Source organism: Oncorhynchus mykiss, chromosome 21 (genome assembly GCF_013265735.2).
Source record: "Oncorhynchus mykiss isolate Arlee chromosome 21, USDA_OmykA_1.1, whole genome shotgun sequence".
Classification (NCBI taxonomy): Eukaryota; Metazoa; Chordata; class Actinopteri; order Salmoniformes; family Salmonidae; genus Oncorhynchus; species Oncorhynchus mykiss.
In genome coordinates, this window is record NC_048585.1 from 21,917,826 (window position 1) to 21,969,928 (window position 52,103).

Consider the following 52,103-nt stretch of genomic DNA (forward strand, 5'->3'; position numbering starts at 1 on the left):
TGTAGCGAATAAGAGTTCAAAGTTCATACCATTCACAACCAAAGCTCACACTGAGGTTGGCTTCGTTCTGTAGTTATTATCTGAATCCTTCTGACATCGGACAGTCGTCCTAATTTACCCGGAACAGATAGTTACATTTTCGTCAAGGGCTTATATAGTGAAGGGAGAGAAGGGTGTGTTTCATAGTTTATAACCCATGTCTCTTCACAGGGGCGGGCCACTGATTGAGCAGAGCTCTAATCTTATGAAAACCCAATTCTCTCATTTGGAAGCTAAAATTACATTTAATCTTTTCACAAATAGTTCAATTTAAATTGCATTTAAATTGCACAACAATTCCATGTGAATCTGATAACTATAATGTGTAGACTTTTCCAGATACAGTTTATGTCGTTCTGTCATCACTCATAATGTCTCAGATGACAACCGAACTGACATCATATTCATTAAGTACCAACGCATATTTTCAACTGGTTCTATTACCAAAATATGGTTCCTGTCCCTCCACTTGTTTGATGTTCCCAGACTCTCTATGTTTAACAAAAGCTATTCAAGAGTCCCTCAGTAGAGTCAGAGAGAGAGAGGGAAGGGAGAAAGGTATTTATGGGGTTGGTCATAAACCTTACCCACAGGCCAACGTCATGACACTACCATGTCATCAAAAGGGAGATTGTATGTACAGGACAGGAGTCGTTGACTACATTCAAAATCTTGGATCGTCAAATAAAACCAGTAGCCTGTAGACTACAGTAGCTTTTTTTGTGTGAACTAGCCTACATTGTTTTTGGTCGGCTCTGGCTACGTTTGTGACAGCAAGCGGTACTGGAGCGTCAAGTCTAGGTCCAGAAGGCTCCTTAACAGCTTCTACCCCAAGTCATAAGATTGCTGAACAATTAATCAAATGGCTACCTGGACTATTTGCATTGACCCCCCCCTTTTTTTAATGCTAATGCTACTCACTGTTTATTATCTAAAAATAGTCACTTTACCCCTATGTACATATTACCTCAACTAACCTGTATCCCCGCACATTGACTCGGTACCTGTACTTGTACTCGTACTCAGCAACCAGCTTCAGTGTATTGTGTTGTCACTGATGTTGTTACCTGTTGATTTCAACCTCAACAGCCCCAATAGCAATTTATCATTCCTTGAAAATGGGGCTTGATCAGATCATCTCTGCAACCCTGAGCCTTTTACCTCTTGGATGGTGCAGTCTGCACACAAGCAATGGCATTTGTTTGTTCCTGACGTCCTTAAGTGCTCTCTTTATTTCTCTCTCCCTCTATCTCTCTCTCCCTCTTTCACCTTCTCCCCTCTCTCTCTCTCTCTCTCTCCCACCCCCCCCTCCCCTCTCTCTCTCTCAAACACAAACTCTATCTCCTGAAGTAGAAAGTATCATCAATTTAGTAACCAATTCACTCTCAGTTCCAGGGCCTTAAGAGCACTGCAGTCTAATCCCGTCCTCTTTTTAAAAACAGAAAGGTTTTCCAAACACTAGCGCAGCAGCCCGTATGGATGTGAGTGCATAATCTTCCTGTGTCCTCCTTCTCACTGGCCTTAAGCCCTCCCTCCATCCCACCACTTACCACCCGTATACAACTTGCATCTGCATGCAGCTGGGTGGAGCTGCTGTGCGGCTGTGATTCGCCAGCACATGTGGTCTGTGTGGAGTTGATTACAAGTGCAAGTCGAAAAGCACTTTAAGATGAAGGATACAGTATGGAGTGGGTTGCAGAAATGCAATCTTGACAAATGGCACAGCGGTACACAGTAGGCTGCAGAGTCATATTTTCTTCCATTGTTACACTTTCCCACATTAGAATGGAAATCTACCTGAAAGTGAGGTCATTGATTTTCTAAGGTATAAGTAGACTTCGCTGAGAGGAGCCTAGACATAATTAAAAAAGAAATGGAATCATTTGAAACTTAAACACGGTTGTCTAGTTTATAACTAATTGTGCACCGAAAAGTCAGCCAGCTAAATACATCTTGAAAAATGTCCCTCATTTGCTTTAAATCTATAATAGCATTTACAAATGAAAATGTTCAGGCCTACGAAATGTAGCCTACAGTGTGATCTGTCATCTTGTTTAAATCCTGCTTCCTCCATTCTAAAGGATGTACGCACGGCCATGGGATTGAGCACAACCTCTATGGAGAGGGCGGTATTACATTTTCCTTGGTTTTTGGCCACACTGCTACAGGCCATGCAGTAGATTTGCCACAGCTTTAAGCTGTAGTTGCAACAGGCATTAGTAAAGGCAACAGCGATACAGAGAGAGCCCAGCTCAGAGCCAGTTCTTGTCTATGCATGGGTCTCCTTTCTACAGTACTATAAACATGGGGATTAATCTATAAACCCTTCATCAGCTGCGGTTCCATGCCATCATTGAAATCTGTTTATCACTTTGTGGTTACTGTAGACTACTATGTCAGCCTTAGGCTGCAGGACAACAAGAATCCCCTGTCATAAGCACACAGGTTGCCAATGAAATTGTCAGTGAAGAATTGAATATCAAAATGTTCATATCAGCTAGTCAATTTGGCTATAGGTCAATCCAGTCCCATCCACTCTCAATTATTTGCATAAAGATATTAATCCCGCGGTTGTTCGGTTTGACAGGACCATTGGGTTAGTCCGATGGAGCAGCGGCGCGGGAGGTAATCCCCTCTCCCTTCCAGCCACTCCCACCGACGGGCTCTGTGCTCTCACTCGCCCGTTTAGCTTGAGTTGCTTCTGATGCTGCAGCTACCGTAGTCGCTATATCTCCCCATAACAGCAGTCATGGCGACAGAGGTCCAACCGCTCACTCTGGATCGAGGTAAGACGCACAATCGTCGGATTCGCTTTCTTGTTGAATTATTTCTGGATCCCGAAACTTGAGCGAACCACATTTAAGTTGAAACTACTATAGGCTATTATTTCATTTTTAAATTCGTCAGCTTATATTTCTCTCTCGCTGGACACCGTTATTTGCTGGGAATAAAATGTATGGACCGTTTGGTGCGCACTCTGCAAAATTGGATAAAACGGCTTAATTAAATAATGCTGTTCAGCAATATTACAACGAATGTGTTATTAACCCACAGTATTACATCCCACTGCATATGAATAGAGCGCATTTATCTCTGTTATGTAACATCCAATAGAATATTATCTCGCTATATTCTTCACTTCGTGATTGGGAGAAATAATTTATTGCGCGCAGGAATCCAATCACGCTTAAATCCTTACTTCTCTACACATCAGACAACTTTTGGATGGTTAGGCTTAAGAATATAAAACAAACAGCTTTTTGAATTGGTTTATATTTTTCTTGAATCTAATGGTAATTTGGACAGTGAACAAGAAAGGGGTACAGGTCTTCACCCCATAGCATACCTGTTGTCGACAGTGAAAAATGAATTCACCTGCGGCATTATTTTAAAAGGAAGGTTGAGTCCACAATGTAGTCTACCTATAGCCTACTTCATATTTCGGAGTAGTAATAGGTCGACTTGCACGCGGACTTCAGGTGATATTGCTTTCCTACAGTAGCCTGCCTGTCCAATGATAACAGATGGATAGCTTCTGATAGCTTCTCCTGACTATTCTTTCATTTTGATATTCGAAACGGGGACTATGGGGAAATCAGATTAAATGTGTAGCCTATAGAGTGCTTAAAACGAATCCGGTAGTGAAATGCATTAGTGTGGCTGCATGGCACAAACGAAAGGGGTGGTGTTAAAAATAGAGAAAGATGATACATCTGGGAAAAGTAATGGGCATGGGCCCACTTTGAATGATTGCCACAACAGTTAGTGACCGTAGGAAAAACTGTAAACGCCGTGGAATAAACAACTCGCGGGGATGTAGAAGGCAAGAGTATATAAACATCTGTCTAAATTGGAAAATGACAAATGGTGACCTCTCTACGTTGTGTTGAACACAGCATTGCGCATGAGTAATCGAGCCTGGTTGTTATCATGAAGGATGGAATGGATGTAAACCGAACGAGGATCATCAGCGAGTGACCTGTCTTTATACCCAAGGAATAACGGATAATATAACGGTTTTATTCCCATTTTTTAAACATTGGCTCATTTTAATGATTTACAGTCAATTCAATGCTCAGTGGCAATTGGATTCATTATTGCGTGACTGCAGCAACTGTATACGAGCTTGTATACGAGCTTGAATGGGGAGTGGGTGGCTGTATACGAGCTTGTAGTGGCTGTATACGAGCTTGTAGTGGCTGTATACGAGCTTGAATGGGGAGTGGGTGGCTGTATACGAGCTTTAAGTGGCTGTATACGAGCTTGAATGGGGAGTGGGTGGCTGTATACGAGCTTGAAGTGGCTGTATACGAGCTTGAATGGGGAGTGGGTGGCTGTATACGAGCTTGAATGGGGAGTGGGTGGCTGTATACGAGCTTGAATGGGGAGTGGGTGGGTGTATACGAGCTTGAAGTGGCTGTATACGAGCTTGAAGTGGCTGTATACGAGCTTGAATGGGGAGTGGGTGGCTGTATACGAGCTTGAAGTGGCTGTATACGAGCTTGAATGGGGAGTGGGTGCAAGGGCAAAAACATGATACAGGGCAAAATGATAAACAAGAAGCTGCGCTCTGTTCCATGAGGGGAAGGAACATTTCTGGCATTGAGATTCTATTGATAAACAAGTCATTAATTATATGACACATTGGGGAAGAGTTTTGTTCTCCCCAGTTAAACTGAAATATATGTGCCAGTATAGGCTACTCAACCCTTTCAATTGGGTTTACATAGGTAGACTAGTGAGTCAGAGCCCCTATAATTTCAGAGAGAACATTCAGGTGGCTGCTGTATCCACATGCTCATTAAGTGGTCACTGCCCCGCAGCAGTGATCATCTAGGGGATCATAATGATAGCTTTACAAGAGCTGTCATTGTCTTTGCACAGAGTCCTTTGTCGCTACTGCCACTAGCGAAGAAACACTGTAATTGATATTGAAAAGAAGCCTGTTTCTTTGTTAAAAGCAGGATGTGTTAGGGATTTGTCACACACACGAAGAGGCGGGAAACTCACATTGTGCTTTGAGGTCATGACTGCACTTCCTGCTATTGTCTCAGGAAATGACTCAAACGCCACTGTCCTGTGGAGAAACAGCCTGTGTTGGAACCTCCCTGCCCATGGCACCAAAGTTCTCCTTCAACGATTGACTCTCATTCAAACACTAACCGGCACCAGGCATGCCAAGACTATTGAAATTGATAGAGATACTGAGAGAGTTCTCATCAACTGTATGCCATGAAGTCCTAATGATATCAGTCTGGCTGAGGCTGTACAGTAATCACAGTGAAATGCGTTAGTGCTCTTTCTGCCAGATATTTGCTGATGGAGAGGAATTTGAGGCCTTTGTGAGCAGAATTCCTATATATTTGCTGATTGAGCGGTGAAGTAAGACACAGATGCTCAAACAGGTTTCTGTGCCGTCTGAAATTACAGTGGAATTACTAAGATTCCAAACATCGAGGGAGAGCCGAAGCTTGAAATATGGAAGTCAATACTTTTTTGATGCTCTCCGTGCATGGTTTATTGCCGTAATAAATATAGAACAACCGCACATTTCCTTGCAAGTTATCGCTGATCCTTTGTTTGAGTCTATTCACAGGGGAGAAAGGGCAACACACTGTAGCCTACTCAGGGCCCTAAGCATGTTGTCTCACCATACTGCAGACAGGCTTTGCTTTACTTGCAGAGGTCACTGGATTTGTTCGTTGTTGCGCAGCAACCTTCCTCTTATACCTTGCTTTGGGTGATAACAGAGAGGAGGGATTACAGGTGAGGTGAACAGCCAGCTCAGCAATTTCATCAACGGAGAGCTGTTTAGAATGGCACAGCTCTGGGTAAGCTCTCATTAGAACCACAGTGAAAAGAAATGTCATTTGTTTGGGATGGACATCTGCCAGGTAATCAGTCAGAGGAAGGGAGACAAAAACAAAGTTCAGAGTGTTATCCGCTTCTGCCTTAGGCTAATGAGCCCTGATGGGGACAGTCTAAGGAGTGATTCATTTTCCCAGGAATGTCACAGCAGGGCCATTTAGTGTTAATTCACTCGGTTTATGGGGGGATTGATAAAGTGAGGTGCGTCCATTTAAAAAGCTCTCCTGTTGAGGAGCTGGCCTTGTGTCTGGCAAGCCCCTGCTGGCCTGTTCCTCTACTCATCCAGAGAATGAGCACAGTAGAGGTTTTTTGTGTGGTAATTTCAGCGTGGTTGCCAACGGCAGAAAGGACACGCGGGTCAAAGTGGGAAGTGGCAGATGGCTTGGCCTCTCCGGGGCAATTTATTCTGGCATGTGTAAGTCAGCCATTCTGGTAGTGACAGTGTTAGGGCACTGCTCTGGGAAACATTACATGTGGGAGTGAGGAATAGCTCAGACTAGTCTTGAATCAATCAGCTATGAAACGATTCTCTATTAGGACCTTAGACGTCCCAGTAGAGATGGAGAAGATGCACCTGCGTTGCAGTCTCTGTTTTCATCAGCACCACGTCTTAATGAGCCAGCTGAGTTAATTGGACATGCTTATTTACACCCCACAGCATTTGTATTGAAACAACGTGCAGATATTGGAAAATATATTCTATTCAGCTATGCTCTTTATTATCAACAGGGCAATCATGTGATGATATTGGAGCACTGCCCAGTTTTTCAAACAGCTCAAAATCATGTTTAGACTTTTACTCAAGTGTAGAAAGCAGTGAAGCACTCACTGTTTAATACTGCGGCGTCGAAAGGCTTGGACCCCCAGGAAGAGTGAAATAAGCCGTGCCTAAGGCAGGACAGCACAGACCTGGTGTGTTTCAGCACAGCAGCATTGCTAGCTGCTTGTTGTGGTCTTCACATTTATTTATGACACATCCAGAGTGATGGCTGCATTAGTAGATCCAGTCATCAAAGCAGAGCAGAAAGGGAACTCTGTGTACTTGAAAGGCTGACTCATTCTGGAACTGGTGATTGTTTTAGACACCATGCTGTTCATAGTTTGAACGTTGTGTTTCATCAACATAATACCATCATTTCTGTGGTCACCCGTCACTGATTACATTTTAGGAAATCTCAAGGTAACACACAGGACAGTACTGTATATTATAGATTTATCACTAAACGTCTTTACATTGTCAGTTACAGAAACAGATTTATCACTAAACGTATTTACATTGTCAGTCACAGAAACAGATTTACCACTAAACGTCTTTACATTGTCAGTCACAGAAACAGATTTACCACTAAACGTCTTTACATTGTCAGTCACAGAAACAGATTTACCACAAAACGTCTTTACATTGTCAGTCACAGAAACAGATTTACCACTAAACGTCTTTACATTGTCAGTCACAGAAACAGATTTACCACTAAACGTCTTTACATTGTCAGTCACAGAAACAGATTTACCACAAAACGTCTTTACATTGTCAGTCACAGAAACAGATTTACCACTAAACGTCTTTACATTGTCAGTCACAGAAACAGATTTATCACTGAACAGATTTACCACAAAATGTCTTGACATTGTCAGTCACAGAAACAGACTGTAGTGGACTAATAGCTTCTTAGATACGCACTATTAATTAATTGATTCCTCTTGGAAATGGCTCTTTAGAGGACACTGCTTTCAGTAACACTTCAACAGCACTTTCAGAATATTTCTCTCCCAAAGTTGGGCACCCTCTAAAACACCTTCATCGTTGCCTTAGAACATGAATTAGAATGAGCATAAATATTTTATTTGTTGGCTGCCTCAAGAATTCTTTCCCACAAAGAATTCAGATATAATTTTTATTGGCCTTTGTTCTATTGCTTTTACTTCTGTCTTTATTGCTGTTAGGGACACATACATCGGCCCATTAGGAATGTATTATACGTACACTGAAGGACGCACAGTATAATTTTGGTTCAAGTTGGCCACAGGGATTTCAGTAAACAGTCAGTTTGCTTCACTCTCTGTTGTAATTGGAGACGGATGATAAACCTTTCAAATAGAGAAATGTGTCATTAACCAGTCAGGGGTGATTGTTGAAATAGAAAATGGTAGATGAGAGCCCTATGTGACCGCCCCAAAGAACACGTCTCGTTACTTTCAGCTCATCCAATCAGGCAATGGTAATGTGTTCTCACCGCTGTGTGGCAAAGAGAAGTTAAACTAGGTCAGATGTTTGGCTAGTAGCATCAACGTTCCTGACTACTCAATGCATAGCAATGCACTGGTGTTTCATACTTTATTTAGTTATAGAATACCGAGGCAAGAAACATGCCTCTCCAACTTCACAGATTGAATAAATGTGAATTAGGAGTTGTATGTTTCATTTTTAACAACCATTGTTTTGTATCCCATCTCTAGCTCCCATCCTTAATTACACCTCCAATAAGAGCAACAGTATCACCTTGACACCTTTGTCTTCCCTTGAAAATATGTGTCAAATGAAACAGAATATTTATTTGATTTTATGGCAAACAGTGCTCACGCCTTGCAGAGGTTCTAAACATACAGTAACTGCTCTTTAAATATGTTCATTTTGAGGCGGAGGGAGGAAGGGTGAGTCCCACAGATGTTGCAGACATCTGGACCCCCTGAGTCCATCTCTAGAGTTGGTGAAGCGCCAAGGGGGCTGAAGTCTCATTGGACTGTGGAGAAGAGGAATGACAAGCAGAATGCTAATGGTTTAGTGGTTGAGTGAATCCATCTCAGTGGAGTGAGGACAGTGGATTGAGGACAGTGGAGTGAGGACAGTGGAGTGAGGACAGTGGAGTGAGGACAGTGGGGTGAGGACAGTGGAGTGAGGACAGTGGATTGAGGACAGTGGATTGAGGACAGTGGGGTGAGGACAGTGGAGTGAGGACAGTGGGGTGAGGACAGTGGAGTGAGGACAGTGGGGTGAGGACAGAGGAGTGAGGACAGTGGGGTGAGGACAGTGGAGTGAGGACAGTGGAGTGAGGACAGTGGGGTGAGGACAGTGGGGTGAGGACAGTGGAGTGAGGACAGTGGGGTGAGGACAGTGGGGTGAGGACAGTGGAGTGAGGACAGTGGAGTGAGGACAGTGGGGTGAGGACAGTGGAGTGAGGAAATCCAAAGAGAGGTTTTCTAATGAAGTGGAATAGAGAGAGAGGGCCAGATCCATGCATACTCTCAAGCTCCTCTCTCAGATGGGTTGGAGTGTTAGTTAGTAAGGCAGGCCAGAATCGTGTTGGCTGACTGTGTGTTACCCTCCAGATGTACTGTAGTTATTCATGGAGTGGCTCCGGCTTGGTAACGGGCCACGCCATGTGGGCGGTGAGGGTATTCTTAGTGGTGTGTAGAGCTACTCTTTCAAAGCGGTTTGCCTTTGTATTAGTATTGTAGGCTGAGGGATTTGCTGTTGGTGGTGTAGCTCAATATTACCATGGTTTTACTGGTCTGTGTGTGTCTACATAGCCAACTATAATAAGGACTTAAGTTCTCAGCAGTCTCCTAGGTGATGTGGCTGAATGCACCACGCAGGGATTTGATGTGACGCGTGTCGTTGTAACGTGTCTTATTTGGGAGTCGTTGCAGACTAAGCTATTTGGATGTGACGTAACTCTGTGCCTGGATTCCCATAGTCATTGAAACTGCAAATCACCCAGGGCCGCCAAGTCAATCTTATACCCTGGGGGGTTTATACCCCTTAGATCACACACAGAGGAAACCATTTGATGTCTCACTCCTCCCACCATAGACAAATTACAGTATTCCAGCAGAAATGCCTGACGTAGGCAGCTCCTCACAGGACTGGATGGTGTTCTATTACTGCTGCATGTTCTACACCAATTATCACACGACACTATCCACGGTCTGTCCAAGACATTCTGTCCACAAATAGCCATCTACTTATTGAAACAAATCGACGCGGCAGTGCTTGCAGAGGGGATGAGCTAGCAGACCAAGGGAAGCAGGGTGGATGATGGGCATGATATGTGTCGCGATGCAGCAAATGAAATGCAACTGCTGGAGAGGGGAGGCTTTTATGACCGATTGATTACCTGTAATAACTCTAGGAGCAGGAGAGGCTCTGCTGTAGTCTAGCCCTCATCACTGGTCTAGGGGGATAACAACTGTCACATCTTGTAGCAACAATCCCTGTTCACTGCTGGGGTGTTGGCTGACTGGGCTTAGACACTGGACAGTCTGAAGGGGGGAGATGGGGCATGACAGTTTTTTTTATTATTCAAATATGGGTCTAAAAAACTGCCTTTGACGGCTTGTAGCCTAAGACTTTTCAAGACTGCTTTCTCCCTTTCCAACAACTTGATACCTGAAATCCTTCCCTTTCGCAATCAAACACGGTTAGCTTTACTTTTACAAAATAGCTTCTTAGCCTATAACCCAGTTTATTTCAAAGAATGCATTTATTTAATTCCCCAGACCGAAGTTGAAAGCCAAACTACTTGAAAGTGGTGCTGAACAGGTGGAGAATACCAACTATTGCTTTTGATCAGTGTAGGGTCAAAGTACAAAAACTGACCTCCCGAGAAATCCCATCTATCAACAAAAATGTTTTCGAAATCTTAAATCTTTGATGTGTTGCTCGATGTCGGAGGCCTCGTCAGAGACCTTGACGTGGATGAAGAAATTGGCGCTAATGAGAAAATGAGAGCAGGCAAAAGCTCTCCTGATCTGGCTCTGACCTCGCTATAATGAGAAATAAACGCTCATAAAACTACCCAGGCTGCTTGGAATAATACCAGCAGATTACTAGCCACTCATTAGTGCAAAGCTAACTGTTTTTTACAGGTATGGTACAGAATATTGTACAACCTCCTTCACCTTAGGGACTCATTGGATGCTTATTAAAGCTGATGGAAATCCTGTACATTAGCTACATTACCATTGTAGGGGTAATGTAAAGTAGTAATGAATACTGTTAGATCCCTCCATTCACACTCACAGGTTCAGAGAAAAGTGTCCTCTTTCCTGTGTCCGACTCTCTATGGACCAGCTTTAATTCCGCTCTCGTCTCCCCGTAGCTTAGGGTTCTTACCAGAACAGGCTGCCTCTAGGGTAGACTACACCACCCACGCCTAGACTTAGATCGTTGGGCCAGTAACTGAAAGGTCGCCGGTTCAAATACCCGAGTCGACAAGCTGGGGAAAAAATCAGCCGATGTGCCCTTGAGCAAGGCACTTTAACCCTAACTTGCTCCGGGGGCGCCGTACTACTATGGCTGACCCTGTAAATAAAAATACACTTCACTGCACCTATCCGGTGTATGTGACAATAAAACATGTTCTTTTTGTACATCCTTTAGAACATTCTATGTGATATTATCTGTGCCATACAACACCATCATTACAGAAGATGCTGAGTGGAGTCGTGGAGTTTGATGAATGCCCTGTAAAGATCTCCCTGACAACACTTTGTGGCTTGCAGTAACCAATCCTGATGGAACTCGACCCCACCATTTCTTCTGCTTTAATGTAATCCACGCTGGTTCTCTGGGTGTCATGTTCTTTGTCCATGTATACTTGTGTACTAACAGTAAATGTTGTGCCCTTGTATGTCTGTTTGACTGCCTAATACAGGCACAAAACAAACCTGCCCAAACAACCCCCGGTTCTATGTATGCAGTTCCCCCTCCTCTTACCTAGTTCGCCCTAGGTCTGTAAAAGGTAATAGCTTTTCTGTCTCCTCTCTGCCTCACCGGGTTACACTAGATTGTCTTCCGTCTCAGTCCAGCCTCCCTGGGTTCGGCGTGATGTTTATAAACACGGTCGGTTGTTTACCTCTCTCTGTTGGTGTGGTGCAGAATGTGGTGCTAGTTCAACACCAGGGTAAAGGTGTTTAAGATGATTGTTTAGAATCCTTGCACCTAGCCTCAGTATACACTTGCTGTTCCGATGTAGTTGGACATTTCTTGCATTAATAAAGTAGACTCACTTAACAACGTTTCATTTTTCACACCTAAGCTATATTATCAACTCCAATACAACATCTTGCAATTTCCCTCCTGGGTGGCACTGTGTCACTGTGTCACTGTGTTCGACATCAAGCTCGGTAGGAAAAATATCAAATCTGTAGCTGATTACAAGTGGTTTGATTATTTTCGAGCGACTCGCTGATCTTTGCACATGCTCAAGGGATAAAGGGTTGACAGATGCACATTATCCCACCAACTGCTTTTTATTTAGTTTCTTCTAGAACAACTGACCCAACGATTAGGCTGAGCACCAAATCCCTCCTCTCCCCTTCCAGCATGTACTCTCATTTCTTTCATTTTCCCTATTTGTCTCTAAAAGTGTGAAAATAATCTGCTTTACTCTGGATTTCTTCACCGGATGATAATTAGTAGTGGAGAGTTTACTAGACACAGGAGTCAAAGTCTTTAACTCAGAGGCATCATGGGTTTGTTTTCAAGGATCTAATGCTCGTGGTGCCTGCTCCTGCCAGGAATCGTTCGCTTTGAACGGAACAATTCCCTTCCCCGAAGTCCGCCCCCCATTTTCTCATGCATGGAGCAGGCCTAATGCAAACTACGCTGGGATTGCTCTCTCTCTCTCTCTCTCTCTCGTTCCCCTAGGCCTTGACTCAGTTTTTTTCCATTATCCTCTCTATCGATTCACTCCGGACTTATTTTTCAAGGCTGAGGTTAATGTAATTCAATGGGGCATTTTTCCCTTCTTGTCATTTCACTCTCTCTCTCTCTCTCTCTCTCTCTCTCTCTCTCTCTCTCTCTCTCTGACTTTCTCCACCTATCTCTACCTCCCTCTCTCTCCTTCTCTTTGCCTCTCCCCCTCTCTCCTCCCTCTCTCTGCCTCTCCCTCTCTCTCTCCTCTCTGTCTTTCTTTCTCTCTCTCTGTCAGATGTGGCCAGAGCGATTGAGCTGCTGGAGAAGCTACAGGAGTCCGGGGACGTCCCGGGTCACAAGCTGCAGTCCCTGAAGTTGGTGTTGCAGAGTGAGTTCTGCACAGCCATTAGAGAGGTGAGTCGATTCCCCTGCACCACGGCCCCAGGGTCCTTTTGATCCTGCCAACACAGGGAAATTGACCACAGGTGACTGATGGTTATTTGAATGAATAAATGTGGCTACACAACAATGCAGACTTTTAGGGGTGTTTTCCCAGACGTGGTCAGCTCAGACACACAGACTGAAGGGTAAGAGGGCCATCAATACAGACTGAGGTCATCTAGTAGGAAATGTAATCTACCAGAGGAAATGTCAGAGAGGGCTGGCCCTTTCATTGGACAGCAGGATGAGAGAAGCCTGGCCTGGGAGTCAGGCAGAGACACTGGAGCCTGGTGCTGCCTGGTGGTGGGGGAGGCGTCATGTATCTGCAAGGAGTAGCAGCTAGGCAGCACCCTACAGACTAGGTTACAACAGCTGGCCATTGAGAGGGAAAGAGCGAGAGAAACACTTCAACCACCAACAACACATCCAGTCACCAGGGAAACTAGAGAGGATCCGCTTGGATTAGATGCAGAGGCTGACGTGGCCATAGTTTCCAGTCAATTACGTCCTTGTGTGAGCTGACACTTTGCCACGGTGCAGAATGGCTCTTTCTCGTAGAGGTCTGACTGCTAGAGGAGCTGGAGAGTGAAGATGAGTGGTCGTGGCCATGATGATGATTGCTGTTATTACAGAGATCGTTATCAGCACATACAGTTACGCTGCAACATTCAACAGCTGTGGTGTTCACGTCAGTGGTTATTGGACTAACAGACTCCCAAGGCGATAAATGCTCCCATGTCTCTATGGAAGATCAGAGAACATGGTGTTTATGTGAATGGAGCAATACCTTGCCATACGTGAGAATGTCACATGTGTTTACAATCCAGCAATGCTGTCACAACCCCTGTATTCACTTTCCTAGCACATGCACATTTTTCCCAGACTACGGACAGTGACGAGCATCGTAAAACACTTCCCCGCGGCTCGCTCTTAATACCCTGACATAGCAGGACTAGACCGCTGAGCCTCTTTGAGCCACATGGGTGAGTTAATCGTAATGCAATCACCCTGTTCTGTGCTGCAATATGTCTGCAGATGGGAAATCTTTGTCGTTGAGAGAGCCACGTCGTAGGGGTTCTAACCAAAAGGAGAGAGACTGTATTCTTCAAAACAACTTTATTATTAGATTTGCAAAAATGAAGCAATCAATAACAACCACTCAACCAACAAACCACCATTTTGTCCGTTCCGTCCTGCATGTTTCCATACGTCTAAGTTCCTGTAGATTGTTAAAACAGAATGTCACATACTGCAGTCACACCTAAACGGCTCTTATCTGTACGCCCAGACAAATGACTAAGTCACACAAGACAAGCCTGTATCAGCAAAATACTAACGTATAACAATGGACAACTCTCCAAGTAAAAACAGCATAGTATGTTCAATTAAACAACATAGTAGGTCATTAAATCATTTCCTCCACAGCTATTACAGGAAGATTAAAGGTTGCTTCAGAGCCATATATTGTTGTGCGGTATTGGGATTCACCTGCGTGTCATTTCATTAATGCAGATGACCTATACTGCATTAAGCTGGGGCCACCAGGTATTATAATTGAGCGATTTGATTTGTTCCCCTCGTCTCATATCTGCTGGTGAAGCTCATTTCATGGTCTGATGAGCAGACACAGAATCCCACAGACACAGGGTAGCTTGATCATGTCTCTACTGTAGAAAATCACAGAGGGGATCCGGCTGAAAACCTTCTTCACAGTGTCAATAGTATTTACAGCCACATGAATCAGCCTAGCTATGGGTGAGGGGGTTAACTGGCTAACTGTTGATAGGGGAAATTGATGGGGGATGGAAATGCCTGCTAAGGTGAAAGACCCACAATTACAGAGAGATGGAGTGAGGAGGAGCGTTGCTCTTCCCAACCTTGTCTATCAATGACATCTCAGAGCTCAGGGAATGTCCCTGAATGAGTTGTCAGAGTCAATCTGCTTTGCAAATGGAAAGGGAAGGACACCAGGGAAGACGACTGGGAGCGCTAACCAGCTGGAAATGATGGAGTTTATGATGATTTCCAGCCACTCTGTTGGCTTGACTTAAAGCGCTATGCATATCAAGAACTGGTCCTGATGAAAATCATCCGAGAGGCCCGAGCAAACGATTCATTCCACACATGAAATCGAATCATGACTTTCATTAGTCAGAAAACAATGCAGGTCATTTTTCCTTGCAAAAAAAAAAAGCATAGTCTGTTCCAATGAACTGAATCAATTATGTGATCATAGAGTTGTAGTAACCTGATGATAATGGAACAGGGCATATGAATACGGGTCTCACTTTGAATTCATATAAAGGAAAGGATTTGTGTGCCGCTCCATTGAGGGCAGACCTTAGTCTCTCACTACATTTACTGTGAGCTGAAGGCTGAAAGCCACTTCATTTAATTATCTCTGTGCGTTTAATATTCTCTTTTTGTGTCATGCTGACAGAGCTAGGGAGGTCTGTGAATGAACAGCTATTAAATCCCATTTTGCTTCTACCAAATGACCCCTTTAAACTCAGTCAGCTAGAGAGAGGAGAAGGAGAGCTCTTCAAGCTCTCTCTCTCTCCGTCTCATCCTTCCCCATTTTCCTCTCCACTCCCCGTCTCAGTAAAGAGAGGGAGACGGTCGGGGAGCCATGGTTACACGCGTTGTGCCAGGCACCTTCCGGGCAGCTCTCTCCACTATCAGGCATTGTGTCGTCCTCGTAAGGCTGGCGGTAGACTGGTAGCCCCCAGCCCATCAAGCACAATGAGCCTTCCACAGAGGTTAAATAGATCTGGGTTAATGAAAGCCTGCCGTGGTTTACGCCCAGTGAACCGGAGAGTCAGGAGAGAGGCGGAAGAGTGAGAGAGAGAGAGCGAGAGAGAGAGTATATTCAGGAGGGACAGGAAGAAAGTAGAGTTCGGAGGTAAAGATGGATGCGTAGTAACAGGAGGGGGAATGAGGTAGAAATGATGTCTTCAGGAGTGCAAGTCTTTCAAATCTCATTCTCTCTCTCTCGCGCTCTTTCTACCTGCATGTATCTGTATGTATAACACAGCAATTTGTTCCATGTTGTGACTGTTTTCTTTATGTTATTGGAGATTATTTTCCCCCAATGAATTATCAGAACAGAAGGTTAAGTTCATTCATTAACAGTGTTGTCAGACTGAGTTCAACTGGGTCAACCTAAAAAGCTCCAATATCTTATTTTTGTAAGTGAACTACTTGCTCAGAACAAAATGCAATTGATTTATTTGGTTGTTGGGAATTGTGAGCTTGAGGTTGTTATTTTATTTTCACATCAACAATGGACTTTGTTTTTCATCAGTCGGATATACCAAGGCTTCACGAAACCACTTGTTTTATTGTTGAAACACAGATGAAGCACGTTGAGGTCGCAAAGAGGCAAGGGCCTTGTTTTGCTCCAGCTCATCATACAGAAATATTGAATGGTGGTTGAGCCCAGAAAACACATGCTCTCCTTTGTAGAGAGTAGAGACATACCGAGGTGTGAGCTGATGAGTAAAATCCCTATTAGTTTTCATTCCAGCGAAAAACAATACCATGAAAAAGCTTTCAATTCACTGCACAGGAGAAAAAAACAAAGTCAATGTTGTTCTTCAAGAAGGGTTTGAGACGTTACAATTGAATTTGGTTTGCTCGTTGAATAATTCAGCAGTAGTTAGTGGTAAATCCAATTTGCACTTCAACTCGTGGATGTTTGTGCATATAGTTAAGCAAATTACAGATTGAAATAGCTTGACCTTTATTGTTATTCACGTGTTTCCTAGACGCAATTCTCCTGACTCACAGCAAGGCATCCACTGAGCCCTTGAATACACAACAGTCCATACATCTTAAGTGTATTTAAATCAGGCTCACAATGATGGATGGATGCTGTATCTTTATGTGAAAAGCGATGCACTGAAAAAAAATGTTTATAGAATGGACCAGCCGCAAGCCTCTTGGCTAAAACACACAAAGGATGTGGGATAACATGAGTCACATCAAACAATTACACGACCCCGTATGGGGATTTAGGCCAATGTCTCATGTAATGTTCAACAATGCACCACTAATCAGAGCATTCATAATGTTTCTGTTGGATCACCAGAGGAAGGTGTCATTTTAAAAAATGTATTTATTGTACCTTTATTTAACTAGGCAAGTCAGTTAAGAACAAATTCAAATTTTCAATGATAATGTCATACTGTACACTGGGGGTGCTATTGTAAATGGTGTCGAAACAGTATGTCATATTCTGTATAGAAACGACTATGTATAGAAACGACTCTAGAAACGTCTAGAAACGCATAGAAATGTATAGAAACGACTATGTATAGAAACGACTCTAGAAAAGTCTAGAAACGCATAGAAACGTATAGAAACGACTATGTATAGAAACGACTATAGAAACGTATAGAAACATATAGAAACGACTATGTATAGAAACGACTATAGAAAATGGCTCTTTTACACCTGAAAGCTTTCCATTGGCACATAATGCTGACTCCTCTTTAGAGGAGGTTAGATCACACTGTAGATGTGGAAGAGGTGTCCTGGAATAAGGTCCCAAGATGGTGTTCAATATTGGAAATCAAAGAGTCGCTCAGCTGAAAAACAAAGAACTGCTTTTTGACTTTAACACCAGAGTTCCACTGGTGTATACACCCTTAAGTTATACTAGGGACATTGTGATTCCATAGCTAGGGCCGACAGTGAGGACTTGTGAAGAGCGGAGTCAGCAACCTCTGCATAATCAATACAGTTGCTTTGTAAGGTGTTAAACATCATTCACAGTTAGCCATTGTTATGTATTAATGAACAAAAATAGAAACGCAACATGTAAAGTGTTGTTCCAGTGTTTCATGAGCTGAAATAAAAGATCCCAGAAATGTTCCATATGCACAAAAAGTTTATTTCTCTCAAATTTTGGGAACAATTTTGTTTACATCCCTGTTAGTGAGCATTTCTCTTTTTCTAAGATAATCCATCCACCTGACATGTTTGGCATATCAAGAAGCTGATTAAACAGCATGATCAGGACACAGGTGCACCTTGTGCGGTGGACAATAAAAGGCCACTCTAAAATGTGCAGCTTTGTCACAACACAATGCCACAGAGGACTGAGGGAGCGTGCAATTGGCATGCTGACTGCTGGAATGTCCACCAGAACTGTTGCCAGAAAATGTAATGTTCATTTCTCTACCATAAGCCGCCTCCAATGTTGTTTTAGAGAATGTGGCTGTACGTCTCACACCGCAGACCATGTGTAACCCAGGACCTCCACATCCGGCTTCTTCACTCGTGGGATCATCTGAGACCAGCCACCTGGACAGCTGATGAAACTGAGGATCATTTATGTCTGTAATAAAGCCCTTTTGTGGGAAAAATGAATTCTGACTGGCAGGTCCTGTCTCCCCAGTGGGTGGGCCTGGCTCCAAGTGCCCTCCCACGACCACTCATGGCTGCACCCCTGCCCAGTCATGTGAAAGCCATAGATTAGGACCTAATGAATTTATTTCAATTGACTGACTTCCTTATATGACTGATTTCATTATTACTGTTACTCAGTAAAATCGCTGAAATTGTTGCATGTTGCGTTTATATTTTTGTTCAGTATATAAATGATGCCCGAAAAGCCCCAGTGGCCTTGCCTCGGCCCCAAGTCAGGTCAGATCCACTGAGCCATGGCCCAGTAAGTACCAGGAGCTGGGCCATGGAGCTGGAAACAGACAGGTCTGATGCTTTTTGGTAGAACACCCGGGGGAAATCCTCAGTGGAAATTCACCTACAGTACCAAGAGTCTTAGCTCCACTCGCTACTCCGTTCCAAACTCCACTCTCTTCAGTGTATTTACTCAGTGCCATGTGTTACCCACATGAGAGAAAACCAAAAGGGTATTTTGTACTTACTGATGCACCACGGTTTGCTTATGCTAATTGTCGTAGGGACCAGATGTTTGAGCAGCCTTACGGGCTGTAAGTAGCAGGAGGCAGCAGGATCAGGCACCAAATAGTGTGCAGTTTATTAACAGTGAGAGGTGGATCCAGGTAGATGAAGAAATCCAATGAATATCTACATAATCTTCGGAGGTATTTGCAAAATAAACACTCTCAAAATACAGGTTTGAATTGAAATCAAAAACCTAACCCTGCCAACTACCAAGTCTGGTAGCCTACGACATGGATTGAACATGCAAGAGACTTGGAGAAATGTAGCAGACAATTCAAAAGGTACTGAGAAAATACGCTCATGGTTAGTCCATTTTTCTCTCTCTTTCAGGTGTACCAGTACATGCATGAAACAATCACAGTCAATGGCTGTCCGGAGTACCAGGCACGGGCTACAGCGAAGGTGAGCAACATCTCAGACTGGCTTAGCTGTATTGATCAAACCTGAGGCTGAAAGATACTGTACAATGTAGCCTAGATACACAAACAGCCATCATGTCTCCTTCAGATGATCAAAGACTGGAGCCGGTTTGGTGTACAATGAATTACTCATTAGCAGACCTTGGATGTAAACACTTGAGAGGTTCTACCAATGAGTCCCTCCGCCACCACTCATTCATATTCCTTCTGAGGAGAGCTTCTTCTGTGGAGGAGAATAAAGCAAGCAGATCTCTAACAGTGAAAGGGGGACAGGAAAAGAGGGAATCAAGAGGGAGGGTGAGATGAGAGAGAGGAGTGCATCTCCGTCCTCCCAGTGTTCACAAAACATCAGAGAGGGAGTGAAGAAGACATGGGGCAACATAGGGAGGTACGCACACTGACTGATTCAATTGGCTGCTCCTTCCAGAGACTGGGCACACAGAGGAGTAGGACACGGATTGATTGACAACACTGGGCAAGCAGGATGAATGGATAAGTAGGCCCGGTGTGGAGTACAATTCCAAAGGTCTCTTTTTTTTGTCAGCGAAACGTCGTCTCTTCAATCGCAAATGGTTTGCAAAACTTTGACTGTGGTTCAGTCCCTTTCTCAAGGAGAAGTAAACGGGGTAACCTTTTTTTCCGACTTTAATCAGACTGTGGATTGTGTTGTGAATTTCCACCTTGGATGAAAGGTATGCAAAGACATAGCTTAGGCCTATTGAAGGACACCACTGTATCTGATGTTGATGGAATATCAAAATACTCTTTCTAGCCTGCTCAGATCAAATGGTTTTGAGGTTGATGGTATATGCTGCTGTTACAGCGACGTGTCCTTTTCATTTCCCTTCGAATATCCATAATTTGTTGAATATTCAAGGTCCCTGTTCAACATTATAAAGTACATATTCATAAACAAATCATTTTAATTTCAAAGCTTATTCAAAGGCTGTTTTGAAAGAGAGAATGTAGATAGGTCTAATCAAACTGCTTTACAATTCATGAAAGAGGCCTTGGGGCTTGTATTTAACAGTGTTAAAGTAAGCCAGATTGTCCATATGACACTGTTTACACAAGAAAGCAATGGCGACAGCATGAAGTGCCTTTCAACTTGTCCTTGTCCATCACCAGTCTTTTCAAAAGCATATTAAATGTAGCCACCAGCGGAGCAGCATAGAGCAGCATAGAGCAAAGTCCGTTCACTGGCTTCCACGCCCACGGGAGTGATTTCAATCGATGACATCGAAATGAGATGGTGCGCTGTTTTTGAAAGTGCTGCCCTCCTGAGAGTTTCCGTTTAGCTGAGCCGGTGCTTGTTTCATCAGCCTCCTCTCCAAGTACATCTCAAGTACATCACTGACCAAAGGTCTGGAGGGCAGCACTCAGGGCATTTCACATGAATCACTTTAAGTAGGACACCGGGGGCCTAAAAAACGTGTTATAGTCCTATGGAAAACCAGGGATCCCTTGATACACCAGCAATCTTGAGGCATTAGCAGGGAAGATGTAATTTTAGATGCCTTTGCTGTAGTGTTGCTGGTGAGCGTTTACCAATTAAAATGTGTTCCACCTGAGAACATGAGCACTTGATTCAGTTTATTACCCAGTTAATTGAATCAATTCCAGACTGTAATTCCTGGCCTGAGGTTCTTATCTTTTATCTTCTAGAGATGGGAGACCACTTAGTCTATGGTGCTCCAGAGAAAAGACTGAGCTGAACTGATGGCTAATGATGATAACATTTTATGAAATTAAGTAATTTCCATACGGTACTGTGACATTACTTGGGCAACTTCCCAGTAAGCTGTAATTTTTGTTTGGTTCGCCCCAGACACGTTTTTGCATTTGGAGGAGGCAGCCATATGCCATCTAGTTTCTTCCTCTCGGGAAGGGAGATACATTTGTGAAGGTCGATATGCCGTTAGCCAGAGAGGGGATGGTGGCCTACTGAACACAGTGCTTCTTTACCTCACAGTGGGAGAGAGAGATGGAGAGAGAGATGGAAAGGGGGGGACGAAAAAGTGGAGGATCTCAGGGCTTTCACCTGCTAGGGAAAACTTTGGATGCACATACGCCAAGCTTTGAAACAGAGGCCTTTTTCCCCTGCAGTTTCCCGAGAAAGTATTGCTGAATAATAATGAGACAGACTTGACAGACCGGCACCTGTGGCGATGTACATCTGCTGTTCCTTTCCCAGGCTGGGCTAACAAGCTCCTGCACACTTTGTTTCAGACGACAAGGCGAGAAGAAGATTCGTCTAGAACTTGAAAGCCATCCCAAGCCAGTGGAATTTAATGAAGCAGGCTCACAGAGATTTAGTTAGTGGGGGTGGAAGTTATCTCGCTTCTTCTTCTCCAGCTGCGACAGATATGTGCTAATTCATGTTCTTACAGAGCCAGAAAACATCTCACATGGCTATACGATACATCACCATCATCACCTTGGCTCTGACTTTGTTATTCTCAGCCCTACTGGACGTCTCTAAGCCCCATTTAGAGAGAGAAGTCAGAAGGTCCCACCCTCAGAGTGAATTTAAGTCTGTACACTTTGGTTCTACATTGCTCTTGGGTATGGGAAAGTTTATTTGGCTGTTGGGAAATGCAATCCCAGTTCACTTAGTATCGTCATTATCTAATCTATTTGTGTGGTAGACAGAATAGGGTGGTATAGGGCTTGGAGTGCTGAACACACCAATAATGGTCTGAACGTTACCATCTCGCCTGTCTCTCTCTGCAGGCCACAGTTGCAGCCTTTGCGGCCAGCGAGGGTCACTCTCACCCCCGAGTGGTAGAGCTGCCCAAGACGGAGGAGGGGCTGGGCTTCAACGTGATGGGCGGCAAGGAGCAGAACTCTCCCATCTATATCTCCCGCATCATCCCAGGGGGCTTGGCTGAGAGGCACGGGGGCCTGAAGCGAGGGGACCAGCTCCTGTCTGTCAATGGTGTGGTATGTATTGCTTATTTACTATTACCGCTAGGTTTGGTTACATGGTCAGATCTTCCTGACCACGTGAACCAACCAGGAAAAACTCTGTACCCTATTTATGATATTCGGTGAATTTGCATCTTCTATATTACGAATTCCAATCACAGTTGTGTGCTGTTGTTAATATTTCAAGGTATTCATTTTCTCATCTTGCTTGACTTTTTCTGACAAGCCACATCCGAGCAGGGAAGCATTCTGTCTAAACCTTGAGTCAAACTTTCAGAATATTGATAGGGTCATGCAGAGTGATTGGTTTTCTGAAGCCTAAATAAAAAGAGGCTTATAGTGAGCCAGCGTCCAAGATAAAGGAGAGCTATCTATGACTAAATGACTAAAGCAATGGGCAACAACAAACGCTATATCAAAGCGACCGTTTTTTAGAAGAAGCAAATGTCACCATGAGCAAAGTGTTCCAAACTTCACACGGCTTAGCGGTTTGGCCATTCAAAGTCACTCCTTGCCGAATCCTATTCCGTAACTCTCCATTTACACCATCAAATGAAAACCAATTTACATGGTAAAGTCAGGATGTGTTTGGAATTAAAACTGCCTTCAGACAAACACTAATCAAACGTGTGCTTTAAAAAGCAATCTTCATAAAGGAGTCATTTGATTTCCATGACATCCAGAATTTTAATGTGAAAACATACAGTACCAGTCAAAAGTTTGAACACACCTACTCATTCAAGGGTTTTGCTTTATTTTTACTATTTTCTACATTGTAGAATAATTGTTGAAGACATCAAAACTATGAAATAACATATGGAATCATGTAGTAGCCAAAAAAAGTGTTAAACAAATCAGAATATCTTTTATATTTTAGATTCTTCAAAGTAGTCACCCTTTGCCTTGATGACAGCTTTGCACATGCTTGGCATTCTCTCAACCAGCTTCACCTGGAATGGTTTTTCAATAGTCTTGAAGGAGTTCCCACATATGCTGAGCACTCGTTGACTGCTTTTCCTTCATTCTGCGGTCCAATCCCAAACCATCTCAATTGGGTTTGAGTTTGGGTGATTGTGGAGGCCAGGTCATCTGATGCAGCACTCCATCACTTTCTTTCTTGGTCAAATAGCCTTTTCACAATCTGGAGGTATGTTGGGTCATTGTCCTTTAGAAATAGTTTCTTTGCAGCAACCATAAAGGCCTGATTCATGCAGTCTCCTCTGAACAGTTGATGTTGAGATGTGTCTGTTACTTGAACTCTGTGAAGAATTCATTTGGGCTGCAATCTGAGGTGCAGTTATCTCTAATGAATTTATCCTCTGCAGCAGAGGTAACTCTGGGACTTCCTTTCCTGTGGCGGTCCTCATGAGAGCCAGTTTCATTGTAGCGCTTACTGCTTTTTGACATTTTCCAGATTGACTGACCCTCATGTCTCAAAGTAATGATGGACTGCCATTTCTCTCTGCTTATTTGAGCTGTTCTTGTCATAATATGGACTTGGTCTTTTACCAAATAGGGCTATCTTCTGTATACCCCCAATACCTTGTCACAACACAACTGATTGGCTCAAACGCATTAGGAAGGAACGAAATTACACAAATTAACTTTTAACAAGGAACACCTGTTAATTTGCTTCCTGTAGTACTAATTCCCAAACGTTTGGGGACACTAAAGTCCATGGAGAATAAGAGCACCTCCTCCCAGCTGCCCACTGCACTGAGGATAGGGAACACTGTCACCACTGATAAATCTACGATAATCGATAACTTAAGCACTTAAACAATAAGCATTTTTCCACGGCTGATCATGCTTTCCACCTGGCTACCCCTAACATCTCAGCCCCCCCCCCCCCCACTGCAGCAACTTGCCCAACCCCCCTGCCTCTCCTTCACCCAAATCCAGACAGATGACGTTCTGTAAGAACTGCAAAATCTGGATCCCAACAAATCGTCTGGGCTAGACAATCTGGACCCTCTCTTTCTAAAATTATCAGCCGAAATTGTTGCAACGAGAGCATACAGGTTGCAGTGGTGGGTAATACAGTTGAAGTCGGAAGTTTACATACACCTTAGCCAACTACATTTCAACACTGTTTTTCACAATTCCTGACATTTAATCCTAGTAACAATTCCCTGTCTTAAGTCAGTTAGGATCACCACTTTATTTTAAGAATGTGAAATGTCAGAATAATAGAAGAGAGAATGATTTATTTCAGCTTTAATTTCTTTCATTACATTCCCAGTGGGTCAGAAGTTTACATACTGTGGGGCAAAAAAATATTTAGTCTGCCACCAAGTTCTTCCACTTAAAAAGATGAGAGAGGCCTGTAATTTTCATCATAGGTACACTTCAACTATGTTATCAGTATAAAAGACACCTGTCCACAACCTCAAACAGTCACACTCCAAACTCCACTATGGCCAAGACCAAAGAGCTGTCAAAGGACAGCAGAAACAAAATTGTAGATCTGCACCAGGCTGGGAAGACTGAATCTGCAATAGGTAAGCAGCTTAGTTTGAAGAAATCAACTGTGGGAGCAATTATTAGGAAATGGAAGACATACAAGACCACTGATAATCTCCCTCGATCTGGGGCTCCATGCAAGATCTCACCCCGTGGGGTCAAAATGATCACAAGAACGGTGAGCAAAAATCTCAGAAGCACACGGGGGGACCTAGTGAATGACCTGCAGAGAGCTGGGACCAAAGTAACAAAGCCTACCATCAGCAAGGGCATTGAAGATGAAACGTGGCTGGGTCTTTCAGCATGACAATGATCCCAAACACACCACCCGGGCAACGAAGTAGTGGCTTCGTAAGAAGCATTTCAAGGTCCTGGAGTGGCCTAGCCAGTCTCCAGATCAAAACTCCATAGAAAATCTTTGGAGGGAGTTGAAAGTCCGTGTTGCCCAGCAACAGCCCCAAAACATCACTGCTCTAGAGGAGATCTGCACGGAGGAATGGGCTAAAATACTAGCAACAGTGTGTGAAAACCTTGTGAAGACTTTGACGTTTGACCTTTGTCATTGCCAACAAAGGGTATATAACAAAGTATTGAGAAACTTTTGTTATTGACCAAATACTTATTTTCCACCATAATTTGCAAATAAATTAATTAAAAATTCTACAATGTGATTTTCTGGATTTTTTTCTTCTCATTTTGTCTGTCATAGTTGAAGTGTACCTATGATGAAAATTACAGGCCTCTCTCATCTTTTTAAGTGGGAGAACTTGCACAATTGTTGGCTGACTAAATACTTTTTTTGCCCCACTGTACACTCAATTAGTATTTAAAGGCATTGCCTTTAAATTGTTCATCTTGGGGCAAACGTTCCACAATAATTTGGGTGAATTTTGGCCCAGTCCTCCTGAAAGAGCTGGTGTAACAAAATTGACAAAATTGAAATGCATTCCAAGTGACTACCTAATGAAGCTGGTTGAGAGAATGCCAAAGCTGTCATCAAGGCAAAGGGTGGCTACTTTGAAGAATCTCAAATCTCAAATATATTTAAATTTATTTAACACTTTTTGATTCCATATGTTATTTCGTAGTTTTGATGTCTTTATTATTTTTTGAAAATAGTACAAATAAAGAAAAACCCTTGAATGAGTAGGTGTGTCAAATGTTGCTTGGTACAGTATATTACTCTGGGCTTGAGGAGGAAGTACTAATTATACCAAATATGCAATGCTTGTTGAACTAAGTAGCAATACATTTGGACTTCCATTTCAAACCTAATTGGTAGTAACCATTTAGAAACTGAAGCTGCTGCTGTGTAACTGTGTCATTGTTGCTTACATAGAAGTCTTGGCGAAGTTTCTTTATTTCTCTGTCCATGCCAATTAAGAAACGGAGGCAGACTTCAGAGACCATATCACTAAAACACTAAAACATTGCCACCACATTTCTTAAATGTGCTGAGTCTCTTCTCTTTCACTCTTTCACTCACTCTTTCCCCAGAGTGTGGAGGGGGAGCACCACGAGAAGGCAGTGGAGCTTCTGAAGGCAGCCAAGGACAGTGTGAAGCTGGTGGTACGCTACACGCCCAAGGTCCTGGAGGAGATGGAGGCGCGCTTCGAGAAGCTCCGCACGGCCCGCCGCCGCCAGCAGCAGCAGCTCCTCATGCAGGCCCAGCAGCAGCAGAACCTCACTACCCAGCAGAACCATATGTCGTAGGTGAGGCTTTTCATTGCTTTAAGGGTGGGGGACCATAGCCTGGTGCCAGATCTATTTGTACTGTCTTGCCAACTCCTATGGGCATTGTCACAACAAGGATGACTGTAGGTGTTGGCAAGACAGCACAAACAGATCTGGGACCAGGCTAAGGGGCCACCAAGGAGAAGGACCACACAGCTGAAACAGTAAGAATACCAGTCCTCTAAACTGGCTACATATTCAACAAACTATGATTTAATTCAGACTCATACTGTTTTAAGGATCTGACAGAGATTTTTCATTTCCGTCATTTAGCAGACACACATATCCAGAGCAAACATTTTCTCACTTTGTCCCCCTTGAGACTCTAACCCACAACCATGGTATTGCAAGCGCCATGTTCTACCAACTGAGCCCCACAGGACTCTTTAGCACCTCAAAGGTTTTTGGGGAATAGGGTGAACTGACGGAGGCTGGCATTGTCTGGAGATGCACATTGCACATTCGAAACAGCAACAACGTTTAAAACGCAACGAATGCCTTTGAAAACGGCCTATGTGGCATCGATATGAGTCAGAAACAGTTATTCTATTGTCAGAATTGACTACAAAGTGTTTGGAACATGTGTGTATCACAACTGGTAAATGAAGGATTAGACGAAGTACATTTGCCCATTAACATGGGGTGAACAGCTGCAGTGATTGCTCTCTATTCAATAGCATTCAGTGAGACAGACCTGCCCAGCAGCCTGGCTTGGTTTACATAAGACAACATGTTACGCATTTTTTAAACTTGAGAAATACTGCAACAAACACCTTAGTCAGATGTAAAATTGCGCAAATACAACATGAAATAGGCTTCTGCAGCTACAGTGTCTCATGGGGGACAGACATCATTAACCAAGCGTGGAATCGGTCCGGAAACAAACCTCCAAGACTGAAATCTTGTTTTTCTAATGAGCAACAGAAAAAACAGAAGTGCCAATCGACGTGTTCAGTGGTTCTTTAAAACCCATTGGGCTCTTTATACCCAGAGAGAGTACCAGAGAGGCTCCTGTCAGAGAGGCTCCTACTACAGAATGATACCAGGCCTTGTCCTTTGGGTAAAAGTTACAGAGGATTACATCAAGCTTTTCATTTTTTCATTAAACATATGCTTGCTGCACACATTAAGTTCCTGGAATGAGCGCTTAATCTATTTCAGGGTGTTTGTTAACTAAGCAGTTGCAATCCCCTGTACAGTCATAGCCGTCTAGGTTGTGTAAGTAATTCAGCCGCGTGGCTTGTGAATTATTTTAGATATGGCTGAGCAAATAAGAGATCACGCTCATGGGATGCTACATGTTTTATAACACATACCACAGAGCAACGTTGAGGCAGACTTATGGTATACAAATATACCCCGTCGTTGCTTAGATTGCTGGAGGTGATAAAGCAAAAATATGGACAACTCTGAAAATAGGTAGTAGTAATACCAAGCTTGTCTGGGCCACAGATGAAGCTATGACACGTTGCTGTGGCTAATTCAGCTGAGCATTCTTTAAAGTGTACCCTTGACATACCTCCTCCACGAGGCACATCACAAAAGACTTAACACCACCCGCAGGCTAAGGAATCCTCAGTGGCACTGATCGTCTGATAGTAACCCTCCTCATGTAGCCCTCGTTTAGCTCGGGGAGGTATGTGTGAGCTTGTAGACCTGTGCAGTAGAGGCATGGAGTGGGGACTGAGCAGGGATCATGTTGTATCAACCCTGGCATGCTGACTACAGGGCTTTGCCACAGTGGCCAAGAGGCCGGTGGCCAAGCAAGCGACATGCGCGGCGAACAGGCTGCTAGGTGGCAAGCACCATGGAATCTGTACGTCATGTAGCCTTCCTCTCTGACACGCTGCCCGGCCATTCTGTCTCCTCTCGCATACCTGGCCAGGCTGACCAAGGCCGAGGACACAATAAGCTCTGCTATATCTCTATTCTCAGTAGTGGGAAAGCCACAGACATGTAGCCATTTCCTGCTGTCAAATGACCTAGTGGCCTCATGGGTGGAATGTTATTCATATTTTTCATAATTTCATAATTAATAAACATTATTTCTAAAAAAACGACCGAAGATCCTGTTTTTATGTCAGACGGTTTTGTTATATTTCAGTCTTCTGTGATGTATATAAAGTGTAATATTGGGATACAAACTCAAAATTGTATATATTTAAACTTCTTCTTCCTTCTTAAAAGTCCATACCCATTTGTGTGAGGTGTACACTTTTGTTTCGAAGTAGATTTGTTTAAGACTACCAAGAAACACTCTGTGTGACCCTGATTTAGCCCACTGCAGTAGAAGGTTAATTCACAATCATTTTTAATTGGCTTTTCACAGTTCATTGTGCTTTTCGCAATTCACAGCAGAGTACACTACACTTTTTTTGTAACTAATTCTACCAGAATATGACATTAGCATCCCACTTTACTGACCTGTCAAAGTACTGACTTGTCAAATGGTTTCAAACATTGCTCTCAGCTGTTCTTACATCTATCCCCCACAGGCTGTTCCAAAAGAAGAAGTAGTGAAGGACACTGAAAGCAAGGTTCTAAGTCCATATCTGTGTGGAGGATCCCGAAGGAACCACCTGGTAGAGGAGAATATGATACTGTTAAGCAGTGAAGACTCTCCCTCGCCCTTCAATGTACTACCAACAGAAGGAAGCAAAACTGAATGATATGTGTTCTGAAATGTAAACAACGGTGCTTGTGACTTGAGACATTGGAGGCAAGCACTGAAACCCATCCTTTTGACTTTTATTTTGTTTGTGTTCATTTGAAGTTGTCCTCTAACAGTTGAAAGTTGTGACCCTCCTCAATGTTCCTCCTTGTCATTTGTGATAGTTTATTTTTGTTATCTGTTTTGAATTCATTTCACTTGTTTCCTGACTTTGGTTTTGCTATAGCTTTGTACAGTGATATTGTTTCTTCTATGGGAGCTTGTGTCTGTGTGTGAATGAACATTGCTTTTTTTGTGTCAAACTTGTCCTGCTTTGGATAAATGTGAACTCTTTTTTTACCTTATATATTGCAGTGAGAAAATATTTTGTATGGAAACTTGTAGATTTTAGCAATAACAGACTTTCGTTGGTTTTACATTTCACATAAAAGTAACGATTAGAGATATATAGTATGTGGGAAAGATACAAAAGTGAACCATGTAAAACTCGGTCAACTGTATCTTATGCACTGTGTGTCATAAGGCAGCTTCTGCCATTAAAATCAAATGGCTGTTAAAAGAGGAAGAGACTGTGGAATGTTCTAGTCGTCTTATCAATAAGGGACCTCTGTTTTAAACTCTCTCCTTCAACCCTCTACCTATCGTCTGACGTAGTATTCTCATGACAATTAACCGTCTTTAAGTATAACAAGTTGCACTGTGGATTCATTCAAAGCTATTAGAAAACCAGTTGATGGTCAAGACTGATCAAAAGGAGTCTTGTATCTGTAGTACTGTCAGACAAACAATACATTGGATGGTTTTCCCAGTAGCAAACTCTAGTATGTATGTTCTATATAGGCCTAGTTCCTTTGTGGGTGGGTATTGAAGTAGTGCAAGATCATTTGACAGGCATACTGTGTGCAATGTGCCATCCTGATAGTCCAACCAGATTGGGCTTTGAACGTGTTTTGTCCCTCAACTTTTGAGCAGTTCATCTTGCCTCTGACAGATCCCTTTTGTACATTTACTTATTCTCTTTCTAATTGACGATTTTTTTAGGCTGGATGTACTGTACTTCCTGATTCGACGTACTGTACTTCCTGATTCGATCTACTGTACTTCCTGATTCGACGTACTGTACTCCCTGATTTGGCGTACTGTACTTCCTGATTGTACAGAAAAAAAAGACAACACCAGGTGATATGCAATTGTTATACATATTATATTTGTATAAATAAATATATGTGCGTGTGTACAATGACAACTTTATTGACCCCAAACTGATTCTTCTTCTACTGTGTCGATTGTGCTTGTCTGAAATCTGGGGTAAGGGGACTAACTCGTGTCCCCTGTCTGTTTGAGCTGTGAATGGGAGTTACAGGGCAGCAGTGTAGCACTCTTCAAAAGCAATTAAGGTCTCTCAGTGATGGGGTCACTGGTTCTGACATTGCCTTCCACTGACAGGTGCTGAGATGAAGTGCCTGTGGATGACGCTTTTACATCATAATTCCCCCTTGAATTGAAGCATCTGAATATAAACCCAATCGCCAATGGACGTCAATACAGAAGGCAGACACAGAAAGTAATGCCGGAGCTCAGTGGTCCTTGTAAGATGGTGGAAGGAAACTCAAGCTGAGGATGTGGATTTGCTTGCCCCAGCTACACTGACTATATAGAACATAGTGTGTATCGGCCTACTATTGTGTTTGTCAAAGGGAACACAACTAGACAAACCAGGCTGTGTGTGCTATTATAAACTGGGTGGTTCGAGCCCTGGATGCTGATTGGCTGAAGCTGTAGACCGTATACCACGATTATGACAAAACTTTTATTTTTACTGCTCTAATTACATTGGTAACCAGTTTATAATAGCAACAAGGCACCTCAGGGGTTTGTGATATATGGCCAGTATACCACGGCTAAGGGTTGTGTCCAGGCACTCCACGTTGCATTGTGCCTAAGAACAGCCCTTAGTAGTGGTATATTGCACATATACCACACCTTTCTTCGGGCCATATTTTTTAAATATATTCCCCTCAGATAGAATCAAAGGAATATTTCCATCGGGAATGTCTAATTCATAAATAGCGACTCATCCTCGCAATCCATCTATCCATTTAATCACCTCTTTTCTCATTCCACGGGGCTAATGAACTGAGTAGTGAGGATGGAAACGCAAACTCGTAATTAGGCATCACTGATGAGAGATCAGTGAAATATGTTAATATCTGTCATTCTTATTTTGTAAAACGAATAGATCTCAGCTTGAATTCATAAATCAGTAGGCTACACGCTACAGATACCTTCATATAGTCTAGAGGGCTTGTGCACAAGCTACAGAGACTGGGCCATGTCGTGGTTACTGACATTTGAGCCCTCAGGAATGACATTGCATTATATGCATCTAATCTCATCTTTGTGGACATATGAATCCTGGCTACAAGTCATTTCCATGATCACAACCTTTAAATTCAACTGAATGATCTGATGAGTCTAACACAAATTAAGAACAGCATATCTGGCATATGTATTCACTGTATAACACTGTAAGAAATTCACACTTATATGACTGGTGTGAATTGATGTGTTTCTATGTAATGCTGGAACACAACACTTACTTTATTGCCAGGTGAAATCACATCTTCTCTGTCTCTGTGACAACAGACTTCCAGATGCAGGGGTGGGTGGGGGGGATGCCAGACTTTACTCTGTAGGGTGGGTGCATTGCATGCATGTGATGTGATGTGATACCCTGTTGGTCTGCCGTGGCAACCTAGAGGTAGAAAGCGTTGCTTTTGTACCACAGACATTTGGAAGCAGGTGATAAAACAATACTTAATATGATTCCACATGGAAGCAAAGGAAGAAGGAAAGGGTAGACTACAAAGGTTATGTTAACTTAAATGATGATACAGTCTACTATACAGAGGAAAAGCATGGAAGATTCAACTGAAGCCTTTAGTATAGTAGTCTGTCTGGCACCAGGTCTGGAGGTCTTCCAGTCACACCTCACTGTGTAGTCACGTGGGTCGCGCGTCAGCCAGGCTAATAGAATTGTATAGACCCAACAAAACAAAATAAATACACATTTTTCAGTTAGGCAAGTTAGCTTGCTAACTCATTGATCCTGCTTTGTGGTATATCCCTCTGGTGTCCCAGATTAGAGGGGACTTTATGGTTTGAGGTCCAGATTTGAATTTGAGGGGTATATACTATTATTAACTAGACAACTAGCTATAGCCTAAAATCCCACTGGGCACACACTGGATGAATCAACGTTGGTTAACCAACGTAGAATAGACATCTGTGCCGAGTGGGATAAATCAACATGGTGTCTAGATTACGCACTCAAAAGGTATGTCCTCAATGAAAGGGCAATAGTGTCACGGCGTTGTTCAAGGAAGACCAAAGCGCAGCGAGAGTACATTTTCTTTTATTTGTAAAAATGTCACCAACAAAACAAGAAATAACAACCACGACATTGAGGTGTACAAAGGATATAGTGACCCTAACAAAGACAACTTCCCACAATGACAGACAGGGGGGGGGGGGGGGGGGAAGGCTGCCTAAGTATGATTCCCAATCAGAGACAATGATAGACAGCTGTCCCTGATTGAGAACCATACCCGGCCAAAACATAGAAATACAAAAACATAGAAAAAGGAACATAGAATTCCCACCCAAATCACAACCTGACCAAAACAAATAGAGACATAAACAGGCTCTCTAAGGTCAGGGCGTGACAAATAGTTAGCCTTCATAAGGACAAAAGTGTTTGAAATGTATTGAATTGATGTGATTATAAATCACTTAATGTGGTTAAATATGTTTAATGTAAGAGTCTGGCAGCTAGCTAACCTCCTCATAGCCTCCTCATAATTTGAAGGAGGGATTTGCAGTGAACATGAGGACGACATTGGCTCCACTTGAGCACGTGGATTTTGGAGTTTTGATGTAGCCTACAGAGCAATTGATTTGTTAACTGTCTTCCTTTCATCCCAACCTGTCCCGTTAGAAGAGCCCAATGTCTGTCAAAAACCTACAGATGTAGGATCTTAATTTGATCACCCTGTTGCTGGAGAGCTTTCCTGCAATCCAGGAAATGTAAAATGTTTAGTGTATTTGAGGTTTAAAAAGGCTTCTGAAGTTTGTCATTTCCACCATGAAATCGCAGACTTGATTTTCCCTGATGAAAAATGTATCAACCCTTACAAAATGTCCATTAATTTTATAATTAATTATATTAATTATATGCTGCAGAATAATTTTCCTGGTGTGGTAAACTGGCTAAAATTAAGATCCTACATCTGTATCAAATTGTCAGGTAGTTATTGTTCAACTGGAATATGACGCAAACAATATCACAACCTACTTATTAGATAAGCAATTTGAAAAAGCCATGGAGTCATGAGAGCATGAGAAGTGACATCTCAGAGTCAAGTATTAGAAATACCTCCCTCTTGTGGTAATAGTGTATACTCAGTATTGCAAATAATGGCTTTGGCTATTGTGAGAAATGCCAGAGTACTTCACATTAGAGTGATTTGTGTCAGGCTACGTTTAGTCCTTACATTGTCCAGGTTGGAAGAGGAATCAAATTGAAATAGATTAGTGATATCCTAAAAATAAGGTACTCGATGCAAATTCCGCCGTTTGTAACCTTGGGTCAAACTATCTGTTGATGTGGAAAAAATATTATATGTCTTGTCATCTCATGATGTCACATGCCTGGTGCATGAGTGATTTATGAATATATCCAAGGTTCAGCCATGGAAAATGACTTCAATGCGCAGGGAGCTTCGTAGCCAGCGGTGTGGCTTACTGAAATAGAAGCCCTCGCTGGTATGCCTGCTATGCCACAGAGCCATCTAGCTTCGTGCCACAGAGGCAGAGCCAGTGTTTAACTACTAACCCACTCGCCACTGAGTCTCTCCCTCTGGTGTCACAACAGGAAGGTGCTTGTCATAAATATGAAGACTTAAGTGTCTCTCGAAGGTTGTGTCATGACGAGACAGGTTTCTATGTTTTCACATGGTCGTGACTGTGTGCTGTGCTGCCATAGGGCAAGTGATACAGGAGCTACATCACCTGTTGGTTGCTCTCAAACCCAAGTCAAAAAACATTTGATTTCACTGTCTTCTTCTATTATAAATGTGCTATAAATTTTAGCTTAATGGGGTCACAATATATCAGGAAAAAGACTGCAACGGTTTGATTTTATGAGCTATAGGCTTTGATGACACGCAACATATGATACTAGTAACCCCTTCCCCTCCCTTACACACAATTTCAAGTGTTACGTTCAGGCCATTTGTTCAAAACCATAGTGTTTAGGGTGTAGTTAGGGGTGTTAACAATGAGAAACATCTGTTCCTAAAGAAAAAACAGGTACACAAACCCTCTCTCCTCCCCGTCCTATCTCCACCCACCACACCAACACTATGACCAGGAATGGAATGCAAGCCACTCTCTCTTTGGTACTCACTCTATTTGATAGAATAAACAGCATTTACACCAACAGATGTGGGAACTCTAGAATTGTTGAAATGTTTATTGATCATGAGAAACGTGAAGCTAACAAATGCAATAGCTTAAATACAACTTGTTTCAATGATGCATAGGTCTATATTAGGACAGACACATGAAAAGGATCAATTAAATATGTTACAGTTGGTATTTATATCGTTTAAAATAAATGAACATTTACAGTACATATTTACAATCTTATTTACAATACAAAGGTTGGCAGGTGTTGATCGATCTTAGCCATCACCGAAATAAAGTGGTATGCGGTTAAAGATCAGGGCCTTCAGATTATTTATATTCTAATGCAGGTCATCTTCACAATACGTGGTACACAGGTCTGGTCCCGGGGCTTTCTGGAGTGCAAGGCTGGGAGTCGGTGCTGGAGGGCGAGAAGGTAAGCATATCTCTGAGCCCTGCTGGGGCACTGGCATCCACCGAGGAGAGGCGATCTACTATGCTAGACAGGCAGGCCAGGCTGGAGGCACCAGCACCTCTCTCTCCAGAGCTCACTAGACAGGACAAACAGGGGAAGGACAAGGTCAGTCAAGACAATGAAGATAGCTCATCTTACGGATGAGATCAGTTTACTACCATGTCTCATTGAGTCAATTTATGGTTATGGTGAACTTAAATGGAAAGGCAGAATTATTCACATAACTTGTAACACCATTTGTGTCTTTGTAGTACGAATCAAAACGAATGAAAGTAAACCTGGCAAGTTTTACAATACTCAACATACACAGGTTGTAAGCAGACCATAGCCTTACATAAGCCCCATTACATGTATTCATTAGACTCTGTCTATACGTTTACATGACATTACAAACAAAAAAACATATTCATCCATTTGTCTTACCATTCTTAGTATAGCTGTAGTTGTTGCCATAGCTTGTGTTCATCTGAGGCCACACAACAGGACTGTTACAGTCAACCTACAAGGAAACAAACAGAGCAAACTGACGTTAGCACAGCAGTCATAACAAAGCACGGGACACTTCACCTTTCCACGTTTCAGACATTTTGAAGTGTCGAGTGCATTTTCCTCCACTGAGGTTTGTAAATGGTGCACAACAAAGAAATCTACTAAGATGAGAACATACATATACTAAATAAGATTAAAATATGGGTACATAATGTAATCCTTGGTCATCTTGCCAGACTGATAAATCCACAGTGTTCCTGCCTGTCTGGCTAGGGTTCTTTATTTCACAGCCACCTCAGGGCCAAAGTTGCATGCTACTCCCATGATCTGCCCGGGCTCTAGCCGTGGCGAATCGATTGTATCAGTGGAAGCAACACCAGTTTGTGCAAGATGACACTTTCTCCCAGTAAATCTGCAGAAAATCCTGGCAGCGGAGGAGAACATGCAGTCAGGATGGAATGCAGAAAAGCACAGTCTTTCCTGCCAGACTTCAGTAAGGTGGATTTAGCAGGGTTTATTAGGCTATAACGTGTACAATGGTGGGAAAGTCATTACTCCATCCGCCATCATAAAGATCCATTCTATTATTTAGCATTGCATCACCTTCTAACCACTGTTTTGTAGAGCTGATTCTAATCTTGACTGGCCAACTGAGAAAGTATCATGCATGCACTGGGGTAATGTACAGGCACCAAACACACCAATGAAAAGAAAGGATATCATTTCCAGGTGAAACATAAAGCATCATGCATATATAACACTGCAAAAGAGATGTTTGCATTAATGATGCAGCCAAAGAAGATGAAATGCACAAGGGAACGTTGTAATTGAGATCCCCCAACAGCACAATCAGTGCAAGTCTATTCAATAAATATTCTACATTTGAAGTGAGCCTATTCCACCTTCAGGTCCAGGGAGTTACTCTAAATGCAAATTAGATATGGCATTGTAATATCAAATTATTACAATATGCATGCTCAGAGACATGGGAAATTAAGCTACTAAGCTAGAGTCCCAAACAAAAGCTTTTTAACTCAAGATCTTGGGAGATGCAACAAGACAGAGGCTAACAGGAATGTGATCCATCATGCAAATAGAGTACTCTGAATTAGTCCAATGAGGGAAAGCGTTTCAGCAGACACTGAACTAGCAGGACCTGAAAAAAACCTCTGTGTGCTGCACAAAGATGAGGAGACAGTGAGAGAAGCTGTATATGAGTCCGTGTGTGTCTGGTCTCAGTCTCACCATGCTGTCGGAGCAGCTGGACGAGGGGCTCCCAGGTTCTGAGCTGCTCTCCCCAGGAAGGCCGTAGTAGTTCTCCACATGCTCATGGAGCAGCTCCTGGAGGCTCTCGATGTACTGGATGGCGTTGCGCAGGATCTCCACCTTAGGCAGCCTCTGGCTGGGGTTGGCTGAGGTGCAGCGCCTCAGAGCCTCGAAGCCGTGGTTCACCTTTTTCAGCCGGCGTCGTTCCCTCATGGTGGCAGCCCGCCGCCGGTCCACTGTGCTGGACTTACGCTTGCAGGCCTTGCAGGCCCACTGAAGGCAGTGACCCGCCTGGTGAGGTGTCCCAGGGACCCGGACGTGCTCGTCCTCCTCTGAGCCGTCCAGTTCCCTGGGGCCGAAGTCCAGGTCCTCTGGCGAGGAGGCACAGGCGCTGTCATAGAAGACCTGGGACTGGGAGAAGACATCCATGGCTGGGCTGTTGTTGTGGTTGAAGAAAGGAAGGAAATAACTCTCTGCTTTGGGAGAGCAGTGGGGTGAGAGAGGAGACCTCTGAGTGATATGAGGGGGCTGCTGCCATGAGGCCCCCCTTATATGCCCCCAGTCCAGAGCCCAAGGCCCACATTGGCCAGATCTAATTACCATGCCCCATTGGCCCAGGCAGACTGGGGTTAGCTCAGCTCTCCGCCCCACCCGCTCCCTCACCCCCAGTACCCTGCAGAGTTCCCCAAATCTGCACTCCCTGGTGTTTTCCCACTCATTACACCACTACCTTAACCTTTTCTGTAAGAAACAGACCTATTCTGAGTAAAAGTAATGGTTGGTGAACACCAATAGTTGAACAGGTAAAGAGGAGAATAACTTTACCTCTCAGATCTGACAAAATAGTACTTTTTCTATACCAATTTTTAAATATATACACTACTAATATTGCAATGGGCCAACACTCAAAATCTTACACATATTCACATTGCAGCGGTAACTCCTCTAACCGGTCCTAACTCATCATTGAAGGTGTCATACACGGGGTGTCTGTGTTTGTTAAATCTCATTAAAATAGGTAATTGAGCAATTAACACGAGGGCTTCAATTCGTGAATAATTTGCAAGCTTACTGTCATAGCCATACATACACTATATTTAAAACCTAATTATGTCAAATTATATTCAAAACAGATCGGCCTATACATTTAAATATGTACATATAATTGTTGCACCTAGAAAGGTCTCATGATGTCTAATAATGTATAGTTGAGGCCCCTCTTAAAATACCTGTATCGCATTCCATCCTTGATAAATTTTACTCAATAAAATTAGAAATCTGGCATTATAATTGTGTTAATTTTTAAAACATTCGGCTTGTAATACATGTTAATAAGCATGCTATATTCATTATTTAAACTGCATCTCGAAAGAGGCCGCTGGCGTCCGAACCACATGTGCATAGCGTAATTAAGCATGAGAGACTAGCTAGAACAAACACTGATGAATAGCCATGATGAGCTGCCTGTTTCAGTCGTCGGAGTAATTATTCGAGCTTTGTGTTTGTTGACACCCTACAAGGATACAATGTGGATATTTCTCACAACGTGTCAAAACGTTTGTCCTCCTCTATCTCTGGGAACCGCGCACACCTAAGAAAACACCCGAGTACCTGCCACGAAATTGCCGTCCGAGTTTGTATTGGGCACAGCTGAAGAAGACATTGGCATGAGCCTGGCCCTCGATGCTGCCGATGAGATCAAAGGCTATATTGACTGTGAACAACCCCAACAATATGGACAAGGAGAAAACCTGGCAACAACCGACAGCTAATTGAGCCTATAGGATACGATTGCACCAGCATATGGTGTTAGTGGCGATACATCTAGCAGAAGCCAATGCGCTGCTCCAGTCGTTGTACACACTCACTCTGGCTCTGTGATCTGAAGTGCTAGTGGTGTCTCTTGGGAACTAGGGGGTTTGTTTTTTATCGCCTCTATTCCGGAGTTGTTGTCAGGGGTCAGAGGCAGAGTTAAGTGTAGGGCATTAGCTGGTATTTAATGTCCCTTTTCCCTCACGTGTGAAACCCGTATTTCTTCTAAACTGCTTAAACTTTGATTTCATGTGATGTTGTGGCCTTCCTATCCGGTCTCCATAGGTGTTATATATCAAATGTTCCATAAAGGTTTATTTACCACAGATTATATATGACATAGAGTGAAATATGCCAATGTGAGTGAAATAGTTTTCCTTCCAAAAGGTGTAATTATGTATGTTTAAAAGCATCTTTACCATGTTGGAATTGTGTGGGTGTACCTCAGCAACAGAATGTTGTGGGCATATACTGGTCATTAAAAATATTAATGCAAGCATTAAAAATAGTAATGTGCGTAGACCGCTGATTGGCCAGCTCATCCTTCTTTAGACCACTGATTGGACATCCTCCTCAGGAATATGACATCATACTCTATGAGGAAATAGCAAGCATTTTTTAAGTGGTCTGTTTGAGATAGAAGTTTGAGGTGGGGTTTTTTAAGTGTTTTTTTTTTTGTCTAATTTAGGCTTTAGCCACAAATGCGAGAATTGGATGAGTCAACAAGATTATTCGGGTATGAGTAAGATTATTTGGGTATGAGTTAACAGAATATGAACTTTTAAAAGTGAGACTTTCACTGGACAGTTACTTTAGTGAGTGCATTAGATCATATCACATGACTAGGGTTTTTGATTGGCAACACCACTTGTCTGGCAGGGAGCTGCAGTGTGCTGCTTGCCAACTACAATGTTGCAGGGAATCATTTCGTAGCAGGATATTCTAGGAAAGCCAGAAAAATCAAGGCATTTCTCCCAAAGGCTGATCCTCTCCTATAAAATCTCCCCTTTCATCGGCCTTGACTTTTTAAACACATCCTTCACAGCAAAATCCATTTCGATCGCATCATAAGTGACAAGGAAATCTCTGTAAAATTGCAGGCCGATGTTGTCTACTAACAAGTCAAATGGTGATAATACATCATACTGCACTTATCCTCCATTTAAAACACCCAGAGAGAGGATTAAACAATTGAATCTCTAACACCTAACTTATAAAGACTGTATTATACATAAATAAGACAGTAATCATAGACATTAGTATAAGAATCACATCTATTAAACCCCAGACTGATCAATTTGCACCTAAATCTTAAAATAACAGGTCCCAAAGAAATTACGTCCCTCTCAACATAAAGGTGGTAATTGCTATTTTCCCAAGGTTTAGGTTTCAATGTGGAGCAGGTGGTAGATTTTGGTCAAACATATCAATGATATTATCCAAAAACAAACAGTAGATTGACAAAGTCATTTAGGGGGGGGGGGGGGGGGGGTCTAGGAGAGCCTTAGAACTCATTTGGAAGGAAGACGCTGGACAATTCTCATGGACACTGGGAAACAGGCTCACAAACTCACTGTGAGAAAGCTGCTTCGATCCCATTAAAACAACATTACTATTGGAGCTATCTAGTTTCAGTTTGGTTCAGTGAGAGAGTCAGAACTAAAAGGAAAGATGTGAAGGGACTTTGAAGTACAGGCCCTATATAATTTGATAGTACTTACTGTATCAGGCATCACTGAAGTGCTCATTTAATCTATGTTTAATCACACTAGAAATAGGAGAATTGTGTGTTTTGACATTGTGTTTTGGATAAATGTTGGTACGTTGGATATGCAATCTGCTGTTTTGAGAAATCACCCAAAACATACCCTACCCTAAAGCCTTTTACACCTTTATACAAAGACTGTAAGGTTAATCAATTTGAATGTACTCAGCTGCAATACAAAAACAACACAGCACAGAGACCCCAGTGTATCTCTACTCTGGCCTCTTTTTCAAATGACTGTTGGATGAGTCACTAATAAGTTGTGTGTGTGCTTGGGGTCATGAGTCAGTGTGAGGTGTGTGTGTGTGTGTGTGTGTGTGTGTGTGTGTGTGTGTGTGTGTGTGTGTGTGTGTGCTTACAATTGTGTGAGGGCTGAGGGAAAGGCAGACAAAACAACCTGGAATCAGCGGTGGATGTAACATAGTCAACAAAAATCCGGGATGTTGAAATTAGGATGATATTTTACGTTTGTTATGACATGTATTAATTTCTGAATGTTCATCATCCATTTCTTATTATACAGTGCCTTGCGAAAGTATTCGGCTCCCTTGAACTATGCGACCTTTTGCCACATTTCAGGCTTCAAACATAAAAATATAAAACTGTATTTTTTTGTGAAGAATCAACAACAAGTGGGACACAATCATGAAGTGGAACGACATTTGTTGGATATTTCAAACTTTTTTAACAAATCAAAAACTGAAAAATTGGGCGTGCAAAATTATTCAGCCCCATTAAGTTAATACTTTGTAGCGCCACCTTTTGCTGCGATTACAGCTGTAAGTCGCTTGGGGTATGTCTCTATCAGTTTTGCACATCGAGAGACTGAATTTTTTCCCCATTCCTCCTTGCAAAACAGCTCGAGCTCAGTGAGGTTGGATGGAGAGCATTTGTGAACAGCAGTTTTCAGTTCTTTCCACAGATTCTCGATTGGATTCAGGTCTGGACTTTGACTTGGCCATTCTAACATATGTTTATTTTTGAACCATTCCATTGTAGATTTTGCTTTATGTTTTGGATCATTGTCTTGTTGGAAGACAAATCTTCGTCCCAGTCTCAGGTCTTTTGCAGAATCCATCAGGTTTTCTTCCAGAATGGTCCTGTATTTGGCTCCATCCATCTTCCCATCAATTTTAACCATCTTCCCTGTCCCTGCTGAAGAAAAGCAGGCCCAAACCATGATGCTGCCACCACCATGTTTGACAGTGGGGATGGTGTGTTCAGGGTGATGAGCTGTGTTGCTTTTACGCCAAACATAACGTTTTGCATTGTTGCCAAAAAGTTCAATTTTGGTTTCATCTGACCAGAGCACCTTCTTCCACATGTTTGGTGTGTCTCCCAGGTGGCTTGTGGCAAACTTTAAACGACACTTTTTATGGATATCTTTAAGAAATGGCTTTCTTCTTGCCACTCTTCCATAAAGGCCAGATTTGTGTAATATACGACTGATTGTTGTCCTATGGACAGAGTCTCCCACCTCAGCTGTAGATCTCTGCAGTTCATCCAGAGTGATCATGGGCCTCTTGGCTGCATCTCTGATCAGTCTTCTCCTTGTATGAGCTGAAAGTTTAGAGGGACGGCCAGGTCTTGGTAGATTTACAGTGGTCTGATACTCCTTCCATTTCAATATTATCGCTTGCACAGTGCTCCTTGGGATGTTTAAAGCTTGGGAAATCTTTTTGTATCCAAATCCGGCTTTAAACTTCTTCACAACAGTATCTCGGACCTGCCTGGTGTGTTCCTTGTTCTTCATGATGTTCTCTGCGCTTTTAACGGACCTCTGAGACTATCACAGTGCAGGTGCATTTATACGGAGACTTGATTACACACAGGTGGATTGTATTTATCATCATTAGTCATTTAGGTCAACATTGGATCATTCAGAGATCCTCACTGAACTTCTGGAGAGAGTTTGCTGCACTGAAAGTAAAGGGGCTGAATAATTTTGCACGGCCAATTTTTCAGTTTTTGATTTGTTAAAAAAGTTTGAAATATCCAATAAATGTCGTTCCACTTCATGATTGTGTCCCACTTGTTGTTGATTCTTCACAAAAAAATACAGTTTTATATCTTTATGTTTGAAGCCTGAAATGTGGCAAAAGGTCGCAAAGTTCAAGGGGGCCGAATACTTTCGCAAGGCACTGTATGTTACAAATTACAATTCGGATGATATTTTACGAATTACATTTCGTATGAGATGTTACAAATTGCCATTCGTACAATATGTTTTGAATTTAAAATTCTTATGATATGTTACAAATTCCAATTTGTTGTGGCTAACATTATGTTACGACTAGTCTATGACACCAGGCTGGACACACAGGGGTCAGCAGTGTCAGTGTGTCAGCCACAGAGATCTGAGAGGGAGAGGAGCAGTGCTCACTGTGCAGGCTTAGGTCAGCACAGCAATGCACTGTGGGATCATAAACAAGTAGCACTCCCCAAGTCAACACATGTAGGAGAAAGAGATCACCCTATCAAACATACATTCAGGGAGTCCCTTATAAACTATGTGTAAACATTGTTCTAATGTGCATGATCAAACAAGTGATTATGAATTAGGATCTATAGCTGGCTGCACCATTGCCTCCTGACCAAGTTTCCATGTCAAAGCATATCTGAGTTTAGAGGTGACAAAATAATGATAATAATAGTAATAATATTTAATAATATATATATTTAAAAATACATTATTTTCCGATCACCTAGCTATCCTAAAATGGGCACAATAATTGTATTTCGCTCTGGATAAGAGCGTCTGCTAAATGACTAAAACGTAAATGTAACGCTACTGAAGTGGACCAGGCTAGCTCTCTGCCAGCTGGAACAAAGAAAGGAGCCCAGGCTATTTCAGGTCCCGTTGGATTTTATGGTCTTCTAATACCCATGAATACTGGGGGAACTTGTGGCTGATGCTTGCATGTACAGTGTCATATCTCTATTCAAATTCCACATGGTCAATTGGGTTAGTGGGGACATTAGGGATATTCTCGGATATCATTATGAGACCTGAAAGGTATGGCTAAAAGTTTGTCACATAATAAGAATGACGTATCTGCAAAGAGGTTGAACACAGTATGACCTACCTTAAGTACCCATACAAACATACATTAAACTATAGTATTTGGAGTGAGTCAAGTCTAATTAAAAAACTGGTACAACATAGGATAATTCAAAAATGAATACCTGAGGTTTTAAATGCATGGTTTTCATGATAATATATTATACTATATGTGTCAAGGATATATAGAGTATAAAATGTCATTTGTAATTATATAAAAATGTGTAAAAACTGAATTCTTCTTAAAATACCTGACAAGTATTTAAAATAAATAATGAAGTGCATAGATAGTGATGAACAAAACAAAACGTGTAGATGCCTTGTAAGATACAATGCTTACAATTTATTTGTTGGTCAGTTCATATAGAAATACTAAAATACAACAATGAATCTCTTGAGGTTGAGAAACACAGCCTTTTATATGTAAAATAAATTAACTTGTTAATATATTATAAAATATTTACAATTATCAAATGTTCATTTGGAAATAAAAGATTATAGTTCCATTGTTGTCATACTTTAGAAATATAATATTGACCATTCATACAATTTAAAAGAAAACAGTGACTACAAAATGCCCGTTAATTTGTACAAATGAATATAAGTAAATGGAAACTAAAACATATGAATAAAGAAGTGAAAATAATTTCAAAATAGACAATGGAAATATGAAATGCTGACTTCGCTTATACAGGCTACAAAAAATCAAATAAATCAAGCATTATTTTTCTGAGACTTCTTCGTTGCAAGTCGGTTTCTCTTCACTTGATATACTGTCAACGATTGATGACAGGCGAAGAAGGCTGGTGGACGCTGAAGACTCCGTGAAGCCTGAAACACAGAAATCAAATATATAAGATGTACAATCAGTTGATGAGTTGCAAAATAGCAATTTAGATCTAATTTACTATTCATAATTGGTTCCAACCTTCTCTCTGATTCGTCATTGGTGCATTGGAATGATCAGCTGAGGTCTGCCAGTTTTGACAGTTCTTCTTCCAATGGTACTCCTTATTGGACGCCTTCATGTACACACACATGTATTAGCTTAAGTGTCTACTAACACACGTGTTATTATACAAAGTAGTAGGCCTACAGGTATAATGCACAGTAAGATATTTCTCTTTATGGCAATTTTCCCTGTAAAGCCAATTATTGTACGCATAAAGTGACATGAAAAATGCAGATGCAAATATTTCTCAAATGAAGCTTACATGGTGTTCTTTCACGTTATAGTTATATGAGCCATTTTGGGGCGTTTTTTCTTGCTCATCCAGTGTATGCAGCAGGTCCTGCAATTGCTCGATGTAGTTTATGGCGCTGCGTAAAATCTCCACTTTGGGCAGCCGCTGGTTCGGATTGGGCACGGTCTTTTTCTTCAACGCATCAAATGCTTCATTGATCTTCTTGAGCCGCCTTCTTTCCCTGAGAGTGGCCGCTTTGCGCCTGTCGGTTGGTGCAGACTTTCTTTTACAAACCTTACAAGCCCAGATGAGGCACTGTCCCTCGCAGTGCGGCTGAAGACCCGGGGGTGCGAGGACATGCTCCTCTCCACTGCTGTCACATCCAGTCTCGGACGGATCCCCCCCAGGTGACAACGGGCTGTCATTCCCGTGGTACAAAGGGGACACCCCCGCCATGTCCAAGTGCTGCAATGGTCCATGATCTCCCTCGAGATAGCGCAGATCGTTGAAGAAATAAGTGTTGGTCTCAAAAAGTTCCACCATACTGTTGTACCCTCGCACGGCCTATGTTTTGACAGTGGGACACTGCATGGCATTTAAATAGCCCAGTGACACAAGTCACCAGGCTTATATATAGAATGTGAAACTCTATCCAACGCTTAGCTGTCGCAGTGCATCAACCTTTTTTTTTCTCAATGGGTTTTTTTTACTACCAAGCGAGTTTGTGTAGAAAATAAATAAGCGTTAACACCTCTCAATGAAAGTTAAAACGTCACTTCGAACTTATGACAGGTGTTTTCAATATCTGTTTCACAGTGAAATGGTAACATACTGTACCAGTGCCCATCTCAACTTTTCAACCTGCAAGATAAATGTCAATGTAATCTTCAGGCCCTCCACAAGAAGTTGGCTCCCCTAAGCGGAACAAATATTGTCCCTCAACTGACTTGCAAAGTTCCAAAAACATCACGTTCATGATCTATAGTAATAATAAAGTAGGTTTGTTCTTGTTGTCTTATCAAAACCTTTCCATTTTGAAGCCCAATTCTGAAATTCTACAGTGTAGCCTATTACATTTCAAAGAAACATATCCTAGACAGTGAGAATGGTTAAGTGCAACTGTAACTTGTGGCATGTCCAATCATAAATAGATATGAATGTGCAGTCAAAATGACACATGTGGTATCTAGGTGGTATAAATAGATCTGGGACTCATTCATCTTAAATCCATAAAATAGATGAAAGCCTTCTCAGTGGTGCTATGTGGCCTTTGACATTTTTTTATACGATCGGCAAAGTCTGCTTCTCTCAGCTGGGATACTCATGGTCGCTGAGGGCTCCTGTTTCTGCCTGGAGGTATGGCATCCATGACATGTGCCAAGAAATTAGCCAAGTACATTTTTGCCACCCTTCTGGCCACTGTTTACCATTTATAGTATTAGGGTTGGGGTTAACTGAACATCCATGAAACTATTATGTGTGTGTTTTGTGTGTGTGTGTGTGTGTGTGTGTGTGTGTGTGTGTGTGTGTGTGTGTGTGTGTGTGTGTGTGTGTGTGTGTGTGTGTGCGTGTGTGTGTGTGTGTGTGTGTGTGTAATATCATATGATGTATGATAAGCAGTGCATTGAGTACGTTCCAGATCAGTGTGTACTATACTGTTGTGCAACCACTCTTGGTTAAACCGTATGAATGTCCCATGGATGTCACACTCTGGCTCTGGAATCCATGTGTCAGTCAGTGACACATCTCTCTGGCCCATGTCAAGTCATCTCTTCTAAACCCATTTGGATAAAATATCCCTGACGTAAATTACCCAAATTAAAGTAGATTTCAATTTCTGTTGAAATATTGCCCCTCAAATATACAATTTCTTCTACATATTGTATCCGTGACCCTCCATCAATCCATGCCTCATCCTCTACACTATTCTATTGTTCTACAGCTCTGTTCCAGCCTGTAAATGTACTCATCCCTCCCAGTAACTGACACTTTAGGGAGCGCTCCTAATCCTGCTGGGGTTTCGGGGTTTGTTGATCATTCCAACATCCTCCTGGGATCAGCAGCTGCCCATCCAGGACAATAGGCCGGTTGGTCCTGGCCTGTTCAATGGGACTATTCTACTGCAGTCAGTTCTTCTTTCACACAACCCCAGGGACTCTGAGCTGAAGGCCATGGTCAAGGAGAAGCTGCAGATCCACTTCACAATAGATTATAAGTATGTTTATAGGAGGAGAATGGATTGTGTGGATGAAATTAACTCAATTTCAGAGGTAGTGAAGATGTGAAAATGAATTATGTAAATGAAGACGTGATACATTTCCACAGTAAGTCGTAGAGGAAGAGCTGTCGTCTCGATCACTGGATATACAGTATATGGTGAGCAGTTCATGACATGTATGCCCATTCCGTTTTGTTTACAAGGGTCTGGGGGAGCAGTCATATGTGGAAGCCAATATAGATTTGATTGGTTTCTTGCTGACAGACCACCAGATCATGTCGGTTCCTGTCTTGGACTTGAGGACAGTTTCTCTGCAGAGATAGACTGCACACAATAATACCGATTTGAAAACCACGTTTTGTGAAAGCAGGACGTACTTTTCAGCTAGGGCAGATTTGACGATTCCACATAATTTCACATTTCACATCATTCATTTGACTCTTAATTACTATACAAATCATGATTTAACTTTTACCCCATTTTTCTCCCCAATTGGTAGTTAGTCTTGTCTCATCGTTGCAACTCCCCTACGGACTCGGGAGAGGCGAAGCTCAAGAGCCAAGCGTCCTCCGAAACCCGACCCTGCCAAGCCGCACTGCTTCTTGACACACTGCTCGCTTAACCCGGAAGCCAGCCGCACCAATGTGTCGGAGGAAACTCCGTACAGCTGGCAACCAAAGTTAGCGTGCATGCGCCCGGCCTGCCACAAGGAGTCGCTAGAGCACGGTGGGACAAGGACAAGAACATCCCTGCCGGTCAAATCCTCCCCCAATCCGGACGACGCTGGGCCAATTATTTGCAGCCTCATGGGTCTCCCGGTCGCGGCTGGCTGCGATACAGCCTGGGATAGAACCCGGGTCTGTAGTGACACCTCGAGACTCTAGTATCCTTTATCAATGTACATGCAAAGACAATAAACAGAGATCTCTTGCTGAGCTGGTACCAGATAGTTGGTTGAATAAAAACAGTGTTCAGACCCTGTAGATGACTTCATATTGACATTTTAGTCATTTAGCAAATGTTCTTATCCAGAACGACTTACAGTTAGAGCATTCATATTAAGATAGCTAGGTGAGACATCTAAGATATTGGTTCACACGCTGTAGTATGCAATGGGGATAATGGGACACAGACCTGTTTCAGTGCTATAACGAAGGTTCAGTTAGTTGTGCAACAGTCAGGATGGGACAGATGTGCTTGGTGGCTGGAGAGGACAGGAGATACTTCCTTAGCCTCCATAAAGGTCTGAGTTCTCTCCATAGCCTCCTCTCATTGTCTATCACAGACAAAATGGTGTCAGACAGAGTTCTCTGCTAGATGATGTTGATGGTGTAGATGGTGACTTGATCCTCTCAGGTCTGGCACTGTGGTGTCACCCCGGTGTCCTGCTCTCCCCAGGGCTACCGTGTATCCTGCAAATGCCCATAAATCGCCGCCAGTGTCAAGGGGGTGACGTTTCAGCTGTCAGGGAGAATCACGGGATACCCTGCCAAGAAACCCAAAGCGCAGGGAGGGTCTAGCTTTCCTGGTGAAGGGGGACGGATACAGAGAGGAGTCGAGAGGGACTGCAGGAATCTCAAGACCCAGAGAAGCAACAGGGGTGATCAAGTCAATAAATCTTCAGCGTGAACTCAACATTTAAAAACACAGAACACTGGAGACCAAACGGGCATGTGAATATGGAATATGCTGACATGATAAGGATGTGAATTGACCTGAAGAAAATCTCATTATAGCGCCATGACACATTGACACAAGAGTCCAGGTGCCATCAGAGGAAAATAATGTGAAAAGGTTACAAAGCTGTGTTTCTGAACTGATGACATTGCAACATTTTAGGTGGTTTAGCTCCTGTAGTTCAACCTCAATCAGTCAAATGACTATTTCTGGAGTAAAAATCCAATAACTGCCCTGTAACTGAGTATGGTGTTGCATCACTCGACGTAACAGAGATAATGTAGTGAGTTCAGAGTTGACTGTTGGTCAGTCGCTCCGGAGTGAAGTTTCCTCTAGATACAGATCTAGGATCAACTACCCCTCCCCCAATCCGAACCTTAACCCATAGTGGGGGTAATGCAAAACTGACCCAAGATCAGTGTTTATGGGCAACGTCACCTTACTCCTGGTCTGTCAGTGTTTGGAGGTGTGATTTACTTGGCTTCAGGGCCCCTCTCTGACCTATGATAAACTTTAACATACAGTATGGTGTGTTGTGTACAGGGAAATGCTCACCTCGCATGGCATTCAGAGACTCCATCTTCTTCAGAGGTTAATAATTGACCAGGTACATCAATAGGCCTCTTCCTCATGATGTCAGTAAAGCCCCCACTACATGCCCAGAGTACTGAGAGAGAATATCATATAACAAGAAAACACAACTTTTACTTAAGGGACGCACTCACATTTTCACACTTTCTACAAAGTGATGTGAAACTTTCAACCGTCAAGGCATGCTTCCCTTTCACCAGGTCATGTTACTGGAATATTCTAGTGTATTTGTTGAGCTGTTAACAGTAACCTCATGCTGCTGTCCTCTTCTTCCTTATGCAACATGGTCAATAAGCCCAGTATTAGCCCCTTCACCAAAGACATGGAGGAGATTGCCTTACAGGAGGATATAAATACACATGACAATACCCAGAGCTGGGCCTGTTGGCACATTCCAGCTAATGTGGAAATTTACGAGAAATCTGCAGAGAGTTCAACTAATGATTGAGGTGGAACGTTTACACTGCGTTGGTCCAATCCGCTCTCTCTCTTTTTCTGCATTGGTCCAATCCGCTCTCTCTCTTTTTCTGCATTGGTCCAATCCGCTCTCTCTCGCTCTCCCTCTCTCCCTTCTCCTTCCCTGTCTCTCTCTTTCTCCCATTCTCTCTCTGTATTGGCCCAACCCTGCCTCCCCACTCCCTCTCTCTCTCCCTCTCTTTATGTCCATGCTGGTCAGGGCATTAACAATATGTTTCCACATGGTCTGTATGTTCTCTGAGTGTCAGTTAGTTGGTGAGAAGGAGAGATCCGGAGGGGTGCTGACACAGGGGTCATAACCAGGCTTGAAAATTAACATGAACTTTGGAGACTTCATCCCTCGCCGACCCCTCTCTCCCTGCTTGACCGGACCTCCTGGCTCAGACTGACTACACAATCATTGGGCTGTTTTAGAGGAAGCCAGAACCCAGCGTGACTGACACACCGTATATTACCCAGCAGTCTCACACAGTCACACCTGCGATTTGACTTAGCCAATGAGAGGTTAAGTAGCCTGGTCATGGACATGATGACAGTGCCTCACCTGGGGTCATGAACCTTTGACCTCCAGGTCATCAGCCCCATCGGCTTGGTGACTAGGTTCGTTAATGTTTGGGAAAGAGGCCCCATCTCACAATGAGGATACAGTATGTAAACCAGGATGTGTGAGGTAGAAGTTAGATGTTATAATGTTTAAATACACCTTCTATCCTCTTCATCCATTGACCGTTTACATATTCCTAGTTTCATAATTCAAAAACATCATCAACGGCATCACAAACCTTTCCCGTGAGGTATTGTTATCTGTCTCCCATCACTTTGCCAGGGGAGACAGAAACCGGAGACACGTTGGTTGTAGCGCTTCACATTGGCAGAAGGTCATGTTTGTACTAGTCCGCTCTCTCCTCTTCTAAATGGCCTCAAGCCATTTCACCACAGTTAAAACCCCTGTCCGTCTGTCCCCTTATGAGGCTCGGGAGGGGGATCGGTCCTCTCAGATACTGTCTGCACAGATTACCAGGCTGCAGTTGTGTGGGGAATCGTCTTAAAGCCTAATGCTGGTTCTTTGTCTGAATGGAGGGGAATAGGCAGGATCACAGTCTAACAGCTGCCCTGCCCAGCTCACAGGAGAGAGTGGAGCCAGACCTGGAGTACCGCCAGTCATTTCTGCTATCACACAGGGGCTAAAGCACTACACAAACATGGGCTCTCCTCCCTGACCCAGCCCAGCTATGATGCAGCGTCCCCCAGGGACTCTCAGGGCTACTGCCCCGTCTGTGGCTACTGATGATAGCATCTCTTCCCAAAAACAATCCTAAGCCCCGGTGCCTGGCTCCCTCAAACACAGACCCGTGTCAAGTGTACTTAGAAAGCAACAACAGTGGTGCAGCCAGCGACGCGGGGCCAGGGCACACTGTTTCTTAATGCAAAGCAAACAGACGGGTCCTCTCACTGGCGGCCGTGGCAGCGCCGAGAGCTCTGGGTCATCATCGGGGGCTTGAGTTTCAAAGCAGAGGGGGAAATAATGATGCCATCTGCATTCTCCCGGGTGGACGAGGGGGATTCAGTTCAAAGAGCCCAGCGGCTGAAGTGCATCAATTAGCGAGCGAGAGAGGCTGGCGCAGGCTCCACATGCTGCTAGCTAACTCTCTATGACCCTCACAGTCACAGCATTACACTATGAGGCTGTATCATGAGAGTGTTGCAACCTGGCCACGGAGCGATCATCACAGACCCACACAAACGGTGTGTTACTGACGGACTGGCTCATCTTCCCAGAAGATGGAGGCTAAAAATAACAAGCAACAGAACAGAACAGGCTACAGTACGGAGGACGAGAGGAGGACATGTATCACATGTCTTTTGACAATCCACATCATCATCACATCATCTCCTTCGACAGTGTGGACAGGACTCAACAGCTTGTCACTTGACAGACAATTCTGATTTAGTCTGGACAAATCACATTCCTTGGTGATTGATTCTGTCCTCATTCAGCTGAGTGATGGATTGTGGGTGTTAGCCAGTGGCTTGTGTGTATCCAGACACAGTCACTCATGGGGACTTAGAGGGGTGGTCATTGGGTGCTGGTCTTGACCCCTAGACGAGACCCCTTATCTGGACAGAGGGGCAAGACGTTAACCCCCTACCCCCACCCTGGCCTCTCTTACAGTGGAGACGATATGTGTAAAGCACATATAACTACTATATGTATGAACAGTACTGAGAAAGTTTCTGAGAGACATTTTGCTCAAACCATACATGGCTGAGAGAATTGGTTTGTAATCAAAACAAAGGGCACCAGCAGAGCACTTTAATGACACTTGGGTGCTTTGTAGCGGTGTGCTTCAATGTAAACGGCTGTAAATGATCTGGTGAGACATTGCTATCATTAATATCACCCTGCCGGGGAATTAATGATGTAGCCAGGCGATAAGACCGAAATAAATCCAATCACCAGAGAACGTGTGACGGTCGCCATAGCAACCAC

The 52,103-nt window shown here is 43.0% G+C and overlaps 3 protein-coding genes across 5 annotated transcripts; 1 reads left to right on the top strand and 2 right to left on the bottom strand.

The window, feature by feature from the left end:
- Window positions 1-2,691: 2,691 nt before the first annotated feature.
- LOC110499998 (protein lin-7 homolog A) lies at window positions 2,692-30,380 on the top strand. 3 transcript variants are annotated; one of them, XM_021577093.2, is made up of 6 exons: window positions 2,693-2,825; window positions 12,840-12,958; window positions 19,247-19,318; window positions 22,069-22,278; window positions 26,224-26,439; window positions 28,956-30,380. In XM_021577093.2, the coding sequence occupies exons 1-5, from the start codon at window positions 2,789-2,791 to the stop codon at window positions 26,437-26,439; spliced, it is 654 nt and encodes a 217-aa protein (XP_021432768.1). In that variant the 5' UTR covers window positions 2,693-2,788; the 3' UTR covers window positions 28,956-30,380. The 3 variants fall into 3 exon arrangements, with proteins under 3 accessions (XP_021432769.1, XP_021432768.1, XP_021432767.1); XM_021577092.2 differs by having other exon boundaries at window positions 26,224-26,435; XM_021577094.2 differs by lacking the exon at window positions 19,247-19,318 and having other exon boundaries at window positions 2,692-2,825; window positions 26,224-26,435.
- A 4,269-nt stretch (window positions 30,381-34,649) lies between these two features.
- LOC100136271 (myogenic factor 5) lies at window positions 34,650-37,261 on the bottom strand. The gene is given in 3 exon segments (NM_001124529.1): window positions 34,650-35,148; window positions 35,496-35,571; window positions 36,807-37,261. Coding segments are annotated over 3 exon segments (720 nt in total). The 5' UTR covers window positions 37,257-37,261; the 3' UTR covers window positions 34,650-34,954.
- Window positions 37,262-43,777: 6,516 nt separating this feature from the next.
- Window positions 43,778-45,244, bottom strand: LOC110500000 (myogenic factor 6). The gene is made up of 3 exons (XM_021577095.2): window positions 44,680-45,244; window positions 44,394-44,487; window positions 43,778-44,296 (listed from the first exon to the last, which is right to left on the bottom strand). Exons 1-3 carry the CDS (start codon window positions 45,190-45,192, stop codon window positions 44,187-44,189), a joined length of 717 nt encoding a protein of 238 aa, XP_021432770.1. The 5' UTR covers window positions 45,193-45,244; the 3' UTR covers window positions 43,778-44,186.
- Window positions 45,245-52,103: the final 6,859 nt, after the last annotated feature.

What these genes read in the sequence shown, in the direction of transcription:
- LOC110499998 (XM_021577092.2), top strand. Translation starts at nt 2,789, where the DNA reads ATGGCGACAGAGGTCCAACCGCTCACTCTGGATCGAG. An exon ending in ACCGCTCACTCTGGATCGAG is followed by an intron (nt 2,826 to 12,839) that starts GTAAGACGCACA and finishes TCTCTCTGTCAG; the next exon opens with ATGTGGCCAGAGCGATTGAG. An exon ending in ACCCAGCAGAACCATATGTC is followed by an intron (nt 26,436 to 28,955) that starts GTAGGTGAGGCT and finishes TATCCCCCACAG; the next exon opens with GCTGTTCCAAAAGAAGAAGT.
- LOC110500000 (XM_021577095.2), bottom strand. Translation starts at nt 45,192, where the DNA reads ATGGTGGAACTTTTTGAGACCAACACTTATTTCTTCAACGATCTGCGC. An exon ending in ATAACGTGAAAGAACACCAT is followed by an intron (nt 44,488 to 44,679) that starts GTAAGCTTCATT and finishes GTGTACATGAAG; the next exon opens with GCGTCCAATAAGGAGTACCA. An exon ending in AATGACGAATCAGAGAGAAG is followed by an intron (nt 44,297 to 44,393) that starts GTTGGAACCAAT and finishes TCTGTGTTTCAG; the next exon opens with GCTTCACGGAGTCTTCAGCG.